Raw genomic sequence first — 68,449 nt, 5'->3', positions numbered from 1 at the left:
ATCTTCTAGCCCATCATCAGATAAAACCCTAGTCCAGGGAAGCTCAGAGGAAGATGTGGAGCCCTACTCTGTTACCTTACCACCTGCCATGCTGTCCTCTAGTGATGAGGAGACACGGGAAGAACTGCGCAAAATTGGTGTAGTTCCCCCTCCAGATGAATTTGCGAATGGTCTCTTAGTGAAGGCAGCTGCAGCTTCTGCTACTCCTTCAACAGTCAAGCAAGTGACTCCCTCAGAACCATCCCCTGTCCCAGGTCCTGCTCCTCCAACCGCAGCCGCTACAGAATCACAGGCCCCTGCCACCAGTGGCCCACCAGCAGCCTCAGGGAAGCCATCTGAGCCCCACCTGGGCCCAGAGTCTGCTGCTGACTCTGGAGTAGAGGAGGTGGACACTCGCAGCTCCAGCGATCACCATTTGGAGACCACGAGTACCATCTCCACTGTCTCCAGCATGTCCACCCTATCCTCAGAGAGTGGCGAGCCCACTGACACCTACACGTCCCATGCCGACGGCCAGACCTTCATCCTTGATAAGCCGCCAGTGCCTCCAAAGCCAAAGCTCAAGTCTCAGCTCAGCAAGGGCCCAGTAACGTTCAGGGACCCCCTGCTTAAACAGTCCTCGGATAGTGAGCTGCTGTCACAGCAGCATGCAGCAGCACTGGCTGCTGCCACGGGGACCTCGGGCCCAACAAGACCCCGCTACCTCTTCCATAGACGCTCCAAGCTGTGGGGGGACCCCATAGAACCCCGTCCGCTTGCAGGCGCAGAGGAAGGCAAATCCACTGTGATAAGTGAGCTTAGCTCCAGACTGCAGCAGCTCAACAAGGATACATGTTCACTCGGTGAAGAGCCTCTTATAGGCTCACTTGACCCTGGACGCAAGTCACCTGTGGCCGGTGCCAGGTGAGTAGTGGGCTTAATAATACAGAGCTCGAATTAACACTGATCATTTACTATTATTTTTTCCCCTTTCTCAATATATCAAAATAACAAACAAGGACTAGATGAATTTTTTGATTATTTCAGGATAGTGCAGAAGACATTACTTTGCATACAATATGTAATAACAGGGGATTTTGTTCATGTTTTGCTTATTCAAAACTAAGTTATTTAAAATAGCAATTAACTTAATTGATTGATTGATTGATTGATTGATTTGTTGATTGATTGATTGATTGATTTATTGATTGATTGATTGATTGATTGGTTGGTTGGTTGATTGATTGATTGATTGATTGATTGAATGATTGATTGAATGATTGATTGAATGATTGGCTCGTTTTTCTACATCCAGTGGTGTCTATGGTCATTCCCATGCATTGTAGCCTTATGGCACAAACATAAATTGTTCCACTTTGTCAGTTTATAAAAGTCAATCTACTGTTTGTGTACTTTATAACACTACTGTATGACAAGAATGTGAACCAAATATAAAGTTAGATATATCGCCCACACTGGTACTGTTAGAGTTACAGCATTCCACTCTCATTTATAGAGATGATGATGAAATATTTTCCATCCCTCCATGAGGGACAGATTGTAAAAGTATATTTGAATATTGTATTTGTAACATGTGATTGAAACTATAAGCAATAACATTGGGATAACATTAAATAAATATAAAAAAGACATGTACCCTGTCATTGATGTACTATTATTCTATAGACTTTTGTTCATATTTAAATTTTTACTTATGGTAGGTGTTTTTTTGTGTTGTAATTACTCATCTTACATGCAACCTTTTAGTATCGGACATCATTAACTCTAACAAGATTGTAACGCATAGGAACAGATGCTATTTTAGGCTAGTGCTGTGCTGATTGTTAAAGATCTGTGCATTATTATGATTTCTGATTCAATAATGCCTTAGCTACTACTGTCAGTGATGTCAGCATATCAGAATCACCCAGATCCTTTTTTTTCTAATTAACTACTGCTGCTTAAATAAATACATTTATTATAAATACACTGTTGTGACATTAACAGCACTCATCCAGACATAACAAAGAAAATACTGGTGTTAAAACTCCTCTATACTGCAGTGGCATTTTGTGGTTCTCTGCCACAGTTCTGTCCTTTCATGATTAACTTGGTGATTAGCTGATTGGTTGGATCAAAGAATGTTAAAGAAGAGAAAATCACAAAATCTTCAGTTTTACTTCTAGATCAGAAATGAGAACCACTATATTAAGTGCATCTGTTAATTGTGCTGGCCATATTTTAAAAAAATTGGATAATTCTGCTTTGGATGCATTTGCCTCATTCGCTATTCCTGCAGACAAAGCACTGTGACCTGTCATTACATAACCCAATATTAATATGTTAACTTAAAAAAAAATATATATATATATATATATAGGAGTTGTTTAATGAGTCACTGTGCATTGGGATACTTATTGCATTGGTTATACATTTGATTTACAGTGAACTGTGGAGAATAATATTTAAAGAATATCATATTTATCGATCCAGAGAATTAGAACAACACTATAAAATGGCCGTACACTATGCAGTGCACTATATAGTAAAATTAAACCTTATCAGACGCAGCATAAACATTCTTACTTGACGTAACTGTACATGCCATGACTTTTGCATAGAATGACATTTAACCTTTGTAATAATTCAAACGTTGAACACCAGTACAAACAAATGTTGTTGGGTTTTATTTTTATATGGTGTGCTAACATTACAGGGTGGCTCATGCTTCTCAGGACATAATAAACCCTAATCGAATATCAAATTGTTTTATTTCACTGAAAAGTTTGGAGCTTCAGCAGAGTTTCCACGCATGACAGTTGCTGGTAAGTTAATGAGACGTGATAGCATGTAGATGTCAAATCTGTAGAGCACCAGTGTACGACCTGTAGAGAACATTCCCAAAGCACATCCACTGTAGAGACTAATTAATTGATTCAGGAAAATATGTTTATTTTCTTTTTAAAAACACACCCTATGTTGTTTCTGCTAATATCCTGCAATGCAACTGAAGCCCTTTATATTTCTACAGATGTGACAAGGACATGGAAGAGACTAAACCTTAGCTTTTAGGCACTAGGGTAAATTCAACCTCATTATTATTCTTTTCTCGTTTCAAATAACCTATCCACTAATCTCACATTAATGGAATAACCCCTTGCTGACACTGTGATTTGAGTAATCACATCCTCCAGGTCTCTGTTGCCTCTTGGTCACTCCACAAGCACTTTTGTCATGATTGAGTATGGATTCTGTAAGCAAGATTAAAGTGTGTACTTGTGATGCACTCTTCCTGTCCATAACTTTTGTGTTGGGCAGTGGACAAGGGAAAGGGTACAGATATTAGATGCTCTTTTATCCCTCACTGTGGGGTGCATACATGGTAGCAGAGCACTTGGAGGCGTGTATGATATCACCCTCTGATCTCTCCTGAGTGATTCTCACTTCCGCTGACTTAATTCCTTGTTCCTTTCAGTACACAAATCAACATTCTGATTTCGAATGCTCGTTCCACTGCTTAAAAAAGTTACTTCGATCAGTGTTTATAATATGTACAAATTAAATATACATCTGTGATGTCAGAGGGCCAGACAAATGTAGATACATTTCATAATCATTAGCATCAGTCAGTCATTTCCTCAGTGTATAGACAATGTTGTTCTTCTACTGCTTTGTTCCAGTCCTCTTTGCTTTTAACTCATGTCTAGCCCAGTGCTTGTTCACAGTGGAAATGTGGGTTGTGTTCTTGCTGAACTCTGACCTGCAGCTCTTTTAGAATCATTCCTAACTCTCCTAATGTCACCGCTCGAGCTTCTCTCTGGGAAAAGTGCCACTTTCATACGTGTGATATGCCTTGTTATTCGTTATTACGACTTCTTTTTTCTGTCATAATGGCACCTGGCCCTAGACGAACACTAACAAAAGTTTGTTCATGTATAAAGTGTAATGTAAACCACTTAGCCAGACCATTAGCACAGAATTCTCAGTCGGATGTGAGAAGTCTAGGGTCAGCTGCTGATTTGTCTCATTGCTTTTATTTGGTTTACATTTTTAATGTGAAGTGCCTGTCTGGTTCTGCTCTCTCATGGACTGATGCTAACCAATCGCTCTTTGTTTGTCATTGCTTCTGTCTCACTTTCTTTTTGTCTTTCTCTCTCTCCCTCTATCTCTCTCTCTCTCTCTCTCCTCACTCACTCTCTTTCTCTCTCTGCATGCCACGCTGCTCTGTCTAGAACTGAATCTGAGGCTATGCCCCGGAGGGCCGGGCACCTGTGTAAGTGCGCATGCATCATCTCATCTACCGTTTGTTTTTGTTTTTTTCTCTAGCCATTGGCGGCCCACTTTTAATCTGAATTCTCCTTTTTTCTCACCCATATGTCTCACCGGCTACTCACCTCACTTCATCCAACATCATCGTATCTACTCTCACACTTACTCTCAGTTCATGCCTCTGAGACTGCACTGTGATTAAGGATATCTTAGTTTCTTGTTGTGATAAATTGCCACACTGTACTTAACACTTAATCCTTCAAGATCGTTTGACAAACAGAGGAAACAGCTAGATTTCAGCATGAGGCAGAATTATAGGTTGAGGTTCAGAATTCTGGGAAATTATAATCAATAGGGTGGTCAGTAATAACAGGCAGACAATACATGCATGTTGTGGTTAGTCAGAAGTGGGCCACATTTGTTTGTTTGACAGTTACAGACTCACTCTATTTATTTGGGGACCGCGTGTTCAGTAATATGAAGGCTGAGCTTGCCATCCTCTTCCTCCTACTCCTCCTCCTACTCTTCCTCGCTTTGCTTTTGGTCTTTCTCTCGCTCTCTCGCTTTCCCTCTAATTCTTTCTAGGCTTTATCCTCAGTCAGACGGACAGGTCTGTGGGCTGTTCAGCTGATGCATGTCACGTTTGCTAGATTGTCTCCGGAAAAGACAAAAAGAACTGAATTTTATTTGTTAATATTCTTTTATTGTACATATATTTTATATAGTTATTTACATGCATCTATATATTCTTAAAATAAAAATTTCAGTTTAAGGCCCTTTAATAGAAGTAAATTAAACATTAATCCTAATTGCATTTTAATTCAGATCCTTTTGTCTACCTTTCCATACAGCATATACATAATTTCATGTGCAGGTGATACCCTGACTTGCCAGTTGGTTCATTATTCATTGGACACTCTCACTCTTTTTGGCCATTTTATCAGGTCCCACATTTCATCTATAACATCTAATTTATATAAATTCTACATCTTACTTTATGCCCATGAGTTTTTTTTTTTACTCTATTTTAATATAATTATTAGAGTAGAAAAGCATAGAAGCAGATAGATTTCACCTAAATATTTAAACTTTTTTTTTTCTAAGAGTAACACTGATTCATCTTTTAGACTTGTAAAATGTTAAACAAATGCCGGTACCTGATTTTTCATGCACTGGTAAACATTTAAAAGACAAGGCTTTTCCTATTAATAAGCATCTGAAATAGTTTTTAATTGTCCTTTTAGATATTGCGAGTCAATTTATCATTTAAAGATGGTAAAAGATGGTTTTGGATTTTGCTCGGGATTCAGGTTTCTTGGCATTTCTAAAGTGACTCACACTTTCTGTTCTGGATTCTGTAGTACTCTTGCTTGTGTTCCAGGTAAACGCATTAATGAAACATCACACTAACACAGTGTTAATGCGTTTACCGTGTCTCCGGCTAACTTGGTGTTGCTGACTTAAAATAACTGTTTTGACTCATGATTCATACATGGAGGTTGTTGCATGCTGCAGGAAGGAGCCACTACAAATTAAAATAGAAGAAAATGAACTATACAACTTCACAGAATCCTCACTTGGTACGCTACGTTTTCTTTTTATCCCTCTTCTCTGTCTTTCAGACTCTTCAGCAGTCTAGGAGAGCTCCACACCATCTCTCAGCGAAGTTATGGCACCACGTACACTATCCGACCAGGCAGCCGTTACCCAATGACCCGTCGAACACCCAGCCCTGGCTCTGCTTCCCCAGATCGTTCAGATCCACTCGGACCCATCCGAGGTTTCGGCCTGGCTACCTCGCCCACCGCGGCCCCCACTATCCTAAAATCCTCCAGTCTCAGCCTGCCTCATGAGCCAAAGGAGGTGCGCTTTGTCATGAGGAGCTCTAGCGCCAGGAGCCGCTCTCCCTCACCTGGACACTCCCCCGGCGTGCCCTCGCCACTCCTTACACTGCGCCCCTTCCACCAGAAACCCCTGCACCTGTGGAACAAGTACGATGTGGGTGACTGGCTTGCTAGTATTAATCTGGTTGAGCACCGTGAGCGCTTCCAGGAGCATGAGATTGAGGGCTCACACCTCCCAGCCCTCACTAAAGAAGACTTCGCTGAGCTGGGTGTGACACGGGTAGGCCATCGAATGAACATTGAGCGTGCCCTAAAGCAGCTGCTGGAAAGGTGACCCCTCACCCCACTCTGTCTGTAGCTAGTCTCATCACTTCTTTCTTTATTAATTTCTTTTGTTGTTGTTCCTCATTTTGGGTTTTTCTTGTTTATTTAACCAGATTTTCAGTTTGGCTCTTAATTCATGACTCGTCAATATTGTTTCTGTAGAAGTAAGCCCAACTTATCTAGTAGCGTTTTGGCCCAAATATTTCCTCCATCACACCATCAACTGCCAATAACCCAGCTTGTAACGGGGCTGTGAATGCGTAAAGATATAAAAGCACCATTTCATTCACCTTTCCAAATTTCTTTCTTACCCTCCTCTAGCCTTGGCCTACTGGGAGAACCCTAGCTACCATATTTTATTCTTTTTTATTTTTTTATTTTTTTTTACAAAAGAAAGGAGGGATGATGTTGGATGAGGGAAGCTGAGTTGCCTTTCTGAATATGTTTGTAGTGGATGAGCAGAGTGGGTGTGGCTTGGTCGTCTCTACCTTCCGCCTGCCCCCTTCTGGCTGAGGGACATATTACACCTGGAGAATGTTAAACCAACACTAGTGGCTTTTTTTCATTATCAGACTTTTCCTTTGGGGGGACCAAAGGGAACGTGACATAGAATAGGATATCAATGTATTTACATAGCTTTGAAAAAGGAGAGAGAGAAAAAAAAACCCAGACAAAATGAACTGTGCACAACTGCACTAGTCTCTCCCTTAGATGATGTGAATTACATAAATAATTTATTCATTTTTACCAATTATATACATATATATATATTTGAAGAGTATATAGATATATGAATATAACATTTTGTCATAAATATAAAACTTATATATGGTATTCTATTTAAAGACATTGTCGATTTTTTTTTCCTAATGTTCATCCTTTTATGGACTGTAGCATGAAAGTCACAAAACAGTGTGACAGCTATCAGATTTGGTAACGGTAAATTGTACCATGCCCTTTTTTTCTTACTCTATGGGTTCATCTTGGTTTAACAAAACTCGGTCTTCCGTCTACAATTAGGGCAGCCCACAGTGGACAGTGTGTGACTGACCCCCCATCTTACACACACACACACACACTGCAAAGTACTTGACATCTCTGTCATGCTATTAACAGCTCTTCATGCACTTACATACAATAAAACTCCTCCATATCAAATTTTATTCAAACTCAAAATCCATCTTTAATTTGGTGAATTAGAAATGAGCTGTGCAATAAAAAAAAAGGTGCACGTGTGTGTCTGTGTGTATTTGCGTGTGTTATGATGGGGCCGCTGTGGGACAAGATATGTGTTTCTCATACACGGTAGCTCTGCTACATGCTACTGGGAGATGTTAAAAAAAATAGAAGACAGACTCTATAATTGTAAGAGATTTTCTGTGCCACTACACAGGGGCTTGTGTGGCTCAGGGGCTCTACAACTCTAAGCACTGACGCATTTGGTCATTTCATTTGAGTTTATTATTTATTTGTTTTATTGGTTTTTCTGTTAAGCCCCATAGTATATGTGGATTTTGTAGCTTGTGAGATATAATGCTTAGAATAATTTTTATCAATTAACTTAGAATGAATTTTAGAATGACTTAAAGGGTTAAGCTAAAAAAAAAAAAAATGTCCTTTCCAAACTTATAACTGTATATATGGACAAATTATGAATTATTTGTTTTTTTATATTAATCACAAGCAATGTACATATAGTTTTCATATAATTTTATAAAAATTGAAAAAAATATATAGATCTATATATGAATGTTTGGCATATATGCATAGTTAACCACCTGTGGAAAAAGGTGAAAAAGATTTTATTCTTTGTATGGACTGAGTTTGGGATGATTTGCACAAAACAAGGTGCTAGCATTCAAGCCATCCATTCTCATGTCTCTGTGTCTGCACTTTCCTCCATCCCTCCATCATCCCGCAAAGAAAACGCATCTGATATCAGTTTAACACAGACTATAAGGCGAAATGAAGGGATAGAAATTAAAACTGGCAAACGTGCATACAGTGGACAGCTGTCTTTCTCTGTGTGTGTGTGTGTGTGTGTGTGTGTGTGTGTGTGTGTGTGTGTGTGTGCGTGTGCGCGTGTTTGTGCGCCCAACACATACACACTAACACTTTGTCTGCTATTAAGAACCAACACTGAACAAAACAGAAGTGGTGAAAACATCCATACTCACTATCTAGATTCAGCCAAGGAAACTGTTCTGTTGTAGAACCAGTTCATCTTTCTGAGGAAGCTTTATGGAGCTATGACCCAAGAAAGAACACTGTGTTGTAAGACCTCTCTTTTGGCGGCTGTATCATTTCAGAGTCACCCCCTTTCATCACATTGGCTGAGTCCTGATCTAAACCTGAGTGTTTTCCACTGTGCCCTTTTAGCAAACTGATCTGATTGGCAACTGGTTTTGTGGCATTCATTATTCCAGCATCACTTCCAGGAGGTGCTCAGTTAACGTTGAAGGATCATAACTAGAGGCTTGAGGGTTGAATGTTCAGGACACTTTGGTTTTTGCACGGTTTTTGATTTCAGCGTGCAGGATTTTAACTGGAGCAAATGAAACCATGCCTTCAAATTATTATTTTTTTTCTTTACAAGTGTTTAATTTGTAGTTGTGGCGCGAAAAGATCTCATGTCTGTCAAATTATTAGTGTCTCTGCATGTAGGCAGTGAAGAAAAGCACCTGAATATCTAGTGTTACTCAAAGGATGGCTTGTGAGAAAAGGGACGATCAAACTTCATACATTTTAATAATAGGAAAGTATCAAGAAGATTGTTTAACATTCAAGGAATTTGATCTCTTGATGTAAAACCTCCCATTGTAATGGATTTGATTGAGCAGAAATGTGATTAATGCAATGCTACTTTATTGCATAAATTAATTAAGCGCTAGAATGGCATGACGGAAAATTTGGTTTAGTATCAGGACCCTAAGAAAACTGTGACTTACATTCATGTTCTCGACTGCAGATCATTATTGAGCCTCTATGAGACTTAAAAATATGCATTAACACTGAATACGATTCTCTTATATCGAACTGAATCCCAGCATTTAGTCATTTTATGAATTTTCGATCAGCGATTTTAATCTGGTCGTGCAATTACGAGCAAGATGTACAATGTTTGGCATTTGATTGTCTCATACAGGGCTCTTTCTCAGAGTAAGAGATGATTAGTGTCTGTAATTGATGTAGTTCAGCTCATCTCTTGACGCTCTGAGGCTTCGTGCCACACTCACCAGTAATCTCCTTCTATTGGTCCGCCATATTCATATCCTATCACACGACATCCCCGTGGCCAATTCTGGAATATTTACTTTTGTGTTTGTGTCTATATGGAGTGCTTAGTAATTAAAACGTGAAAGACAAAAAGAAAAAAATAACAATGTGCCAAAAAGTGATTAGTTTATAGCTATTCATTGACGCTAGTTCTTTTTGCGATTTAAAGCTGTTAGAACAGCACTATGGTGCCACCTCCTGGAAATCTTGAGAACTCCAGACATTTCCTATCATGATTAATGTATTTTTTTTCCCCAGATACCAGTTTATGTTTTGTAGAGTGTTACTTGAACTTGTAATTGATCTAGCTTATGGCTTTTCATGTGGTTTGAATATCAGTTTTGTTTTTTTTGGCTGAACTCCAGTAAGCCTTCGACTGAATGACTGCGTAAGATAGCGACGTTTAACATCCTTCTCCCTTCCTCTTCAGTGATGCGCCTCAGATACAAGACAAATTTGATCCTCTTTAAAAAGAAAAAAAAAAGAAAAAAAGAGAGAGAATGGAAATGATTTCTTTGTAACTTTACTATATTTAACAAGATCGGTTCAGTGAAATGTTAAATAAATCAACATCATTAACATTACCATGCTCTGTAGAGTTGTCACTCGTTTCCTGACCAACAAAAGCACAATAAAAATGGCAAGAAATGCACTGGTTATCTTTTTTTTTTTCTTTTCTTAATCGCTTGCTTTATCATACTGTCATTATATATGTTGTGTGTTTGTATTAATTCCAGATAAACACAGTTCACCCTGGATTCTAAAGTAAGTAACAAACACTGTAAGACAAATGAAACTGTAATGTTTCCCTAAACAGTCTGCCACATTACTTCTGATTATGCAGTCTGACTTTATGAACAGTACTGATTATACTGCCACATTCGGCCCACAGGACATCAAGCCACAGTACACACACGAGCTAAATACAAGCAAGTGTTTAATTGCAGCACATAACAAGATGCTCTTAAAATGAACTCTGAAAGATGCTTTAATATGCTGCCACAACATGAGTGCATTTCCAGTTCCATTCACACATGCAGTACATAAATATTTGTTTTCCTCACCAGACAGAAGTCAGTGTGTGTGTGTGTGAGGTTTTGGAAATCACACACATGACTTCACAGTTTGTACAAAATGATGAGCTATTTATGCATCCTTTTAATGCTGGGTTGCAATTATTATGGGCTGGACATATATTTTTATGCAAGTCAATTTAGCATAAATCTTAACACTAAATTATAAAAAAAAAAATAATGTGAAATATCAATAATGTTATCAAGGCTTTCCATTGATATCACTGATGAGAAAATCAAATATGAAATAGCAGGAACTCTAAAAGGGAGGTGGTAGCTCACTTTGGACTTCGGATCTGAAGGTCATGGGTTCAAATCCCGGCGCTACCATGCTACCACTGCTGTATTAATGTAACTGCTACGTATTCTCACACACACACACACACACACATTCCCAAGCAGCTGCATCCAGAGTGTGAAGAATCAGTGAAACACCCAAACATCACTGTACCTAGTACTGTACATGTATAGCATTTGTCTCTAAGACCTTCTAAAGCCACACAAAGATTTATTACATGCACCGTCTATGCATTGAACATTTAGTGTAGCAGGTCCCAGGGAACTGATCCGGCACATGAGGTAGAGCGTAGTCCCTGTTGGGTTTCACTTTAGTTTTAAATGGAATGTAAACTCTTCAGGACGGTTGGTGAGCAGCCGTGGTTTTATAAACAGCCATGAAATCAAGCTGCTTTTCCCTCTTCTTCTTCTTCTTCTTCTTCTTCTTCTTCATCATCACCCCCTGAATCTTCTTTGGCCTCCAAATCAAAGTTCTACATCAAAGAAATAAGTGATCACTGTCCAGAAAAATGATTTAAAAAAAAAACAATAGAGCGAAGAGACACACACACCTCTAGTTCTCTCATGACCACATCCATAAAGTCACTGGAGTTCTTTTTGTAAGACAAAGCCATGTTAATGGCATCTTTAAAAACCTGCAGAAAGACTTAGGATCATTAACGTGTCACTTCATAAACACTATCCAGCATGTTAATTCTTGACAACGTTGCTGTCGATTCCTTCAGTTTTGTTGATGATTATAGTTTAACTTTCAGGTGTGTAAATAGTCTGAGCAGCAGCATCATTAAAGTGAGTTTTCTAAGGAATAAAACACTTTGTGTCCAGGAACATATAAAGATGTGCTGTGATTATTGAGTGTAATATCGGTGGGAAATCTACAGCTAAGCTGCCATCAGTATTATCACATTAGTACATAAACAAGCCTCTATTTTTTCTCTCTCTTATCACTTAAAAAAAAAAAAAATGCAGATTGTTACATAACTGAGATACCACAGTGCACTTTCCCATGATGACAATTCTTCTAGAAAACACTTTTTGTTGTTTTTTTTTTTTTTTTTTACAGGAAGCAGAAAAACGTCTATACATTTTTGATGTTATTGAGCACTTCATTAATCAGGCTCAGATTATTTGAAAGTCCTCCATATTATAATACATATAATGGATTTAAATGCACACATTGTGAACTGTAATACAGGGAAATTCGGTGTCACACAGATAAGGATGAGTTCCTGGATGAGTCTGGTTTCACTTGAGGTTTCTTCCTCATACCATCTCAGGGAGTTTGTTTCTATGCCACTGTCGCTCGCTGGCTCGTGCATTCGGGTTAAAACGATTGGGACTCATTTATGTTTATATTTGCACTCTTTTTAATTCTGTAAATCCACTTTGGGAGAATTTCTATTGCTAAAAGTGTTATACAAATCAAATTGAACTGAATTCATATAACCCTGTGATTCGAAAGAGTTTAAATCGCACCTTGACCACATTAGTTCCATCAGCAGCAGATACGAAGTAGAAAGGCAGACCCTGCTTCTTAGCAAAGTTAAAGCTCTTCTGTGTCACTCTCATGTCCGCTTGAGAGACAGAGAGAAACAGACAAAGACATTATTATCGTCAACATGGTAGAAAAAGTAATCTTGTAACTTTAAAATGAAAGAATTTCCTCACCATCGATTTTATTTGCCACCACCAGACAGGGAATCTCAGGTCTGTATTCTCTCAGCTCTTTATACCAGCTGGAAAGATTCTTATACGTTATTTTCCTCTGGACGTCAAAAACCTATAAACAAATATTGGTATATTTGCTGAAAATGCATAAATGAATATACTGCATGTAAAAATGCCTCCACTAGGGGGTTCCTAAAACATCGGGTTACAACCCCACAGGGTTACACGTTCCCGATCTCTTCTCCTTTTTTTATTGTTTTATAAAATTACAGTATCGCCAAGCTGCCACTCTTGGGGCCCTTGAGCAAGGCCCTTAACTCTCAGAGCTCCAGGGGTGTTGTAACATGGTTGACCTGAGCTGCTTTCTGACCCCAGTGTCCAAAACATCACTGGGATATGCAAAGAAGTAATTTCAATGTGGTGTAAAGTACATACGACAAGTATAAAGCAGCTTTCTTCTGTACACACTGCACTACAGTAGATCAGCAATAAAAAGGAAGAAATCTCCCCATTCATCTACCTCTATTAAACCCTACTGTTGTTTCTCAAATCACATGCAGTGCTCTCCACTAATACTGGCAACTTTGGTAAATATGAGCAAAAAAAGGCAGTGCAAAAACTGTATTTTGTTCACAAAAATACCCTCATGGATATCAAATAACTGGAAACACAAGTCACAAAATCAAAAATATTTTATATATATATATATATATATATATATATATATATATATATATATATATATATATATATATATATATATGTGTGTAACACAATTATTGGAACCTGTTTAGTCAATACTATTTAGCCACCTCCCTTTCGTCAAGAGTCTCTAAATCTTCTCCTATCACATCCGCTGAAGTTCCATTAGCTTCCATTCCTGCATACAGAATCTTTCTAGATCTTTACAATGTCAACATTACACAGGTGGATTCTCCTGTTCAGTTCCCCACACAGGGTTAATATACAGGTCAGATCAGGGGACTGGAATGTCCATGGCAGAATGATGATTTTAAGCGGTCAGGAAACCTTTTGTGTGTTGATTTTGGATCATTTGACCAAAAGTGCCAACACAGTTGAGTACAACACTAACTAGGGTTTCATGTAACCAACCATCTGTTGTTGTTTATTTCCTTTTCTAGATTAGTAAATCCTTTTGAATGAAAGATCGAGAGTTTTCGTGAGACTCTAATGAGACAAGACAATAATAAGTAGGACAGTGGAAAGATTAACACCGAATCTTGGTAGAGTTTGTAACATCACTGCACATGAAATCGATTCACTTTACAGCTTTGCCTGGAAATCTAAAAAAACAGGGATTTCATGCCTAGGATGTAATGTCAGTGTTAAATCTTCCAGATGTAGACCCTACATGAGAGGAGTAAAAAAATAATAAAGACCCTCTTGTTATTGCTGCTTCTGTAGGTTACTCAAGGCTTTAGGGTCACAGCGGTTGATTGGGAACACTGTGTCTACACTATATCGGATGCTGTGCTGACTCTGAGTTACATGTGAGCATTAACCGTGTTTTTACCATGACGCATGCGTGTGCTTTGTGGTAGTAGGACGGGTGCATGCTTTGAAAGCGCTCTTGGCCAGCAGTGTCCCAGAAATCTGTCACAGAAAGATGATATTAAGAAGAAAAGATGAAGCATATCCACAGTAATATCACTTTGTAAGTCTGACTTCTTTTTCTGATGGCTATAATTCATTATAAATAAATCACTGGTGCTCAGAAAGCAATATAAAAATATATAACGTTTGATTATTTCACAATCTGTGACTATATATAATCTCTGACAACATGTGATATCTATGTTACACTTTATAGGTAAAGTTGCTGATTATGCGTTTAGTTTTCTGGTAAGAACTCACCGACTAGCACAGGCTTGCCATTGATAGTGGTGTTGTATTTGTATAAGGTCAGTGCATAAGTGGACAGCTGCTGAGGTCGACTGAGAGAGATGTTAAGGGTCATACAGCCGTTATACAAAAACTATAATAGATATAAAACCTAAAATGCTGTAGACTATGGATAGAACAATTCAGCGAATAAAAAAAAAAAGATTTTAATAAATTGTACATCGGACACAAGTTGGCATTTGTATCAATGCTTTTTAACATATTTGGATCAGTAAAAAGCTATTTATTTATATATAATTATCAGTTGAAGCGCGATACTTTTATTATTTAGAAAAATACTTTGTGACCAATATTTTATATATAAATTAATTTCTCCTCGCTAAACCGTTTCTCTCTCAGCACCGCTGCTGCTACGTGAATATGACGTATCACAGCACTGCTTAAACCGAGGCGTGTCCTGGGTGTCACATAGAATACAGATTAACATGGCAGAGGTAGAGCTTCCTGGAGCCAGAACAGGAAAAGAACGTTTTATTTATTTGCACTACAAAGGCCTATTTGTGAAAGGGCCATGCGTTAGATGTCAGTATGCACCTGAGTATGATGTATAATTTGCTGTCAGTCTGAACCAAAGATTGAGATCCATATTAAATTGTATGACATCATATTTTTCCACTGAATTGCATTGTGTTGAGTCACATTGCAATCGGCTCGCACTGCATGTTAATAAGGATGAATCGTTTCGTATCGAATAGGTAGCTGTTCGTATGTTTCTTTAATGTATCGCAGCGTCGGCTATGCTCAGAGATGCGAATCTTAGCAGCCTCGGTGATGGGGATGCTGTAGATGTGTATGAAAGGATACTATCCATCCATTAGAAATCTTTCCATTAACCTGTGAGACACAAAGAAGAGAAAGACAGATTATGAGTGTATAGGAAAAAATATTATATGACCAGTTCATCTGTATGTCTTAAGTCGCTATCGGATTTCAAATCAGATCATGAAATATATCAGATTGTGAAATATATCGAATCGGATTGTAAAGTATATCGAGACAAATTGTCAAATGTATCAAAGCGTATCGAAATATATGGAATTGGATCATGAAATATATTGAAACTGATCATGAAATAAATCAAAGTGGAATTATCATAAAAAATATCAAATCAGATTGTAAAATATATTCACTCAGATCATGAAATATATCGGATCAGATAGTAGAGTATATCGAGACAAATTGTCAAATATATCAAAGCGTATCAAAATATATTGAATCAGATATATGAAACTGATCATGAATTAAATCAAAGCGGATCATGAAATATATCGGATCAGATTGTAAAATATATCGAATCAGATTGTAAAATATATCGAATCAGATTGTAAAATATATCAAATCAGATCATGAAATATATTGGATCAGATTGTAAAATATATCCAATCAGATCATGAAATATATTGGATCAGATTGTAAAATATATCCAATCAGATCATGAAATATATTGAATCAGATTGTAAAATATATCAAATCAGATCATGAAATATATTGGATCAGATTGTAAAATATATCGAATCAGATCATGAAATATATCGAATCAGATTGTAAAATATATCCAATCAGATCATGAAATATATCGGATCAGATTGTAAAATATATCGAATCAGATTGTAAAATATATCCAATCAGATCATGAAATATATCGAATTAGATTGTAAAATATATCCAATCAGATCATGAAATATATCGAATCAGACTGTAAAATATATCCAATCAGATCATGAAATATATCGAATCAGACTGTAAAATATATCCAATCAGATCATGAAATATATCCAATCAGATCATGAAATATATCGAATCAGATTGTAAAATATATCAAATCAGATCATGAAATATATCGAATCAGATTGTAAAATATATCGAATCAGATCATGAAATATATCGGATCAGATTGTAAAATATATCCAATCAGATTGTAAAATATATCGAATCAGATCATGAAATATATCGGATCAGATTGTAAAATATATCGAATCAGATTGTAAAATGTATCCAATCAGATCATAAAGTATATCAAATCAGACTGTAAAATATATCGAGACAAATTGTCAAATATATCAAAGTGTATCAAAATATATTGAATCAGATATATGAAACTGATCATGAATTAAATCGAAGCGGATCATAAAAAATATCGAATCAGATTGTAAAATATATCGAATTGTGCAATATATCGAACCATGAAGCCAGTGTCATGAAGACTTACTTGGATTTGCCCACAGCACTGTCCCCGAGACAGATAATCTTCACCTGTTCATCTGAATCATATTTCTCCTGCTCTGAATCCGGAATGCGCTTCACATCACCCGCCATCTTCTGGTTCAGGATTTCAGGATGAACCAGTACAGGTAGTGTTTACACCTGAATCTCCAACCCTCCTGTTCACCAGGATTCACCATCAACCCACAAAAAAGAAAGAACAACACCAATAACCGGAAAATAACATATCTCTCTCTTTCTCTCTCTCTCTCTCTCTCTCTCTCTATCTATCTATTTATCTCTTTATCTATCTATTTATTTATCATGAACGAATAAAAACGTATGTTTTTATTTGTATTAATGTAGTCACTGAGCTCACCACAGTTAGCACTAACTAGCATGACTTATCTAGCAGGCTAGCATGCTAATCTGTAAGAGAAAGTAATCTCTAAGCACTAAATACAGGCTCCGATTAATAAAAATGTAATAATGAGATACTTTTTTGAATGAAAATGATCAATAAAACAGTCTCACACCCCCTCTGTCTCTGAGCGAGTCTCAGCCTGTTTCCACGCAACGAGACGCTTTAGAGCGGAAGAAGCGCACACGATCCCGTTCCAGATCCACAATCCCAAACGCTTCTCTATACCCTATATATGCGCACTACATATTGGGTTGGAATAACAGCTTTTCCCCCCTATCTAGTGCACTCGTTTACAAAACAGTCATTTGGGATTTACCCAGTCTTTCTAGTAAGTGTTTGGGTTACTTAGCGCCCTCTACAGGCAAAAGCAGGAAGTCCACAGGAGCTGATAGATTCACTGCATGGCCTGAAGATTTACCACATAATCACTGCAATAGGTTTCAGCTTTAAGTTATTTAACCTTCTCTGATGCAGTGAGAAGCTCATTTATTAAATAACTAATGCCACTTGACGTGAGCTGTGGTGGAAAGATAGTGCTGGGCCATGCCATGCATTTCACACTTAGGCCTTCAGTAGTGTCCTACAGAAGGCCTATACTACATTACAGACAGGTATCTTATACAGCGAGATTGAATGCCATTGCATAAGCAAGTAACCCAGTGAACACAATTCAACAAGTCTTCTTTTACTGCAGCCACAACTGCATCACCCACATACATCATCCCTAGCAAAGGCATCGATATTAACCTTATAAAATGACATAAATACAGTCCACCCAGGATGCATATTTGTAGTATCTTTTGAGTTTACTGAAACCCCATGCATTACGGTTTTCCTAGGGAAATTAAGGCAAATTGTGTGTGTTTTATGTGAATTACTGGAAATAATAGTATAAGTAGTCCTTTAGAAAGTGTAACAGCTGTTTTGAAGTGTTTTTTTGTTTATTTTTTATCTGACCTTTCCTCACGATGTCCAGCGATGTGAAAACAACAGATTCTTTGTCATGTATTTGAAGCTACAGGTGCCAGCGTTGTTGATTCTGAGGGTTTCAGATTTCTTTGACCCCTGCAAAACATGACGGCTGGAATATGAACTCTAATATAAACATACACTACTGGCAGTGTTGGATGAAGTACACAAACCATGCACTTCAGTTAAAGTGGAGATACAGTAAGTAATATATGACTCCAGTAAAAGTGAAAGTGCTCCATTTAAACTTTCACTTAAGTAAAAGTACAAAAGGTTTTGCCTTTACTTAAGTTTTCAAAGTATTATGATTTATTATTTTCTATTATGTTCCGATTATCATTTTTGTCACAAAAGTCACTTCATGTGAAAAGACTCATTAGGGAAAAGACTGTGAAAAAAATGTACTCTTATCAACCAATCTACTAATAGAATGATATTAATGAGTGAAACACTGATTGATATCTATTAAAATTATCATGAGCCCAAAACGTTCTTACTACTTAAAAAATCATGTCACAGGTGTTGTGGTGAGTTCGAGTCAGGAGTTTCTTCCATCATTTATTTCTCTCTAAATGTTCTGCTTGCTGTTGAACTGACGCTGAACTGCATGTTGGTGATAAGTCAATACCACCAAGCGCCAATCAAAACAAGTTTAAACCAGAGCGTGCGCTCAATCCTGATTGGTGACTTGCTGTGCGTTTGAAGTTTTTCTTCAATCGTAAATAAAAAGAAGCGACTGATTTCGCAAATTGTAGATGAGTAAAAAGATATTTGACTTTGAAATGTAGTGAAGTTAAAGTAAAAGTCCTTCCAAATGGAAACAAATAAATAATGTACAGAAACGTGAAAATGCTACATAAGTACAGTAATAATAATAATAATATGTTTAATTTATATAGCGCCTTTCCCAAGCTCAAGGACGCTTTACAAGGTACAGTATTTCAAGACAGATGAAATATAGCGTAACATACATATACATATTCGTCGGACATTTGCCCAGGACGAAGGATCACATGCAACTGCATGAGATAATACCAGAAGACTGCACTATACACAAAAACATACAGTACAAGAGACAGAACTCTACACAGTACACGGTACATACACCACATTTCAGAAAAATTAAGGACTCCTAATACATATGCATTTACTGACAGGTTGAAAAGGTGGGTCTTAAGCCTTGATTTAAATTCAGACAAAGTGGTGATGGTTCTGAGTGCAATGGGTAAGGAGTTCCATAGTGTTGGAGCAATGACAGAAAAGGATCTGCTACCCACAGAGGATAGACGGTATCTAGGAATACATAGAAGTTCAGAATTTGAAGACCGGAGTAACATATTACATTTACTTTGTTACTGTCCATCAGTGACTACTGGAAACAGAGCGACTGATAGAAAATCTCTGAAATAAAGAGAATATATCATTGGCAATAATTTAATACACTTTAAAGGAAAATATATTAAAACATTAATTCATTCATGTTAATAGTGTTTTAATCTAATTTTACTTTTAGGGTTAAATTATTATTGGGCCTGCACAAGCAAACAAAACAGCTGAAAAGATCTGCAAACTATTGTTAAGAACTATCCAATGCATTATTAAAATTTGGATGAAACGTCTTCAAGGTGGTAGGAAGAAAAATATTGAACAATTGTAAAAAGATAAACATGAACATGAAATCAAATTGAAACGACAGTAGAATTCACGGCTACGGTTAATAGAATTGTTGAACACTAATTATTCATTGTTGCCGTGATCAAGAAACTACGTGAGGCATTGCAATAAAAAGTGAAAAATCAAGAGAAAAACCCTCAGCAAATTCCTAAAAGCTGAAACCGTGAGAAGCTTACATAATGAAAATGTTCCTAACCTTATGTGTTTGAGATTTTTGTCAACACATTTTTCACACACATTTTTTGCCTTTTTGCATCGATAGATCTTTTACTAGATGTTTATATACTGGTGCAACGGGGCTCTTGGTGCCCTGCTGTCTGTACGCTGTGAGCATCTTTTGATTAAATCAAGGTCAGGTACAAACAAATAGATGGTACAGCAGTACATTTAATGTATAAAGTGCTAAGATAAGTATTTCTTATAACTAAATTAGCAGCCCCATATACAGTGCTGTTCATCCTTCTGTTTATTTACAGAAGTAAGATTTAGATAGAGGAATTTAATCAAGGATACAAAAGATTAACAAGTCTGTTATATAAATCAAACAGTCAATGTATAAATTAGACCAAAAGGTTTTTTAATTATATTAAAAAAGCATGTAACTAAAGTAATTTTTTTTTTCACTATTGATTTCATTTGTGATAAATTGTCCTATTAGGGTATTTAAATTAATATAATAATTTTAATCTCAGGAGCTCTCAGAGAACTTTTATGTCTACATAAAATTTCCGCAGATTTCTACAGTGGTAAACGTTTTCCTTGTCGCTGCTTTGCCCTGACCAGAAACCATGATCAGTGTTCCCATCTGTTTCTAACTGGTTCACACTGGCACCATGTTTACACTCTCGTGTACCATGGATGAGAGCGACCAAAAACAAAATAGTTGAAATATCATCCCCGAGGCTGTCATGGTGACTCAGCAGGAAGTGTTGCCAACTGCTTCAGGGGAGTGGTTGCCCTAAAATAAATGAAAATGAGAAAGAAGGGTTGTTTAGTAACTCTTCAACCAGGATCAACTAGTTACTGAAGATGAACAAACAAATGAATGAATGAATTATAGCAGCCTACAGCATAAAATACAGTTATTATCCCTCACTGGCTGCTTTTTTAATGAGTGGCTTGTGTATCCTGACCTGTTCTCACACAAGTATTACTTCTAATAATCTGTTTAGCATTTAAATTCATTCATCAATCGAATAACTTGGCTTTTTAATTGCCAGTACAATTTTTTCGCTTTGGGACTGTTTGTGAACAATCATGCAGATCATATTTCTCGTATCTCATATACGTCATATGTCATATATCCTATGTGTCGACTGTGCAGTTTTATTAATTTCTTTCACTCCTTTTAATAATGTGTAAATATTTTAATTATAAAGTCTATCTAATGTAAAGTCTATCTAATGTAAATACTGTGTAAATCCTTTGTGACTAAAACTGACTAAGAAACGCACAAGAATTCCAGTGTGCATGTTCTGCAATGTATCTGTGTAAATGGCGATAAACGTCTAACCTTTATCTGGCATGTCTATAAGAAATCCAGTTTCTTTATATTCTGTTTAGATTATGCTTTTGTTATAATGTTTTTTGGTTGAATACATTGACGAGTATCATCTGGACATCCAGACAATTAAAGGAATAAGACACAGAGGAAAGAAAGCTGCATGTACATAGTTAAAATGGTCAATATTACAAATTTGCTCACATTTATATGTAAATATTAAATATCGGAAATGTAGAATTTTCTCCAGAAACAAACAAAACACAAATGTTTAGAGAGTAATATATATTTTTTTTAATCACATCAAGGAGCCTGTCGTATGAGTGAGCAGACTGGAAGAAATTCGGTGAAAACATCAGCACAAGTCTTGAATATTACATAAAGTGAATATTAAAATTAAATATTCTACTGGGAGACTTTTACATCTGAGATGATCCAAAGAAAATGTTCAGTCACAATGTGTGAATTCATCTTATACAAATAACACTGTGACCTTTGACATCCTTTTTTTGACATACACATTTTTTGCAACATTGTGCTACAAGATCAAAGTCTAGTTAGAATCAAAGGTGTTAATAATTAAAAATACAAGTAATATTCATGTTATATAATATAATAATAATATTATACTATTACAGTAAGCCTAGTATTAAACTTATTTTTCTGATTTACTAGCTTAACCTTCTTGTGAGATTCTATTTGCCCATATTAAATAACACAGGATTGTGTACTGAAAATAAATTTGACATAATTATGTCTTATAATTTAATAGTAATCAATATTATTTATTGTTGGATTATTAAATCAAGCTCCAAGCAGATTTACACACTAAATCTGGGCCAAAGTTCAGGCAACTTGCGAGAAAAAGTTCAGTGAGTACAAATGATCAGCAAGTGTTACAATGTCCATTTATCACGTTATCTTGACAATTAATCTGTTCTGTTCCTTTTACAAAATATGTTCCCTGTCAACATTTTAAACATGCCATGTAATTTGCACGTAGGCTCCCTGGTCAGCTTATACTTCAATATACTGTTTTTTTTTTTATCGATGTGTAGTTTATGGCAATAAAAAGACAATAAACCTTCAAGTTGTCAAAATTGCAAGGAATGTGAAGCATTTCTACTTCATGCTCACAAAGTAAACACAGTGTTCCGTGTTGATCTTGTGTATATTGTTCACACGTTTCCGGTGTTGATCTTGTGTTTTTTGTTATGACTTAAGCCAAAACTACAAAGTCAGCAGGCAGAGGGGAATAAAAAATTGTAATAAAGAAAAAAAAAATAATTAAAAATTCCAAATACGTAAAGCGTAATGCAAAAAATATTGCAATAAACGATATAAATACTATTACAAAGATTGAATTCAAGTGTACTTAGCGATAATCTGATATTTAATTTGATCCCCTGCTCTCAATAAACACAGTTAAAAATAGTGAATTTAAAAGGGGAAAAAAAAATTTTTATCTTCCAAAAAGCAACGAGCCAAAGAGCTCTGCATATTTGCATACTTCTGTCTTTTTTTGTGCATACTTGTGTCTGTCCAATGAAAGTGCTCACAATGGCTCCGCCCACAGCTCTGTATTTAGGATAAAACTAACAAGAAGCCATAGATGCTGTATTGTTTCTACATCTAACAACATGGATTCCAGACCATCTCTGACCGAAGATGATTTCTCCTGTCCTGTGTGCTGTGACATCTTCAGTGAGCCTTTGCTCCTGGCCTGCTCCCACAGCATCTGTAAGCGCTGCCTGCACACCTTCTGGCAGCAGCGAGGGGTTCTAGAGTGTCCTATCTGCAGGACCGTGTCCTCCAGCTCTGAGCCTCCGCTCAACATCGTGCTGCACAACATGTGTGAGGCGGTGCTGAGGGAGCGGAACCGGAGGATGTCAGTGGAGATGGAGGGGCTCTGTAGTATACACCGTGAATCTCTTTCTCTGTTCTGTGTAAAGGATCAGAGGCCTCTCTGCACCAAGTGCAAGAACTCCAGATTACACAGCAGGCACACCGTCTGCTCAATACAAGAAGCTTCTCAAGACCTCAAGGTATGGAATTAGATTCTCAGCATTAACATGGAACAATATAAGTTATATACTCTATTCATATAGTACAAGTTTATAAATATATTAACCTTGTCGGATTACGAAAGCACCTAATGCTTCGTCACAATGAGTTTTAAAGTGTATACAAGTCATTTTTAAATGGTGCACATAAATAGTATTTGACGTTATGTTAAACACAGCCTCCCAGACAAATAGTTTCTCTCTTTGACAGCACAATATCAATGAGAAACTTGCACAGTGCATTATTTTACCTGTATAAGCTGTGGTGTACCATTTACAAACCATGCACCATGTATCTGACTTGCACACTGTATTGCCTTTAATAAATACAATAAACAAAACCATGAACACGTTTTCTAATGTAACCAGAACCTACAGAGTAACCAGAAGCCCATAAAACAGATACAAAGTTGATAACGTGACTAAACTATAAATTTAAATATAATATTCATTTATTTCAGCATGCACAAAAAATATCTATAATCCAATTTTGTACTTGTATCAAAAACAAATCAAATCTAATAACCACACTTTTAATTCGTCAAGTTCATCAATGTAAATAAAAGACCCTGGCAAATAATTATCAGCTGCATCCAATCAATCGGTTACAAAAAAGTACTTTTTAATTTTTAAAACATTTAAAAGAAGTGCTTTTTCTACTTGAGTGCAATTTTGGATGGATGGTTCCACTTTTATTCATTACACTGGCCTGTGTATTACATAATTCCTTTTATCAGTAAATTATTATTTATGATGTATATATCATTACTGAGTAAATTACTATGTGTAATAACATTTGTAAGCACACACCTAGTGGAAATAGTATTTATCTGAGGTATGTGATAGTAGTATGCATGCAGCATGTTATTATTATTTCACATTAAAATAAAGCGTATGCAGCCAATTAATATGTCATTGTTTTCCCACATGCAGCAGGTACTCCAGATGAAACTAAAGCCATTAACTGAGAAGATTAGAATCTATGAAGACTTCAAACAATCCTGTGTTAATACTAGCGTGCACATTAAGGTGAGAACTGAAATGACTTATAAGTGTATATTACTTTTTTTTTTCTGGCTGAGTTGGTCACACTATATGATAACTCTACATGACAAGCTCAGTTTATATACTTTTATACCTCTATAGAAGCAGAGCCAAAGCACAGAGACACTGATCAGGAGGGAATTCGCAAAGCTTCACCAGTTTCTCTGGCATGAAGAGAAAACCAGAATAGCTGCACTAAAAGACGAAGAGGAGCAGAGGAGTCAGGAAATGAAGAAAAAGATTGACAAGACCACAATACAAATATCCAGTATCTTGGACACCATCAGTGTCATTGAGAAACAGATACATGGAGAAGATTTGCCATTTTTACTGGTACATATGTTACTACTTATTTAATTCCATTGGGTTTTGTTTTTTTCAGTTCCTTTGGCAAAATTAACCATTTATATCTATTTTTGTTTTGTAGCACTATAATGATTCACTTGAAAGGTGAGAACCCTCATTGTTGTTTTGTTTTTTTATCATTACATTTATAATCACACCAAATTAATTGGACATGATGGATTTTTCTAAAATGTCTGAAATTTCTTTTAGAACTCAAGCGAAACTAGAAAATCCAGAGAAATTATCTGGAGTTCTGATCAATGTAGCAAAGCATCTGAGCAACTTGAGCTTCCAAGTTTCAGAGAAGATGCACAACTTTGTACAATACAGTAAGTACTGAGCATGATGCACTAACAATATAACAATATTACTGTAATACAGTCAATTCAGTTGTTAAACTGCAACGTAATAAAAAAATTATTTGAAACCAATCCTTGTCTTCTTTCTCACTTTAGCTCCTGTTGCACTCGACCCCAACACTGCTCACGCTGGCCTCATGGTGTCTGATGATCTGATTACGGTGGAGTATAAAGGCGACCTTCAGCAGCTTCCTGAAAACTCGGAGAGGTTCGAGGGCTATGTGAGTGTCATAGGCTCTGAGGGCTTTAATTCAGGCATACACTGGTGGGATGTCGAGGTTGGAGACAACACAGCCTGGGCTGTGGGAATCATCTCAGAGTCTGTGTGTAAGCAGAGAGAGAACCTCTCACGGTTCGGTATATGGTATATAGGTTTCTCTAATGGTAAATATGGTAAAGGATATGCACCAGAGATCCTGACTCCACTCCGAGTTAACAAGGCAATCCAAAGGATAAGGGTTCAGGTGGACTTTGACAAAGGCAAGGTGATCTTCATTGACTCAGCCCAGAATACCTGTTTGCACATCTTCAAACAATCGTTTAGAGAGAGAGTTTTCCCTTACTTTTACAGCCACTGCAGAAACCATCCTCTGAGAATATTACCAGCAAAATCCTCCATGCCTATTCAGATTCATGGTTAGATAATACCAGTCAACACTACACTCAGACAATATTTAATAAAGGTGTGTTACTTTAAATGGTATTTTTGCTAGGTGCATTGCAAATGAACAGACTATTCAACACAAAAAAGGTGTGTGTGTATATATATATATATTGTGTGTCTGCTCATGTGCTCATCCATTCAGTAAATTTTGTAGCAATAAATCATGTAGAAATGGTTCGTGTTTTTGTGCAAAACAGTTTAAAAAGTCTACTCAGAATGAATCCTCCCCCCCAAAATAAGTGGCAGTTCTGCAGGCAGGAATTCCTTGTTGATGAGAAATGTCAAAAGATAATACCAGACCTGTTTAAGCAAGCAGGAATGCTACTCTAACTTAATTAACCACCCATACAACCAAAATGAGCAGAAAAGCATTTTAGAATGCACAGCATGGTAAACCTTTGGGTGAATAAATTTTAACAGCAGGATTCCAAATTTTTTCAGCCGAGAGCATGATTTAGAGGGTAGAACCTAGACGTGCTGCCATGCCATTCAAAGCAGCATTTGCTGGCATACACACAAACACATGTAGCTCTAAAGATCTATTTGGAAACCCGTGTTGGCATTAAATATTGGAGTTAAATTCATTTATTGGGCCAGATGTACCACAAGGCCCTGATTCATTGATGAGACCAAGCAGAAGAGTATTCAGTGTTTTCTCTGAAACCATATTTATCATTTTGCTCTATATTATTGATAGAAAACATAACATTATTGTGGTTAATAGGTCTAAGCCTAAAAGCATCTTTACTGTTTTCACTCTGATGAGAAAAATTTTAATAATCAAATCAGACAAATCAATTTATTATTTTTGAAGTTGAAGACAAACCATTCATTTTTTTTTTCAAGTTTTAATTAAGTGTCTTTTTGCTGTAATCTGTATATTATTTTACCTTGTGTGGAGCAGTCATTGATTACGACATGTAAATTTGTAACTTGTAAAAAATATCACTTGACTATTCATTTTCAATAAACTGTTAAAGTCAATATTTGATCATAAATCTTGTGTTATGTAGTTTCTAATCATCTGTCAAGCCTAATGGAGGCAGTATTATGGTACGGCCGGGAACAGCTGCCAATTTAACTGTATAACTGGATATTAAATGATAATGTGATTGCTGATTGAAATAGCAGGATGAATTTGAAAGTTAATAAAGCTGTACATTTTACTCGTATTGATTTAAATGCTGCTAAAATGATAGGAGTGCAGAGGGATAATGATTTAAAACATGCAAAAGCAACAAAATAGCTTTTGAAAAGAATTTGATGTTTCTACATGGTCATCTGACCTCAACCCAGCTAAAGTCATGTATTGGAAAAAAAAAAACCACACACACACACACACACACACACACACACACACACACACACACACACACACACACACACACACACAAAAGCAGCTACTGAATGCAGTTGTAGTAAAAACCTGGCAAATTCATTTCAAGAAAGCATACTCAGCATTTTGTGATGTCCACGGCTTCAGTGGTTTATAAAGAACCTTTAAAAGTATAATTATACCTGTGTTCTCAAATACATTGTGGTGGTACTGAAGAAAATGAAAAAAGTTATGTCACTGTCCAAATACCAAAATATACTGTATTGAATCTTATCAGATTCGACCTCCCCAAATCAGATAATGCAGAATTGTTTACAGAAATAAAACCTTACAGATAGGTTTATAACCGCAGAATTAATTATTTCCTGTTGTATTATGTAAGTACATTCACTCGTAATTCTGGACTACATCTAGGCCAAAGTTCATGCAAGATCTTAGAAAAAGTTCAGGGTTTAAAAATATTTTTTTTATTATTATTGCAATGCTCATTTATCACGTTATCTTGACAATTAATCGCACTGTTCCATTCTCAAAATATGTCCCCTGGCAACATTTCAGACATTCCATATACTGTAATTTGCACGTAGCCTCCTAGGGCTTTTAGACACAGAAACGGTGTTCTTTATGATTGTAGATGCGATTCTTTATCATCTTTGACATGAAAGAATCAAAGACAGTACTTACAGGTTTTAAAATGGAAAGGAATCTGAAGTACTTAGGAATGTTACTACAAACAAATTTCACATACAGGATGAAAATAGACATTTCTGGAGTTGAACATTCGGGTACAGTTTACTTTTAGGAATTAAACCTATATAAATACGTGATTGCAATTAAATCTAAACTAATTTAATTACTTCAAACATTTGATTTAAATAAAAAGAAAAACTTGATTTAAATATATTTTTTTTGCAAGGTTTAATTTTTAGCCTCCACCTGAACAGTCTTTTTTAACACAGTTGTCTAATTAATATCTAGACATTAAAAGTAAAATCACAAAACAAACAGCTCTTTGTGTGTGTGCGTGCGTGTGTGTGCGTGCACGCGTGTGTGTGTGTGTCACTCTCCTTCTGTGTATGTGAGAGTGTGTGTCCAATGTGACTGATCATGCTGGCTCCGCCTACAGACCTGTGTTTACAATAAAAGGTCTATCAGAAGACACAGATGCTTGCCTGTCTCTACATCTAACAACATGGATTCTAGACCCTCTCTGACTGAAGATGATTTCTCCTGTCCTGTGTGCTGTGACATCTTCAGTGAGCCTTTGCTCCTGGCCTGCTCCCACAGCATCTGTAAGCGCTGCCTGCACACCTTTTGGCAGCAGCGAGGAGTTCTAGAGTGTCCTATCTGCAGGACCGTGTCCTCCAGCTTTGAGCCTCCGGTCAACATCGTGCTGCACAACATGTGTGAGGCGGTGCTGAGGGAGCGGAACCGGAGGATGTCAGTGGAGATGGAGGGGCTCTGTAGTATACACCGTGAATCTCTTTCTCTGTTCTGTGTAAAGGATCAGAGGCCTCTATGCACCAAGTGTAAGAACTCCAGATTACACAGCAGGCACACCGTCTGCTCAATACAAGAAGCTTCTCAAGACCTCAAGGTATGATTGGCGTTTGTCATGTTAAATACAATGTATATATTCTTGTCTATTTAGTTTTTAAACAGAACGTGTGTCATTTGCTTGTGCTGTAAAACAAATACATGAATGTCACTTGTTTTTATAGAAAATGTAAAAAACTAAAGAAGAATTAATTTGTAGCTCCTACGATCCCAGAGACTGCAAAGTCCTGTAGAACGGGTCCTCCAAGACTTTTGAAATTTTCACCCTTCGAATGGAAAAGCAGAAAGCTGTTTTTCCACAGCTCACTTTCCTGAAAAAGTCTTGCACAATTCAGATGTTTAGATATTTGAGGCATAGTATTTTACTATGTTTTGAAAAATGGAAAATATTTACTAAATTCTACAATTTTACGTTTTTTTTGTTTGTTTGTTTGTTTGTTTGTTTTTACAATAGTTTTTCCTATACAGTCAGCACTCCAGATGAAACTGAAGACGTTACTTGAGAAAATTAAAATCTATGAGGACTTTAAACAATCCTGTATTAATACTGGAAATCACATTAAGGTGAGGCCCTTACTGTACATATTAAGTACATTTAATTATCTTCTTCTTCTTCTTCTTCTTCCTCTTCTTCTTCTTCTTCTTCTTTCGGCTTCTCCCATTAGAAGTCGCCACAGCAGATCATACCCCTCTGTCCTCTACATCTGCCTCTTTCAAACCAACTACCTGCATGTCTTCCCTCACCACATTTAATTATATAATAAAGAAATTAACACATACACTGCATATATCTCTATAGAAGCAGAGCCAAACCACAGAGACACTGATCAGGAGTGAATTCCAAAGGTTTCACCAGTTTCTCTGGGATGAAGAAGAGGCTAGAATAGCTGCATTGAAAAAGGATGAGGAGCAGAAAAGTCAGATAATGAAGACAAAGATTGACAAGATCACAATACAAATATCTAGTGTCCTGGACACCATCAAGGCCGTTGAGAAACAGATACAAGGAGACAATTTGTCATTTCTGTTGGTAAAATTAGTTTCAGCTACTACTTGTTGAACTACTTGTGAATTCTTTGTAAGTATTGTTTGGTTCATTTTGTTCTTTTGGCACAATTAACACTACATTTATATTTCATGATTTCTAGAACTACAAGGCTTCACTTGAAAGGTGAGAGACACACGCCTCTCCGCATTTATTCTAACTTCAAACTAACTGCACTATATGTCTCTAAATTTTCTGAATGCTCTTCTAGAACTCAAGCTAAACTAGAAAATCCAGAAAAATTATCTGGAGTTCTGATCAATGTGGCAAACCATTTGAGTAACCTGATGTTCCAAGTGTCAGGGAAAATGCAGAGCCTTGTACAATACAGTGAGTACTGAGGGGATTGTAGCTTTACTCAATATTTAATTATTTTGTCTGCCTACATAGAAGTATATAATATAGTTTTTATATAATCATCCCATTTGATCCCAACACTGCTCACGCTGGCCTCATGGTGTCTGATGATCTGATCACAGTGGAGTATAAAGGCGAGCTTCAGCAGCTTCCCAATAACTCGGAGAGGTTTGAGGGTTATATAAGTGTTATAGGCTCTGAGGGCTTAAATTCAGGCACACCCTACTGGGATGTTGAGGTTGGAGACAACACAGCATGGGCTGTGGGAATCATCTCCGAGTCTGTGTATGAGCACAGAGAAAATCTTTCTCGGTTTGGTTTGTGGTATGTGGGCTTCTGCAATGGCAAATATGGTAAAGGATATGCACCTGAGATATTGACCCTGTTGCGGGTTAGTGATAAGATCGAGAGGATAAGGGTCCAGGTGGATTTTAATAAGGGCAAAGTGATCTTTACTGACTCAGACCGTAACATTTGCCTGCACATTTTCAAACAATCATTTAGGGAGAGAGTTTTCCCTTATTTTTACAGCCACTGCAAACTACATCCTCTGAGAATATTACCTCTAAAGTCCTCAGTGACCATTCAGATGGACAGATAATAATAATACCTGACACAATGAATTGTACTCATGTCCTGGCCTCTTACTCCATAATCTCTGAAAGATATGCTGAATCATGGCTGTCAGTTATTTTTACAATTACTCAGTACTGTACAAACATAAACGTGTGCCTATAAAGAAGTCATAAAAAAATTCAATGATCATAGAAAAGAAGGGTCATGGACATTTGTGTAGCTAATAGCTGTTTTCAAGTAGTGTGCCAGAGCAAGATATCATATTTAATAAAAATAAAAAGCTATGACAGGATGAGTAATATATTGATTTTATCACTGGTAAAATCACGCTTTGAGTGCCTAAAATTTCCTCACTCATGGTCATATATCTACACTTAAAAGTTAATCTTGCAGCAGTACCTAAGAGGTAAATAATTCAGCAGACACGTTTTGGGAGAGTAGCATTTTGTTATTAAAAAGATCATATTTACATAACCGTATAATATGGCCAAGCTTGGAGACCTTGATCTCAGAGCAGCAGACTCAAAGCTCAGATAGATACAATGCTGTATACAAGAGACATGTAATGTGAGGTACAATGCTGTATAGAGGACACATGTGCTATAAGGAACAATACTGTATGTAAAACACAAGTGCTTTGAGGTACAATGCTGTATGTAAGACACATATAATATGAGGTACAATACTGTATGTAAAACACATGTTTTAATGTACAATGCCGTATGTAAAACACAATTGCTGTTAGGTATAATGGCGTATGTAAAACACACGTAATACACAGTAAGACACAAGTGCTATATGGAACAATACTGTATGTAAAACACAATGCTTTGAGGTACAATGCCATATGTAAAACACAATTGCTGTGAGGTACAATGTCGTATGTAAAACACAATTGCTGTGAGGTACAATGCCGTATGTAAAACACAATTGCTGTGAGGTACAATGTCGTATGTAAAACACAATTGCTGTGAGGTACAATGTCGTATGTAAAACACAATTGCTGTGAGGTACAATGCCGTATGTAAAACACAATTGTTGTGAGGTACAATGCCGTATGTAAAACACAATTGCTGTGAGGTACAATGTCGTATGTAAAACACAAATGCTGTGAGGTACAATGCCGTATGTAAAACACAAGTCATACAGAGTAAGACAAAAGTGCTATATGGAACAATGCTGTATGTAAAACACATTTGTTGTGATGTACAATGCCGTATGCAAGACACATGTGCTGTGAGGTACAATGCTGTATGTAAAACACAAGTATTACACATTAATACACAAGTGCAGTGAGGTACAATGCCGTATGTAAAACACAATACACAAGTGCTATATGGAAAAATGCTGTATGTAAGACACATTTGCTGTGAGGTTCAATGCTGTATGCAAGACATGTACATGCAGCATACATACACCATTTGTTGATCTGAAAACTTTTCCTTTGTAGTGCCCAAGTAACATCCAGCAGCTGTTTTCTTATTCCTGTATTTGCATATACATGTGAACAATACAATAAAGGAACCATTCAATCTCCTGTTAGATAAGTGTGACTATTTATGGCTTAATGAATTCCCCTGTACTCCTGCTGAATACTTTTTCATTTTTTAGTGAGCTCGAACTAACATGAAACATTGTCTACTGTCCACCACTATATTGAGGTATATTTTGCAGTTATTGATTAACATTCCAAAAATTTATTATTTCTTTCAATCATTGTCAGTAAACACTAAATCCTGTTCAGGATTGGGAACACAGTATACCCTGAATGGGATGCCATGAACACACATTCACACAACATTCCCAACTTTTCTCCACAAGAGGGAGCTATTAACATTCAATAATCCTTGTGTTCCTGCAGATGATATTGTGATTTGTGGTGAGAAGAGGGAGCATGTTGAGAAGAGCCTGGAGAGGTGGAGATATGCGCTGGAGAGAAGAGGAATGAAAGTCAGTAGGAGTAGGGAAGAGTACATGTGTGTGAATGAGAGGAGGGCAGTGGAGGGGTGCGGTTGCAGGAAGAAGAGGTGAAGAAGGTGGAGGAGTTCAGGTACCTGGGGTCAATAGCGCAAATGGAGAGTGTGTTAGAGAAGTGAAGAAAAGAGGGCAGGCAGGGTGAATGGGTGGAGAAAAGAGATAGCAGGAGTGATTTGTGATAGAAGAGTATCTGTGAAAGGGAAAGTTTATAGGACTGTGGTGAGACCTGAGATGTTGTATGGTTTAGAGACAGTGGCATTGAGTAAAAGACAGGAGGTGGAGCTGAAGGTAGCAGAGCTGAAGATGTTGAGGTTTTCGTTGGGACGAGGATGGACAGGATTAGAAACGAGTTTAGTAGAGGGACAGCGCATGTAGGACGTTTTGGAGACAAGGTGAGGGAGGCGAGATTGAGATGGTTTGGACATGTGCAGAGGAGGGACATGGGGTATATCGGTAGGAGAATGCTGAGGATGGAGCCACCAGGAAGGAGGAAAAGAGGAAGACCAAGGAGGAGGTTTATAGATGTGGTGAGGGAAGACATGCAGGTAGTTGGTGTGACAGAGGCAGATGTAGAGGACAGGGGGTATGGAGACGGATGATCCGCTGTGGCGACCCCTAATGGGAGAAGCCAAAAGAAGAAGAAGAATCCTTGTGTTCCTACAGGTAAATTAGGTCATGCTTCACATCACTGTGACCGTCATTATTTACATAACTTACATATGTTCACATGCTCTGTTGGGATGTTGAATATATAATATATGTTTAGAAAATTAAATGTTGTAGGCAACACCACTGCTACTCCACTACTTTATCAATCTGTTCATAATGTTGACTATTTACACCTTGCAAGATTTAAATGACAATATGGGTTAGAGTGTTTGAAATCTAGCAATCATTACATTTCAATTCTTACTGTTTTTAAGAACAAGACCTAGACCATAATGTTCATTTTGTTTGGAAAAATTGGATTTTATCTCTAGCTCCCACATAAAACAGCTAAATTTGGACCATGATGTGTGGCTTAGATCATTGTAATCTTGAAAAAAAAATTGGCGATTAACTTGTAGTTGGTCTAACAAGGCTTATTTAAAGTGTTGCTTCGATGATTTCTTCTATGAGTTCCTTCTGCAGTCTTGATTAAGACTTAAGGTCTGACGTGGCGCTTAATCATCAACAACTTCCAAAATCAGTGGGGCCAGGTGCTCAGAGTGGCGAACACCAAAGGTGAAACTGGGAGCTTTAGGTCTTGTGAAGGTCACCTACAAAGATATATACATACATATACACATTTACACATTATAACTCATATGTAATTGTCCATTGTGTGTGAGTAGGTTTGGTGGCCTATCTGACCGATATTTCTTTTGACTAAATAATCAGAGAAATCCGTGACGAACCTGCTCAGGATAGTGAGCTCCGGGCCCTGGATTCTGGCTTCTATCACCAGGTAATTCGTTGCGGCCAGACATGCTGAACTGCGGGGATTTTAATTTGTAAATGTTTGTGTCCACAACTTTGTAAGTTCCAGGACCTGGAGTCTAAGAGAAGCATAGAAATGTATCATCATCAAAATAACTTTATAGACTTCTTCTCATGGTTTGTATGTGTTTATTCTTTTATTGTTACCTTTTGCAAGTCTTCAAGGAAGCTGCCTACTTTGGTGCGGTCACCAAAGGAGAAGCTCGGACCAGATTTTACATTTACTGCATTTGGACCCACCACTGGGGGAAGTGAATATGCAGCAGGCCCTGAGCAGAGAAGAAAACCTGAACCCGTGTATCCAGAGCATAATAATCTGCACCTGCTGTGTCATTCTGAGGAGCAGGGCGTACCTGGTGTTTGGTCACTGCGGATAATTTTTGTCCTAGGAGACATTGTGAATGCAGGGGCAGAAGGAAGCGTTTTCAGAGCTGCTTTCTCTGGTTCATAAGTCCCTAAAAGAATAATAAAAAAAATCTATATTATATACACATTTTAATATTTTCTGTGAACAACATTATATTTTATTTAAGTGTGTCAGGGCCGGTTCTAGACAATAATATTAGAGTGGGCTTGTACAAACAATCGGTGGGAAATCAGTGGTAGTGGCCCCCAACACCTAATCCATTTCTAATATTTATAAACTAATATTTACACAATTTGAAAAATGTCATTAAAAAGATTCTTATTTTTCTACTTTTATAGAACTTCTCATAAACTAGAACTAGAACTTTCTTGATTCATTACTTAACCAAAGACAGTATTAGAACAATTTATAACAAAATATATATATTTTTTTCCTCACTTTATTAATTTATAACAATCAGCAACCTAAAATTTTATTTGTATTGTTTATGAGTTATATCTTTATTTCTTTTTTTTTCTGTCTGGCTATTGTTACAACATTAGTCTCCTGTTTCCCATGGCAACAATCCTTGCAAATTTAATCATGTCTAAAGTATTTGTTACAGAAGAACAGATGCATGCATCCAAAGTACAAAGTACTCCAGTTATGTACCAGGAAGTATGAAATGAACGGCATACATCACAGAAAGCCACTCTGGGTAATTAACCAATATTAGCTGGGATCTGGCTGCTTTGGGGTACTTGTTGAGGACAGAGGAGGAGCAGGGTTTGTGAAATAGTGATGGGTAGTGAAAGAGTCATTTGTTTATTTTCTCATGGACGCCCACGAGAAAAGCATCGCAAAATCTCCATAGGTTACGTACAGGAAATGAGGAATTGAGTAGTTTACCTCTCTACACTCTTTTAGTCAGTGTCGTTCATTCTTTTATCACGTGACTCCCATACGCGCTATACCGTCCAATACGCAGGAAGTAGAATCGAGTAGTTCATCTCACGAGTCCTCTGGTCCAAGTCGTTCGTCCTTTTGGTCACGTGACTCCCATTGACGATATGGAGGTGATTTAAGAAACGAAATGAACTAAATGACTAAAAAAAGATTAGTTCATTTTGATGAACGAGATTCAAAGATCCAAGTTACTCAAATGATCCGCTCTTCCCATCACTAGAAATGAGCGTGAAGTAAGGATGAAAAAGTATTCTGTGCTGCTGGGCCGGGGCTTAGGCTGGCTGTAGGCTGCCCACCCAATTAGAAGTTAGAAACCATGCTGGTATTTTTCGTGTTGTTCTTCCTTTTGGCTAAAATAATACAATCGAACTTTGATTGGGTGGGCAAGATGCAAATTCACCCCGGCCCACTGCTGCCACGGCCCTGAAGTGTGTGTGTGTGTGTGTGTGTGTGTGTGTGTGTGTGTGTGTGTGTGTGTCTGAAAGAGAGAGAGATAGAGAGAGAGAGAAAGAGAGAGAGAGAGCGTTCTCACCTGGTCCTGGGGTCTTAAAGGCCTCAGGGTCTTTGGCTCGGCCATATATTGAAAATGCAGGGGAGCCATTACGTCCAGTCTTTGTGATATTGGAGGGTATGAGGTAGCAAGGTCCGGGGGAGCAGGTCTCGATGGGTTCCTGATGTCGTACTCCAAAACTGTATGCAGGAGCTTTCCATTTCCGTGGGTCATGGTCATTTGAACCTGTTCAGCAAAAAACACATGCATAAATAAATTTGTTACCTAATATACCTTAAAAAGGTACTTAAACTGTCCCATAGCAACAACAACAACAACAAAAATAATAATAACTATAATAATAATGTTTTTATTGCAAAGCTTCCATGTTGCATGTTCTGTATCACCCAAATTTAGTAAATGCATTATTTTGTTTTATTTTATAATCAAAATGTACAGTATATTGAAAAAAAAAAAAAAAAAATATATATATATATATATATATATATATATATATATATATATATATATATATATATATATATATATATATATATATACAGGAGTGCAGAATTATTAGGCAAGTTGTATTTTTGAGGATTAATTTTATTTGAGGATTAATTTGAACAACAACCATGTTCTCAATGAACACAAAAACTCATTAATATCAAAGCTGAATATTTTTGGAAGTAGTTTTAGTTTTAGCTATTTTAGGGGATATCTGTGTGTGCAGGTGACTATTACTGTGCATAATTATTAGGCAACTTAACAAAAAACAAATTCATACCCATTTCAATTATTTATTTTTACCAGTGAAACCAATATAACATCTCAACATTCACAAATATACATTTCTGACATTCAAAACCAAACAAAACAAATCAGTGACCAATATAGCCACCTTTCTTTGCAAGGACACTCAAAAGCCTGCCATCCATGGATTCTGTCAGTGTTTTGATCTGTTCACCATCAACATTGCAGCAGCAACCACAGCCTCCCAGACACTGTTCAGAGAGGTGTACTGTTTTCCTCCTTGTAAATCGCACATTTGATGATGGACCACAGGTTCTCAATGGGGTTCAGATCAGGTGAACAAGGAGGCCATATCATTAGATTTTCTTCTTTTATACCCTTTCTTGCCAGCCACGCTGTGGAGTACTTGGACGGTGTGATGGAGCATTGTCCTGCATGAAAATCATGTTTTTCTTGAAGGATGCAGACTTCTTCCTGTACCACTGCTTGAAGAAGGTGTCTTCCAGAAACTGGCAGTAGGACTGGGAGTTCAGCTTGACTCCATCCTCAACCCGAAAAGGCCCCACAAGCTCATCTTTGATGATACCAGCCCAAACCAGTACTCCACCTCCACCTTGCTGGCGCCTGAGTCGGACTGGAGCTCTCTGCCCTTTACCAATCCAGCCACGGGCCCATCCATCTGGCCCATCAAGACTCACTCATTTCATCAGTCCATAAAACCTTAGAAAAATCAGTCTTGAGATATTTCTTGGCCCAGTCTTGACGCTTTCAGCTTGTGTGTCTTGTTCAGTGGTGGTCGACTTTCTGCCTTTCTTACCTTGGCCATGTCTCTGAGTATTGCACACCTTGTGCTTTTGGGCACCCAGTGATGTTGCAGCTCTGAAATATGGCCAAACTGGTGGCAAGTGGCATCTTGGCAGCTGCACGCTTGACTTTTCTCAGTTCACGGGCAGTTATTTTGCGCCTTGGTTTTTCCACACGCTTCTTGCGACCCTGTCGACTATTTTGAATGAAACGCTTGATTGTTCGATGATCACGCTTCAGAAGCTTGGCTATTTTAAGACTGCTGCATCCCTCTGCAATATATCTCACTATTTTTGACTTTTCTGAGCCTGTCAAGTCCTTCTTTTGACCCATTTTGCCAAAGGAAAGGAAGTTGCCTAATAATTATGCACACCTGATATAGGGTGTTGATGTCATTAGACCACACCCCTTCTCATTACAGAGATGCACATCACCTAATATGCTTAATTGGTAGTAGGCTTTCCAGCCTATACAGCTTGGAGTAAGACAACATGCATAACGAGGATGATGTGGTCAAAATACTAATTTGCCTAATAATTCTGCACTCCCTGTATATATATATATATAAATTTAAAAAAAATCAGGAGTTATCTTTAAAGGTCTTTACTCTAATTATGGTTCACTGTAAATGAAGGTAAAGGTTTATGTATGTGGAGTGAAGACATGCAGGTTTGAAAGAGGCAGATGTGGAGGACAGAGGAGGTATGGAGACGGGTTAATCCGCTGTGGAGACCCCTAACAGGAGCAGCCGAAAGAACAAGAAGACTCTTCTGCCAGTATTTTTTTTTTTATGTGTAATTACCATTTATTTATGTACCTTATATCTTTCTTTCAAGCTACACTATTGTACACATTCCCATGTGAAAGATGCAAAGGGTGAATCGGATGTAAATCCAATAAAAGTGTACTGAATTTTTTAAGCACTTGGTTTAGGTACGCTTTTTCTTAATTAAGTGTACAGGAGTGTACAACTAGAGAGTCCAGGACCCTTCCTTCTTGATTTGTATTGTATGCTTCTTTACCTATACATGCTGGGAGGGCATACTTGGGACCAGGACTCTTGTACATTGCAGCAATCGGACCTTTAGGCCTGTGAGGCCTCCAGGCACCAACCCATACTCCAGAATTGTCCATTTCTGTTCTGCAGAAGACCAACAAATCAGACAGGCATCCTAAAACAAATCTTCTGAATGTTTGTCAGAATAAGAATAATGCCCTCAAATGTGAAGGTGATTGCATTGAGGTTGGAAAAGAAAAGCAAGGAGCTGAGAAGAGAAGAGAAGAGAAGAGAAGAGAAGAGAAGAGAAGAGAAGAGAACCTGAATTAACGTGTAGAAGATAAATGTAACTCTGTTATATATGTCTTCTTGTATCTTTCGAGTAGTCGGAATGATCTTCACTTACAGTCCTGGACAATAAAACAAAGCAAGAATATGTTTAGACTCTTAACAGATGACTGACGTGAGTTCAACGTGTAAGTCTGAGTGTAAAATCTGAGATCGGTGTAATGGCTCACGTTTTTTTTTCCTGTCGTAAGTGAACAAATGTCTTAGAACCGCGAAAGGACTTTATTAAATATAACGTTCACAACTCGCGATCACGACACTGGGAGCCACGTGCAGCGCCGCGCACCATATACGCGCGTCTGTCTGCCTTTGTGTACGCGCCGTCGCTATGGCAACGCGTCGAAAAATCCACGTGGATCTGGTCAATACGTTGTATCCTGTTTGCGGTGTTTCATTTAATCTGACAACTCCGGTTTAATATGTTTTTATAAATAATTGCTTACTTAATTACTTACACACACACACACACACACACACACACACACACACACACACACACACAGTAAAAACTTTCTTTTCGGCTTCTCCCGTTAGGGGTCGCCACAGCGGATCCTCCGCACGTTTGATTTGGCACACACACACACACACACACACACACACACACACACACACACACACACACACAGTGATAAGTCAAAATCTAAACTATTTGGCTCTAGGAGGCAAGTTGTATTCCACGACGGTCTGGAGAGTTGTTAATGAGTGTCTGCAGGTGACAATGAAGCATGGTGGAGGTTCCTTGCAAGTTTGGGGCTGCATTTCTGCAAATGCTCTGGATTAATAGTGTCCTCAATGCTGAGAAATACAGACCAATACTTACGTTTCCATCATGAAATACCATCACAATACCATCAGAAAGACATCTGACCCCGATGAAAAGCAGTTTTACAGAAATCTGGATGTAGCTTTAGATCCATAATGTACAAACCAGAGATGACTATAGTAAGAACAATTTCACCAGGATGAAAATAATCTTTGAGAGGAAACAGATAGACTCAAAGGGGAATTTAATAGACATATTTAGGTCTTATCAGCTATAAATTTTTCCTTTGTATTTTAAGAATAAAAATGAAATACTGCATTCTATATGCATTATATTTTGTGCTTTTATAAATAGCCAATTTCTACTAACATGGTGAATCGGTGAACAGTTCATAATATATGATGGAACTATAATGAACATGGAAAATCAGTGTTCTGCAGATGAGGATGAGTTTCCTTTAGAGTCTGGTTCATTTCAAGGTTTCTTCCTCTACCTACGCAATCTAATTACATATAAACATATAGGGACAGATGACTTTAGCTACTGTATATTCGTAATTATTTATTTCCATAAATCTGCTTTTGATGCATTGTCCACTGTTAAAAGTGCTATACAAATAAAATTGAACTGAATTTAATTAGTAGGGAATAAAATTTTTATGCAACACCACTGCTACTCCAAATTACAAATCTGTTTGTAAATTAAACTGATTACAATTAAAGATTAAGAAAATGACAGTATGTAGCAATGTTCGAATCTGAGCAGCATTAGATTTCTATTCATACCATATTTAAAAACAAGAAATAAACCAAACTGTTAGTTTGGTTCAGCAAGATGCGAATCATTAGATTTTAGCTCTAGCACCCTCATAAAACAGCTAAAATTGGACTATGATATGAATGTTCACGTTTCTGTTTTAGAAATGGTTTGCTGATTAATCTGTAGGTGGTCTAACATGGAAATTTAAAGTGTTGCAGACTTCTTTGTTGATACAGTCTTTATTAAGACATAAGAGTGGGGTGATGCTTAATCAGCAATGTCTGAAATCAGCGGCGCAATGTAGTCAGAGTGTCGAACACCAAAGGTGAAGCTGGGAGCTTTGGATCTTGTGAGGGTCACCTACAAAGATATATACACATATACACAGTATAATCATAGGGTTTCAAGACTTTATTTGTAATTGTCAATTGTGAGTATGTTTGGGGGCCAGTCTTCACGTTACCAAATAATAAGAAAAATATGTGACATACCTGCTCAGGATAGTGAGCTCCAGGCCCTGGCTTCTTGGATCCATCACCACGTAAGTCATTGCGGCCGGTAATGCTGTACTGCGGGAATTTAAATCTGTACAGGTTTGTCTCCACAACCTGGTAAGTCCCAGGTCCTGGAGTCTAAAAGAAGCATTACTAGTAGTATTAAAAATAACCCTTATAGACCTTCCTCCTTATATGCATAAGTTTTATTTTCTTCTTACCTTTTTCAAGTCTTCATCGAAGCTGCCTATTTGGCTGCGGCCACTGAGGGAGACGCTCGGGGCAGATCTTTTATTTACTGATTTTGGCCCCAGCACTGGGGGAAGTAAATATGCAGCAGGTCCTGAATGGAGAAAAAAAAAACATTGTACGCTAGATGATTATAATCTGCATCTGCTGTGTCATTCTAAGGTGTAGTGCGTACCTGGTGTTTGGTCATTGCGGAATAGTTTGGTCCTAGCAGACAGTGAGTATGCAGGGGCAGAATAAAATGTTTTCATCGTTGCTTTCTCAGGCTGATAAGTCCCTGCAAAAAACATAAAAATTCTGTAAAAATAAAATTATATATATATATATATATATATATATATATATATATATATATATATATATATATACACATACAGTACACCCCCATATTTCAGCAACCATTTTATTCAATCTTCTCAAGGGACAATACTATAGACATGAAACTTGAATATTTCAGGGTGCAGAAGGAGCACGCTGAGGTAAAGAAGGTGCACGCTGAGGTAAATGAGTCAAAACGATAGATAGATAGATAGATAGATAGATAGATAGATAGATAGATAGATAGATAGATAGATAGATAGATAGATAGATAATTATTTTATTATTAAATCTTTTTTCCTGTATATCCTATGTGTGTGTGTGTGTGTGTGTGTGTGTGTGTGTGTGTGTGTGTGTGTGTGTGTGTGTGAGTGAGTGAGAGTGTTCCAACCTGGTCCTGGGGTCTGAAAAAGCCGAGAGTCTTTAGGCCGACTGTAGAGCGAATACACAGGGTTGCCCTCACGTCCATTTCTTGTGATATTGGAGGGTATGAGGTAGCAAGGTCCAGGTGAGCAGTTCTCATTGAGTTGCCGATATCGTACTCCAAAACTGTATGCAGGAGCTTTCCATTTCTGTGGGTCATGGTCATTTAGACCTGTCCCGCAAAAAGCACATGCAGAAATAATATTGTTACTTAAAACAGATACTTAAACTGTACCATTGCTTAAACTGTACCATTGCTTATTACAAAAAAAAGCTTACACCTTTTGTATCTTACATGTGTGTGATTATTAGTAATTAAAAATAAATATGTTGTTGTTTGTTTGTTTAATTGCAAAGCTTACATGGTAAAAGTTCTGCTTATCTTGAATTAACCAAATAAATAAATGTAGTACATTATGTTTTATTTTATACTATAATTATATTTATATGACTTAAAAAATGCAAAGTATATTAGAAAAAAAGATATAATATAATATTGTAAAAAAAATAACAGGAGTTATCTGTACATGTATTACAGTGCTTGATTATGGATCACAGTTACATGCTGTAAATTGTATACAAATGATTCTTCATCCAGTAAATGTTTGGCAGTGTAATTATATAACTATATTTTCAGGTGAAAGATATGATGGGGAATCAAATATAAATCTTATAGGTCTCATTAAAGTGTATTGAAAACAACCAGCCAGGTGTAGACCTTTTCTTCAGAAAGTGTTCAAGCAATTAGAGGAACCTTTGTTCTGATTTAGATTGAATGCTCATTTACCTGTAGACCCTGGGAGAGCATACTTAGGCCCTGGACCACTGTACATAGCAGCAATAGGACCTCTTGGCTTGTGAGGCTTGTAGGAACCAACCCACACATCAGGACTTCCCATATCTACTCTGCAGAAGACCAACAAATCACACAAGCATTCTATAAAATATTATTACTCTCCTCTATTGACACTTTTATCAGAATAAGAGGGTGCATCATTACAGGTTCAGAACAAATGTGAAGGTAAATGCATCGAGGTTGGAAGAGAAAAGCAAAAGCAAGGAGCTAATGAAGTCATACCTGCCATTGTAATAAGTACTGAGAAACAGGAACAACATTAAATGTTATCTTTAACCTGAATTAACGTGTGGATATTAAATATAACGCAGGTATGTATTCGTGTACCTTTCAAGTTGTTGCAATGTCTTTTAGTGGCAATCCTGGACTATAAAAGAACCCTGTGTAAAATCTGAGAACGCAGTAAACACTCACGGTGTGCTTTCCTGTCGGTGAGGGAAAGAAGACGTGAGAGACGTGAGGCTGTTCAAATATCGGCACTGGGACACACGTGTAGCGCGCGACGCACTGTGAGCCGCTGTGATTCTCCGTCTGTGTACTGCGTCGTGGCCAAGACGACGAGTCGCTACAGAGACGTGGATTCTAATAGACATGTCACGCTTTGTGAACAGCTTCACCTCTCCTCTCCTCTCCTCACCTCCTCTCCTCTCCTGCATGGTCAATACGCGATATAATTTCCTCAGACGTGTTTCATATCATCTAAACTGTATACTGCAACACTGCTGAACAGCTCTTTTTCAGATATGTTTTATAAATCAGATCTATTCTCTTACTCACATACATGCTTTCTTACTTGCATTTCTACAAATGCATTTCTGCAAATGCTCAGGATTAATGGTGTCCTCAGGTCTGAGAAATGCAGACAGATATTTATCCATTTTATAATACCATCAGGAAGCCCCAATTTATTCTGCAGAAGGACAACAACCGCAAACATACAGCCAGTCAAGTCAAGTCAAGTCAAGTTTATTTGTATAGCGCTTTTCACAACAGACATTGTCTCAAAGCAGCTTTACAGAAATCAACAGTGATGGTGAATAGTGTGTATTTGTGCCTGATGAGCAAGCCGTGGCGACTGTGGCAAGGAAAAACTCCCTTAGATGTTATGAGGAAGAAACCTTGAGAGGAACCAGACTCAAAAGGGGAACCCATCCTCATCTGGGCGACATCAAGAGTTTGATCATAAATCTTTCAACAATACAGAACACTGGATTTCATTAAGAACTATCTTCAGGATTCCTGAAAAAATTTGTTTTGGCCCCAACAGATCTCAACGTCATTAAGTCTGTCTGGGATTACATAAAGAGACGATTTCTCCAAAATATTTTGGAACAACCTACCTGCTGAGTTCCCTCAAAAACTGTGCACATATATTTAGAATAACTAATGCTGTTTTGCAGGCAAAGGGTGGTCACACCAAATATTGATTAAATTAAAATTACTCTATCGTTAATTTACTTTCCATTTTGGTAATTGATGAAAAATAGACTATTAACACGTTTAAAACTTTTCGAAAGCATTCTCACAGTACTGTATATACTGCATACAAGTCAAGACAAGTCAAGTCAAGAAGCTTTTATTGTCATTTCAACCATATAGCTGATGCATTACACAGTGAAATAAAACAACGTTCCTCCTGAACCCTGGTGCTGCATACAGCAACAATCACAGAAACAGAAAACACAGGGCTGAGGACTAGTAATTGTCCTCGCCACATAAAGTGCATGTGTGCAACCTGGTGCAAACGGTGCAAAGACAACACAAGACAGTACAAGACAATACAGGACAGTGCAAGACAATACAAGACAGTGCAAGACAAATACACAAAACACAAAATAGCTCCACCAGTAAACCTGTTGTAAAGAGACGTAAAGTGAACAGTAACAAAAATGTAAACAAAATGTTGTGCAAAGAGCAAATAGCAGCAATCCAGAAAAGATGTGCAAAAACAGCATGTAAACAGTTTATGGTAATAAAGTGATGTGAGTGGTGCTGAAGACAACACACACACACACACACACACACACACACACACACACACAATAATTATAGGGTTTCAAGAATCATGTGTAATAGTCTAATGTGTGGGAGTATGTGTGGGGACCAAATGTCTTCAAATGTGTTGGAATATCTGACAGATTTTTATGTTGACCAGATAAATACGTCACTTACCTGCTCTGGAAAGCCCCAAATCCTGGCTTCTTGTTTCCAATATGATTTATAAATGAAATATTTTTATTTACATATGTGCTTTATTACTTGCACACACCTGGTCATAGAGATATCATCCTGTATTGTGTCGCACTTGTCATTTTCAGTTAATATGAATATCAATATTTTTTCTTCAAAATCACTGATACTCAAATCTCCCTAAAACTTAAAGATTAATAATAAAGAAACCAGACTCAAATGGGAACTTAGTAGAAACAGACATATTTAGATCTGTCTGCCAGACCTTTTTTTTTTTTCGTATTTTACAAATAAAATAAAATACTTCACTTTATACACATTGTTCTTGATTGCACTCAAGACATTTTGTTAAATAGCTAGTTTCTACTAACATGGTGAATCAGTAAACAGATCATAATAATGATAGAGCTATAGTAGGGCAAAACAGTATTTAGTCAACCACCAATTGTGGAAGTTCTCCAACTTAAAAGGATGAGAGAGGCCTGTAATTTTCATCATAGGTTCACTTCAACTATGAGAGACAAAAAAAAAAATCCAGAAAATCACATTGTCTGATTTTTAAAGAATTTATTTGCAAATTATGGTGGAAAATAAGTATTTGGTCAATAACAAAAGTTAATCTCAATACTTTGTTATATACCCTTTGTTGGCAATGACGGAGATCAAACGTTTCTGTAAGTCTCCACAAGTTTTTTACACACTGTTGCTGGTAGTTTGGCCCATTTGAGATTGTGGACAGGTGTCTTTTATACTGATAACGAGTTCAAACAGGTGCCATTAATACAGGTACCAAGTGGAGGACAGAGGAGTCTCTTAAAGAAGAAGTTACAGGTTGGTGAGAGCCAGAAATCTTAATTTTTTTTGTAGGTGACCAAATACTTATTTTCCACCATAATTTGCAAATAAATTCTTTAAAAATCAATGTGATTTTTTTTTCTCATTTTGTCTCTCATAGTTGAAGTGGGTCTCTCATAGTCTTTTTAAGTGGGAGAACTTTCACAATTGTTGGCTGACTAAATTTTTTGCTCCAAGGCATAATGAATTAACAGATGAGGATGAGTTTTCTTCTGGTTCCCATCATACCATCTTAATAAGGATAAACGTATAGGGACTGATTTGTGAAATTACCGAATGTATATTCATAATCTATTTATTTCTATAAATGTGCTTTGGTACATTGTCTATTGTTAAAAGTGCTAATAAAATTTTAATTTAATTGATTTAGTATATTGTGATATTGTGTGGAAGCTGTAATTTTAAACATTATATAAATGATAAATTGTTTCCTGCCTATTTCAATATAGTCACTTGTCAATGGTATAACAGTTTTATTTTTGATAACTTGTACTGTGTATAAAATATATGACCAAAAGTATGTGGACATGCATGATTCTGAAACATCTATTTGTAGATTTAGCCCTCCCCCTTAAATATAATTATAACCTTTTCTCTTCTGTGAAGGCTTTCCACTAGAATTTGGAGTGTGGCTGTGCGGATTTGTGATCATTCAGTTATAAGAGCATTATTTAGGTCAGGCAGTGATGTTGGGTGAGGAGATTTGGGGTGTAGTCGGTGTTCCAATTCATCCCAAAGGTGTTCAGTGGGGTTTAGGAAGTCGAGGCTCTACACAAGACACTTGAGTGCCTCCATTCCAATTTTGCAATCAGGTCTTTATGCTCTGTTCCTGTAAAATTAAACACTAAATGCTGGAACTAAAGACTACTGTGAGTAATACTACAGTATACATAGACACAATACACAATAAACATACAAAAGCAGTACTCTTGATGGTACCACCCAAATGACAAGGAATGTATATTCATATAAGCCATTTTAAGAGACTGATCTATATCTGTTCTTGCAAGGACCTGTTTTATAGTTTGCGGTTCACAAGAGAGGGAAAAAACACTGTATTTTAATGTATTTATTCATTTATTTTTTATACATTTTGGGCACAGCACTTCTACGATATTTTTTCGACTGTTGACATCCCTGCAGTCTTGTTGAAATGTGAGAAATACTGGATTTCTCTTACTTTGCTCCCAAACACCTTCAGCAAGGTGTTATAACTGTCTGTTTCTTCTGTAAGGTTCTGTATGAAGGGAAAAAAAATGACAGAACAAATAAACCAATATTGTAAGTTAAATTTTTTTAAATGAATGACATTTTTTTGATCATTCTCTTCAGAATGAACATCACATCTAATAAAATGTAATAAAATGAAAGCCACAAAAGGGACACTAACCCACATATGCACAATGAGCTGAGCTTACATATACAAAGATACAAATCTATTCACACATACAGATGGTTACCCTGGTCAGTGCCTTGATAAGCTCCTGCAGGACAGGCTTTTCAAGGTGTGGACACCGAAACGTCACCTGAGCCACACAGTTCAGCAAACAGCACAGAGTGCTACTCTGAGACTTAAATGTACATAGACACATAGCACAAATATAAACACAGAGATAGAGATAGTTGGTTGCCATAATTGCTAATTGAGAATTCCTTTATTCTTCAGGTTAGCTGTTTAAATTAGATCTATGGTATCATGAATTTGACATTTAAACCTTTGTATACAAAAAATAGATGTGTTTTCATGTTATTCAGGTCACCTTGTGCAGTGTTTTTAGAGGATTTGGACATGGGGGATTTGTTAGTTTACTTATGTCGTCAGCACTTAGGACTGGATCCTGTGAAGACACAGCACTATATTGTAAATATGTAAAATATTTACGGTGACTGGGTGAAGCATTGTGCTACAACACCAGAGAATTCTCACATTCAATTCAAATGTGTGGCTCGACAATGCTCGACATGCAATTTATGGCTAATAGGATACTGTAAGGAGATGTTTAGCATTTATGTTCCTGACCTTTAGCTTTTCCAACCAGATCCACATCAGAGCACTCAGAACTTTTGCGTCTGTTTCCATAGCTAGTGTAGCCCATCCATAAGCACTGATGTTTAATTCCTCCTGTGCAGTGTATACATTATTAAGAAAAGCCTCTATACAGCTCAGTACATGGAGTATTATACATTTGCACTTGGGAATATTATTATAACTAAGACCATAGTTCAAATTAAAAAGCCTATAATGGCCTATAAAAGATTAGCTATTAAATTATTGTATTGTAGTCATACAGATGACAACATCTGAGCCAGAATGTTTTAGATATCAAGCACATTTATATAAAATTTTCTGCAGTGCATATATTACATGCTTGTGTCAAATGAGTGTACTGGAAGCAGTGTGCAGCTTTGCTATTTTGGGGAAAGACTTGTCATTAAAGGTGTCTAACCTGTAATAGTGCAATTCTTTGCAAGACTTTGCTGTCTGTTGGCTCCTTTTGTGCCATCGCCTTGGCAACAGTTCTCGATGCTAATGACACTTTTCCATACTTATTATTTTTACGGAGCTTTGGACATGGAAAATACAAAAACAAGATCATTGTGTAACAGCAAATGAGAAACCTACATTCATTGAGTTGCTAAATTTTTTTAATTAACAATATCATAAATATTTTGTATAGAACTGTTTCTCAGTGAATGGTAATAAACTCACCTCTATATTAGAGCTGAATTTTGGAAATCCCTGAGATGTTTTCACCATGCATTTTGCCCTCTTCCCAGCATTGGGATTACTGAGGTGATTTGATGACGTTATATGTATCATCCTGTCTGTTTCACATTTAGACTCATTTATCAAGACATTGGAGGCCGGATTTGTTAATATATCCTTTTTTAACTGACTCAAAAATCCATTATTGATTTTACCACCATTCCCAAACAGTATGGAATTGTGAATGAACTTCATATCCTGAAGAAAAGCGAGACAAATCACAGTTATTGAAAAGTGTAGAGCCTGGAATAATGTTTAGACTCTGGGTCAAGAAAATCTGTTAAACTAAATCTAGCACTGATTTTGGATTCATTTATTCGTTTATAAAATATATAAGGTTATGCAACTCAGGAATTACATTAATCATTTGTTCTCACCTTGTTCAGAGAGATTTTGCTGAGGTCTGATTCACTGTAACTTCGCTTATTCAAAAGCATTTCCCTCTTCCTTTCTAAAAATCCAAACGGCTCATCCCAGGACGAGACAGACTCACAAGAGTCTTCCCTATCCACCAGGACAGGCAAATACCTCTGTAGTACCAAAACATTCCTCACAGTTTGCTGTAAAACCAAATTGCCTGCCTTTTTCTCTAATTCCTGTTGAACAACTGAAGGAATGGGTGCTCCCTGGGCGAGGGCCGTCAGAAGGCTGCAGAGAAAATGCAAGATCTTTGGTGTGTGTGAGAGAGAACGGGCCTCTTCACCATGTAAAAGTGTGGCCTGGCGTTGAAGATACTGCCTCATACTGAATGGTGCACCATGGTGCATGTTCAGCATTGGGTACTGCACTAGCTGGGAGCCCATGAGCCTCTCAAAGTCAAACACCAGGCTGATCTGTGCGCGAGTCTGAATAGAGCAAGGCCTCTTTATCCGTACATAGTGCACAGCCTCACTAGCACTGATCCTTAATGTGTAGATCAAGTAGCTTGCAATCAGCACTCCTGTAATGTTGCAACCACATGTTAGAAATCATAGATAAACTAATGAATGTTTACTAATGCTTATATATACATAGTGAGTTATTCATTTTGGTTAGTTCTTGATATTTCATTGGTTATCTGGTTAAATTTAAAAGGCCTGTATAGACATGTTTGAGATTAATATGTAATCTTAAAGCTTGCCTGTTCTGCCCAGTCCAGCATGACAGTGTACAGCCACTTTACCTTCTTGCACAGAGAAGGCCAAAACCTTCACTGCATCCAGAATCCCCTCTAGACACGACACGCCAAAATCAGCCATGCCAAAGTTATAGAAGTAAACTGAACAAAAATTTAGAGGATCACACAAAGCACTGCATATCTGCTTTCATTTAAAATCAGTAATAAGTATGTGTATAATGAACTGACTCTGATTCTCCATAAAGATCTGAGGTGAGTATGTGAAGCCGCTGTCAGGATCCAGTTCAGGGCCGCAGTGAGCGTGCTCGCCTGGCAGCTGCATATTAATGATGGATTTAATGTTCAACCTGTAGATACACAGGCAATCATGCACACAGGCATGTGCTCATTTATTGTTAACCTAGATATTAGCATTTACATTTAATCCCAACAGAGCAGTGGTCACTTTTTCTTGCATTAGCATTTATTCATTAACTGATTACTTTAATTAACATATATATATTTAAATAATGAAGTTGTATTGTAAAGTGGTATTATGCTTATAATCAACATTTACATGTAAAGCAGGTTGGAAATTTAGCAAATTGACTATTTTTTTAAGCAACTTGGTGACGAAATTAGCTGCAGTTAAATTCTGTTTTCAGGTCTATTGACATGAACTAAAACATATATGAAGAACTATTCAAACCTTTTGTCCTATCAACAATTAACAGAAATTATGTTTGCTTTTTACTTACACTGTTATTAATAACAGATGATGCCAAGGCCATATTATTTTGTTATGGGATATTCTGGTGCTATACTGAGTGTCAGTATTGTTATTGTAAAAAGCATATTATTGCACTGGTTTGAAACACTTACCTTTTAAGTTGATCTATTATGTTGTATGTTTTAATGAGATTGGTAGACGGCCTTGCCATGGCAATGATGTCATCAGTCATCCTTCCAACCAACCAACCCACAAACAAACAAATATTTAGTGTAAAATATTTTACTTACTTAATTTAATACATTTAGTTGAATAATTTTAAAAAAGTTTTTTATAGATCCATCATAATTACATTTTAGCAATAATTAGGATTGAATCCAGCACAGGTCCACATTTTCATTTGACCTGCCGCATTTATACAGTCACTTCTGTCAAATTGAACACTGGGCAATACATATACATATACATATACATATACATATAAACATATACATATACATATTAGACAATGTGAGAAAGGAGCCTCACCAGCTAGAGAATAAACCCTTAATGGCCTGTTGGCTTGGTCTCCAGCACACCGGGCCCTCATAGCGGCAATCTCTTCCCCCACAGGCCAGCAAGCAGATGACCTTTGGGGGAATGGCTTTTACCAGGGCTTCCCTGGCCTGGGAATATGAGGGCTTTGGCACTGGAATCAGCGAGGTCATACCGGAGACAGGTTGTGGACAATGGACAGGAGAGAGGATGGAGATCAAATGCTGCTAATTAGCAAATTAAACCACAGGCTTGATAAGTGAGGTAGTTTTTAGCATTGCTAGGTGATAAAGAGAAAACAGGAAATGGTTTAATTTTTACGAACAGGAAAAGACATACAAATAGAAACTAAGTAAAACTTTTCACACCAAATGCAGACACCAAATGCAAGTTTAATGTTAGTTGCATTTGGCTGAAAATAGATATTCAAAATGTTGAAAAATTCTTATTCATAAAAATACCAGCATATAATCACATTTAAACTTAATAATCAGAACAATTCCTTACCTGTCTTTGGCCTCATCCACACAAGTAACGTGAACAGGTTTCATGTATGTGTGTGAACTAAGTAATGGTAATCCCTTACGGCCATGCTGCAGATGCTCGTATGACTGACCTAGCTTCAGGGTTCTCTAATCCTTATTAACTCCCATAAACACATTAGTGGACATACACTAACCAATCACAGAAACGTCTGATTATATAACATGGCCTGAACACTCCCATATATGATGTCATAAACATAGTAATATGCAGGTCAACTATTAGATCTAGTATTGTTAAACAGTAAAGCTACAAATTTGTATTTGTTCAATCTGGGGCTTTATTTAAACTTAAAATGTGGTGTGGAGAGTAGCACCATGATTGATGCAAATTGCCAAAAGGGATTGTAAATGTGAATTCTAAGCTGATTTAGTTAGCACAAAAAAAATACTGTGCTGGCAAGACTGGACACCAGGCAGAAGAATTACCCACTCATACTTTACACACACAACTGCATGCACAGTATTGCATGAGTGCATTACTGTGCATGCAGTTGTGTGTGTAAAGTATGAGACAATACAAACATTTGTATGTTCTACAATTAAAATGTTAAATAATGTTTATATACACCAATCAGGCAGCACAGTTTATGACAGGTGAAGTGAATAACACTGACTAATTGATGCACATGAGGAGCGAAGGCTGGCCCAATTCAACAGACGAGTTACTGTAGCTTAAATTGAAGAAATGAATGCTGTAATGCTCGACGGGTCAGGAATGTTTTGGCAGAAAAAGGGGAACCAACACAATATTAGGCATAATGTCATAATGTTATGCCTGACCGTTGTACATTCTCTGTGGGGACTGATCTAATTTCTTTATTCTAGTATGAAAGGTACACAGTGGAGCAGCAGGCTGTATTGCTGCCTTACAGCTAAAGCTTTCCTAGTGTGGATCCTGAGATACTGAATTCAGCATTTTCTTCTTCTGTTGGTTTAAACCTTCCAAAAGAAATGCAGCTATTCCAAATTGTTCCTGTGTGTGTGTGGTGCACAATAGTTTAACATTGTCATCTCATGGCCTCCCCTTTAGGGCTTATTCCTGCTTTCAATAACCTTTGAATCCACTGTGACCACAGAACTGATACTATTGTACATTATATGATCAATGGATTATAAGTTATATTTCATATTTCCAGGGTAAACTTTTAGACCACAGGTTCCCAGCCTTGCTCCTGGAGTACCCCTGGTGTCCTATACATGTTTGTGTCTTTCCTCTTTTACCATGTCTAGTTAGGAAGTGCTGTCAATTAGTTGATTAATTGATTTGGCTGTGTTAGGAGCAGGGAAAACACAAAAATGTGTAGGACATGGTGTACCCCATGAGCAAAGCTGAGAAACTTTTAACTGAAGACTATATGGTCAATGGTGGGTGAATTTTTGTAGTTGCAAATTGCTTAAAATATTATTTAAATGTATTAACTGGCAAATTTCGCCATATTATTAACATGTAAACTTTAAATTTTTTCTTCACAGTAACTTTAGAATTATTCGCTAATCGACAACTCGCGGACTTTTATTTCCGGCACACAAAAGTCTCCTCGCTAGTTCCTCATTTTCTAGACGCTCATTGGATAAAAGCGGGTCACGTGATATACACTAACGCGGAAATGAATCACTTGTGGTGTCGGCTCGAGCGAAGGTTTGAATTAAAGTGTGTAGTTTGGGGAGAATAGCAATAATAGAGATCAGATTTATATTTAAAAAATGCATGCATCCTTACTTGTTTTACAGTAGACTGAAATGTTAAAGCGTTAGGTTTAGTTGAACAACTACTACACGTGCTCACCATGTGGTCAAACCCAAAACACAGCCATTCAAGTATTATAACATGATGACCCATTATATAATTCCCATATGCGGAAAACACATCTATACAGTTCATATGCACAGGTTTAATTATAGTTGAAGCCATGGATTGGAATACAGAGGGAAGCACCGAGGCTGATGAGAAATCTCCGGAAAGCAGGGAGGTTGTGATGGTGAAAAGTGATGGAGAAAAGGTTGAGAATCAGACTGTAACCATAAGCATGTGTGGATCTACGCCTTTGCTGTGGAGGGTGGCTGAAATCAAGAAGTGTCGAGAAGAGGTTGGGGTGATCGGGTCTCTTGTGGGGTCTTTGGCAAGACAGCCAAGGCAAAATGTCAGATTGGGAAGACCTCTAGAAATTCTCCAGGAAGAGGCCAGGCTGCTGGAGGAGACTGGAAAGGCAACTGCTTTAAAACATAAAGAGGTAACCATTAAAAACTATTAAAACTAAAACTTAATCAAATTAAATACAAATACACAACAGTGGAAATAAATACACAAAGTATACATGGGCAGTAGACTAAAAATGCCTGATGCAGCTTTGTAAATTGTAGGTATGTAGCATCAGTTACAGAAAAAGGATTCTGATGACATATTCACACAATGATTTACACATAATGAAAAATATTTAAATGCAAATCCACCTGTGTATGTATGAGAAGGGAGCAAATCGAGGAACCCAGAGAAAACACACACAGACACATGCAAAAGTCCTGGGGGTTGTTCACTTTCTACTTTTAAATAATTAATTTGTTCAGTCTTGAAACTGTGAATGAAAGAGATTATTAATTGTATCATCGTGAGATATTTCAAACCTATTAATCGTGTATTCCTATTGTGTTGTATTCTTATTTCCACAGCTCTCTGAACATAAAGAGAGTCGTTCAGATGCAGTTAAGTTGTACCACGCCAGACTTGAGCGGAGTTATGTGGAGCAGTGTTCGCTTGCCCTGGAGGACAAGAAGGCTGTACTACAAAGAGTAATAAATGAGAAACAGAATGGTGATTACCCCCTTTATTAAAAATATTAAACAATATAAATACTAAACATAACATTGGTGCATTCCCTCTGAATGGTGAATACTGTGAGCCTGAGCTTTTCATTCACAGAATAGGCAACAACAAAAAAGTTACATACTAAATTGTACATTTAAAGTAAATATAAAATATATACTCACGTTTTCTTGTGTTTTTTGATTAAGATCACAAGGGTAATGCAGGAGCAGAGCAGGCGGTAAGAGAGCGACTTGAATCTTTGGAAAAGAGCTTCTCATTTCCTCGTTCTGCCATGGCAGTCCAACTCTGCACTGCTCGGGCCGGCTTCAGTCACTGTCCTGAGGAACATGCTTTTTTGGCTGCCGATTGGCCAAGACTTAGAGACAAGCGCTCAGAGACGAGGTTCCAGGTTTATAAGGATCTTAGGAGTAAAGGCTTCTACCTAACTGCAGCAGGGAAGTTTGGAGGAGATTATCTGGTCTATCCAGGTGAGATCAGTATGAATAGATAAAGTTTCAACTAATTTTTTTGTTTCCTCAGTGACATTCCTCAGTGAATTGTCAATTGAATAATGATGTTGTTCTTCTTTTGGCTGCTCCCATTAGGGGGCGCCACAGCAGATCATCCGTCTCCATACCACCCTGTCCTCTACATCTGCCTCTTTCAAACCAACTACCTGCATGTCGTCCCTCACCACATCCATAAACCTGCTTCTTGGACTTACATTTTTCCTCCTTCCTGGTGGCTCCATCCTCAGTATTCTCCTACTGATATACCCCATGTCACTCTTCTGCAAATGTCCAAACCATCTCAATCCCACCTCCCTCACCTTGTCTCCAAAACGTCCTACATGTGCTGTCCCTCTAATAAACTCGTTTCTAATCCTTTCCATCTTCGTCACTCCAAACGAAAAGCTCAACATCGTCAGCTCTGCTACCTCCAGCTCCATCTCCTGTCTTTTACTCAATGCCACTGTCTCTAAACATCACAGTCTTATAACCACAGTCACTCCTGCTCTCACTATTCTCCACCCTGCCTGCACACTTTTCTTCACTTCTTTAACACACTCTCCATTACTTTGCACTGTTGACCCCAGGTACCTGAACTCCTCCACCTTCTCCACCTCTTCTCCCTGCAACCACACCACTCCACTGCCCTCCCTCTCATTCACACACATGTACTCTGTCTTACTCCTACTGACATTCCCCTTTCTCTCAGCACGTACCTCCACCTCTCCAGGCTCTTCTCAACCTGCTCTCTACTCTCACCACCAATCACAATATCATCCGCAAACATCATATTCCATTAAGACTCCTGTCTGACCTTGTCCGTCACCACTGCAAACAGGAAAGAGCTCAGAGCCGATCCTTGATGCAGTCCAACCTCCACCTTGAACCAGTCTGTCGTTCCTACTGCACACTTCACTGCTGTCACACTGTTCTCATACATGTCCTGCACCACCCTCACATACTTCTCTGCCACACCTGACTTCCTTATACAATACCACAATTCCTCTCTCTGCACCCTGTCATACGCTTTCTCTAAATCCACAAACACACAATGCAACTATAGTTGCCCAATCATTCAGCACCTCTTCACCACCACAGAGCCCCTGTCTGACCTCTTCCTTGAATCTCACACTACAGTCTTTCTCCTTTAGTTTCCACCATCTTCACTCTCCTCCTAATCTTCTTCACCCCGAAAACCATCCTACAGACCACCATCAGATGCTGTCTAGCGACCTTCTACCACTCCATCTAACTCACTCCAGAATTTTTCCTTCTCCCATCTCACAGCCCACTTGTGGAGCATAAGCACTAATGCCATTTATCATCACCCCATCAACTTCCAGCTTCCCGATCATCACCCTATCAGAAACTCTTTTCACCTCTGCTACACTCTTACTGTAAAAAGACTGATTGTTGCTAACCATTTCTTTAATTAATTTATTAATTAATTTTCTTCTACTTTTTCAGGTGATCCTCTCCGCTTTCACGCCCACTTCATTGCCCTGTGTTTGCCTATGGATGAAAAGTTACCGGTTTGTGATGTTCTTGCTATAGCAAGGCTTGGATCCAATGTAAAGAAAACAGTGTTACTTTGCTCACCACAGGACATCAGTGAGGAAGAGGAAGTAGGAGAAAAGGTTGTGTATTCATCTCTGCAGTGGAGTGGAATGGTATAGCATGCAAAAGAACATTTGGGGAGCTGTAGGACTGAGCCTGTTTGAGGCATGAATATTTACTATAAAATTAAATCTTTTCAATTTTATATCACTTGTCATTTTTTTTCAGTTTGTTTTAGAGCATACCCTAAAGCAATATTTGGGTTAACCCAATAAAACCACATGTATGAAAAATCCAGTGCTTTGTGGTTGTGGTGTATGATTGTTTAAGTGTTAAGGAAATGCTTTGGTAAGAAAATAAACTGCTCATATTATGCTGATATGGCTGGCAAAAAAAAATATTTCAAATATATATAGGCCAACATCAACTTTTTAATGATACCGTATTTTCCGGACTATAAGCCGCTACTTTTTTCCCATGTTTTGAACCCCGCGGCTTAAACAACGAAGCAGCTAATTTATGAATTTTTCCTGGGTTTTTCCTGGTTTCACAAACTTCAAGCCAAAAAACTGAACCCCATAACATTAGACCAATGAAATTTTCGAACGGAAACGAAAAAACGCACCTCACCTGTGTTCTGAGCTGCACGGCATCGGGAGAAAAACTTTTTAAACGCACGACGATGCCAAAAGATAAACTCCAGAGAGAAATAGTTGTGAAAGGAAGGAGGAAGACAGTTAACAATGACTTAATTGCCACTGTGAAGATACAAGCCGTTGTAACGCGTTGAGTCTGGGTGAAGGGAGAGCTCGCTTCTGGCATGCTATTCCCAAAATACCGCTATGCTCCTAGAGGAAGCGCAACATATTTCACCCGTTAAAACCCGTTTTACACCTGCGGCTAAAATTCAGTGGGTGCGGCTTATATATGGTGCGCTTTATAGTCCGGAAATTACGGTATTTTAGTTTATTGAGATGCACCTGTGTGTGTGTGTGTGTGTGTGTGTGTGTGTGTGTGTGTGTGTGTATATATATATATATATATATATATATATATATATATATATATATTTTTTTTTTTTTTTTGCTTGTTTTATTAATATAAAAATGCAAGGTAAGCAAACAATAAATATTTTGTGGTGGAGGCAGGTGTATGAGTAATGAAGCAGGTTATTATAACAAGCAGGTGCTAATGATCATCAACTTCATTTGTAGGTTTCATATGTAGGTGAGGAACATCCAAACTCTGTTACTAAGCTGAAGTGAAGTTTCATGTCACGGGTCATAAACCATGGCAAGACTAGGCACAGCAACATGACACGTACTGCATCAACAAGAGCTATCCAGAATGTGTTTATATGATTTTTCTTCACTGGGAAGAACATGCCTGGCCATGATGTATGACATGTTTTAGCATAATAATGCAAAAGTGGCCTGCATTTAAAACTTTTTAAAATGATTAATAAGAAATTGTGTTTTCTCTCTAATGACCATTTCCATTAGGAGTTTCCAAACTTTTGCCACCTGGGTTTGCTTTAATTGTAGAACATATCCCATGGAAACCCTTAGCATATACACCGATCAGGCATAACATTATGACCTGGTGAAGTGAATAACACTGATTCTCTTCATCACAGAAGTCTCCATGGACTATGATGTTTGCGGATAATATTGTGATTTGTGGTGAGAGGAGGGAGGCGGTGGAGAAGAGTGGCAGGAGTGATTTGTGATAGAAGAGTATCTGAAAGAGTGAAAGGGAAAGTTTATAGGACTGTGGTGAGACCTGTGATGTTGTATGGTTTAGAGACAGTGGCATTGAGTAAAAGACACGAGGTGGAGCTGGAGCTAGCAGAGCTGAAGATGTTGAGGTTTTCGTTGGGAGTTACGACGATGGACAGGATTAAAAACGAGTTTATTAGAGGGACAGCGCATGTAGGACGTTTTGGAGACAAGGTGAGGGAGGTGAGATTGAGATGGTGTGGACATGTGCAGAGGAGGGACATGGGGCATATCAGTAGGAGAATGCTGAGGATGGAGCCACCAGGAAGGAGACAAAAATGTAAGTCCAAAGAGGAGGTTTATGGATGTGGTGAGGGAAGACATGCAGGTAGTTGGGTTGAAAAAGGCAGATATATAGGACGGGGGTATGGAGACGGATGATCCGCTGTGGCGACCCCTAATGGGAGAAGCCGAAAGAAGATCTCTTCATCATTGCACCTGTTAGTGGGTGGGATATGTGATACAGCAAGTAAACATTTTGTCTTCAAAGTTGACGTGTTAGAAGCAGGAAGAATGGGCAAGTGTAAGGATTTAAGTGAGTTTGACTAACGGTCAAATTGTGATGTCTAGACGACTGGGTCAGAGCATCTCCAAAACTGCAGCTCTTGTGAGATGTATCTATTAAAAGTGGTCCAAGGAAGGAACAGTGGTGAACCGGCGTCAGGGTCATGGGCGGCCGAGGCTCATCGATGCACGTGAGGAGTGAAGGCTGGTCAGTGTGGTCCGATCCAACAGACGAGCTCCTGTAGCTCAAACTGCTAAAGAAGTTGATGTTGTTAATGCTCAATGGGTCAGAACTGTTTTGGCAGCAAAAAGGGGACCAACACAATAGTAGGCAGGTGGTCATAAAGTTATGGCTGGTCAGTTTGTTTTTATAGATATGATCTATTCAAACACAGTTCATTAGTTCAATGTATGCATGCGTTGTTTAATCTATTTTAATTAATACTTTAATAAAAAGTGGTCTGTATATGACATTGGGGAGGGGAAAACCTGAAGCTGTTGTTTAAAGCCATTGTGTACTAAAGAAGAGGAAGAGACATAATAATAATGAAATCTCGGATGATCTCGCGAGATCGTGTGCGCGGAGCGGCGAAACCGCAGGCAGCAGAGGGGAGAAGGGAAAAGAGAGGCATCTGAACTAAACTCCTGGAATAAGTCATCAGAATGTCCGGACGGTCAGTACGAGCGGAAACACGAAGCCGTGCAAAAGATGATATCAAGAAAGTCATGGCGGCCATCGAAAGGGTCCGCAGATGGTAAGTTCAAAGATCTGAAGTTTCTTGCTGTAAAAGGCAACAGCTAAGCTAGTCACGAAAACACCAACTTCAATGTGGCCTGTGGGCGGGGCGAGATATTGAGTGACAGCTGCACGGCCGAGAGGCGACCAATAGACTGCGGAGTTTTGAGCGTTATGCAAAAGAGGGCGTGTCTTGAGATTCTGTCAGGCTGAAGGTGTAGCTCAGCTAAAGGAGAGCAGAGCTAACTGCAGTAGTTTACCTGCCTGTGTGTGTGTGTGTGTGTGTGTGTGTGTGTGTGTGTGTGTGTGTGTGTGTGTGTGTGTGTTTCTAGAAAAGGGTCACCAAGGGAATAGATACAATAGTCATGTACAATGTCATACAGATTTCCAGTGAGTGTTGAGTCTGTCAGTGTGAACATGTCACATGGCTGTATCTTCACCTTTCAAAGATGATAATAAAATATTTTTTACTGCCATTCGCATCCGATTATATGCTGGTACCAAATGTTGTAAAGTGTATAAAGTGGATTATTCTGGACCATTGTCGAATCATGTGCCACAGCACCATCAGACAGAAAGAGCTGAACCAAGTGCAAGAGAACCATCAGAAAAATCTGAACCAAGTGCAACATCACCATTAAACAGAAGGAGCTGAACCAGGTGCAGCAGCACCATCAGAAAGAGATTAACCGGATGCAGCATAAAGATCTGACCCACGTTCAACAGCACCATCAATAGTTGTAAGAAAGAAAGTACAGACTGTAGATCAATATGGTGCATTACTGACTGTCAAATGAGGTGATCACACAAAGCCAAACAGCACCTAGATTAGATTTCTTCAAACCAAGTGAAACAGCACCATCAGACAGAAAGAGCCAAACCAGGTGCAATAGCACCATCAGAAGGTGTAAGACAGAAAATACAGAGACTGGTATGAAGTGGGGCTGTTTTTTTCTAGGCCAGACTGTAGATCCATGTTGTGTACAGTATCACTGAAAGTCCAATGAGGTGATCACACAGAGCTGAACAGCACCTAGGATGTATTCTTCAAGCCACTTTTTGAAAAAAAAAATCCATTTTGTAATTGTATATACTTATATATAATGTAATATATGATGTTTTTTTGTATAGGGAGAAAAAGTGGGTAACTGTGGGGGACACGTCCTTACGGATCTTTAAGTGGGTTCCTGTATCAGAGACAAAACAGGTATGATGTCTTCAATCAGAGAAAAATGTCCTTTAGAGAACTGTGAGCTCATTTACACATTGATAATCTTTCTCTCACTTTGTCTTAGATATTTAAAGCTAAAGGCCCAGGAGGGGCATCAAGGGAACGGAAGGGATTTCCTACAGATGTGGTGCTGGAAAATGCTCGCTCAGTCTTATTGGATTTCCAAGGTAAATAAGCAATACAGAGCTTTATTACTCAAATTGTAAATGCATCAGTTATAAATATGAAGATTCCCGATAAAACGTATTTCACATGGTTATAAAATGTTTATATAATGTTTATTTTAAAAAATGCAAATTGAATTCACTTTCACTTTTTGTCGCACTTCAACCTTGCTCAACAGACGACAATAGCAATCAGAGTTTCTTGTCGGATGCCTATCAGTCGAATAACAAAGTGGACAGCAGCAGTAACTCCAGTCCACAGCATGCCAGTGGGGCAGTGAGCCCCACTCACACGCCCTACTTCCGCACAGAAGACTCGCAGCCACCAACCCTGGGACAGGAGACCATGGAGGGTAAGGTACATTTTTTTTAATTCATCAATAACCATGAGAACACCTGTGCTACAAGATATTGATAATTAGTGGTGCAAAGTTCCAGGAGTTTTCATTAATGGAATCTTTCCATGGGAAATAACAGGCGTTCATATTAATACACTGGAAATGTAAAAAATGATATAATAACACAGATCATTTCTTGAATCCCTGTATTTCGTTCACAGAACCATCAATGACCAACAGTGAAGTCACTGATGAACCACCAACTCTGATAAAAGAGGATTTGCTCCCTTTGTCTGCTCAGGTATCTATAGTGATGGTTTATATATATATATATATATATATATATATATATATATATATATATATATATATATATATATATATATATATACACACACACAGTAGCTGCGAGTGGTTTGAAAGTTTGAAGTGACATTTCAAAACATTTTGTACTAATAAATTACCTAAAAATGTTTGAAAAAATTATTTTATTATTGTATTATTCATTTAAAGTAGTAAATAAAATATTTATGACAAGTAATTCACAATTGTTTTGAGTTTACAGTAAATGTACAATTCCCCTTTCAGAAAAAAGGAGTAAATACACACACACACACACACACACACACACACACACATATATATATATATATATATATATATATATATATATATATATATATATATATACACACACACACTAAAGACACTAAATGTCACAAAAGACATTTTATATGTATCTGGATGAACATTAATCCTACTCTCATATATTGTGTGTTTTGTTTTTTAAAGGAGGATGAAGAAGTAGCAGTTGCTCCACCGTTGAAAAGAGTTTGCACAGAATGAAGGACAAAACAAAACAAAAAAGAAGATGCACCATGATCAACACAGCTCACCTGGACATGTGGGACTGAAATGAGCAGCCATGTTGTGGACTGAGGCATCTGTCAGTTGACTTAGAATTTGATAAGGAAGGAACATCACTTCATAAAAATGATTCCTAAAATTAGCTAGGGATTATTAAAAGGAAAAAAAACCCAGATCTCTAGCAAAACTATAAAAAGGACTGAAAAGGCACAAACTATAAAATGTTTTTCCCCCCAAAGTTTTTACATATTTTTACCATGAAGTGTTTACTTGAAAACAAAGCTCTAAGTATTATATTGTTGTAAATAACTCCGTTTGGGAAGAAACACTATATTAATATAGTGAGTCACGGTATCATGTAGGTACATTTTAGGACTTTTAAGCATCTAATCATTTGTATTTTCATCTTTTTTTTTTTTGTGTAGAATATTTGCTTTAAATTCATTGCATGTGCTATTCTTTATTTAAAGAATCAGTGGTTTAGACATTTTACCAAACAGATGTTTTTTTTCTAAACCGTCTAAATTTATCAATGGTAGATTACAACGAAATCATTTTGGACTCAGCTCAGGAAATGGTCTTTTTTTTTTTGAATCGTAAAAAAACAGAGACTATAGCAAAAATGTATTATATTGTTTTGTGATCTTATTTACATAACCAACCAGCAATTCTGTTTTTTTTTTTTTCTGATTTTCAGATTTGCACTGCGAATATGAAGGTCTTTACATTTACATGCTTTGTTGTAGTCTATGAAGACGCCTTTATGAAAGATAAAAGATTATATGAAAATAAAATGTGAGTGATATGAGCGTTGGAGCAAAATATATAATATGCTTGTTAAATGGCTCAATTAGGATTCTCAACCTAATTTCTATTTGACGGAAAAGTAGAACAACTGTGTAATCATCATAAACAAGATTTTCTTCCTATGTAAGAATGGAAAATCTGTTCACTATAGAAATTACTCTATTCACCTGAACTTTCATTGCTGCTCAAGTAGCACTACCAAGGTTACTTTTTTGTTGTTCAATCAAATTTCTGTACCTGGAAAATGTACAGTTTGCAGTAGTGGTACAATAGCGCCACCGCTTGACCATATTCGTGAATATGTTAGCAACCCTGGTAGTATTCCTGTTAATACTGCAATTATGCATCCATTTTGACTGTGAAAGGTCAAAACCCATTTGAGCATGATCTCGTGCAAGAGCTGTTCTGGAGCTGTTGATATTCTCTGAATTCAGGAATTGCGCCTTTCCGTCCAGATTTGCAGTCTGCTCACTGAATCAGGGATTACATAAAGAACCTGGCGAATGTGTCCACATGACATCCACAACGCTGACATGCTGAACCGATTTCCACAATGACATCTAGATGACTCCTTTCTAGAGAATGTGCATATAAACTAGATTTGATCTGAATGATGCCAAATTAAGTGACAGGTTTGTTTAAATGTATAGTAATCTCTTCAATTTATATGATAGATAGATAGATAGATAGATAGATAGATAGATAGATAGATAGATAGATAGATAGATAATAAATTGTAGATAGATAAATTGAATATAGATGGATAGATAATAGATTGAATATAGATAGATAGATAGATAGATAGATAGATAGATATCTAATAAATTGAATATAGATAGATAAATTGAAGATAGATAGATAGATAGATAGATAGATAGATAGATAGATAGATAGATAGATAGATAGATAGATAGATAGATAGATAGATAGATAGATAGATAGATTGATTTCTGTATTGTCATTGCATAATACAGGTACACATGAATAAAATGCAGTTTAGCATATTGGTCATAAGTAGCTCAATGGTTTATGCTCTGGGTTTTTACTGATCAGAAGGTGATAGGTGAAGGATCTATCAGTGAAAAAGGAAATTTAAAATAAAGCAAGATGCGCATAAGGCACAAAATATGTAGAGATATATAAATACTATAGACAGATACACAATATTTTGCAGACACCTGGTCATAAGTATGGTATGTGCTTTTTGAGCATCGCCTTCCACATTTAGTCCAAATTTACTCTTATAATTCATTCCACCCTTCTGGGAAGATTTTCCACTTCGATTTTTGAGTGTGGAGATGTGTGATCATTCAGACACAAGGGTGTAAAGTCAGGTACTGATGTAGGTGAGGTGAGGAGGCCTGCGGTGCAGTCAGCGTTCTGATTCATCCCAGAGGTGTACAATAGTTTTAGAAGTCAGAGCTCTACAGCAGGAGATCTTCCACTCCAACCCATGCAAAGCATATCTTCGTGGCGTTTGCTTTGTGCACAGGGGCATTGTCATGCTGGAACAGGTTCGAGGCTCATTGTTCAAGTAAGGGGGAAAATTTCATGCCACTGCATCCAAAGTAGCACCCTGTACAATTGTGGGCCTTCAGCTTCAAGAACCACATATTGCTGGGAAAATCAGGTGTTCGCAATATTTCCGTTTATATAGATTCTTATGGGCAAAGTATTCGGACACCTGACTTTCCCAGCCATATGTGGTTCTTTCCCAAAACTGATATCGCAAAGCTGAAGGCACACAATTGTACAGGGTGTTCCAGTATGACAATGCCTCTGAGCACAAACCAAAGTACTATCTATCTATCTATCTATCTATCTATCTATCTGTTTATCTGTCTGTCTATCTATCCATCCGTCCGTCCGTCCGTCCGTCCGTCTATCCATCCATCCATCCATCCATCCATCCATCCATCTATCTATCTATCTATCTATCTATCTATCTATCTATCTATCTATCTATCTATCTATCTATCTATCTATCTATCTATCTTTATTATAGATGGATGGAGTACTTTATTATATTTTATTGTAAATTATATTTCATTTTATTTACTGATCATTAAAGTCTACTCATTAAGTTGAACATGCATCATTTATCGTTCAGGAACCCCTCACTTTCATCCCACTTTTCTAAACTCTTTAGCGTTCGCCGATTCCTGCTTTCATATCATAGGCGTGGCAAGGATTTCAAACTGGGCGTGACTACAATGAGAGTCAGTCAAGCAGACGAATCGAATCCTCCGGTTGGACAGCGGCCCGCTGTTCATGGCCAATCAGTAAGCGCGGTAGGCGGGACGAAACGGACGGATTCCGCGCGTTGCCGGTCGTGGGTTCGGTGACGCTTGGGGCCGTAGGGTACAGTGCTGACCGGTGGAGTTGTATTTCCCGCCATCCTGTTTTTCCTCGATCGGTTTTTTTTGTTGTTGTTGGAACAAATCCACCCTACGACCATCTTGGAAAGGTCAGGAGTGTGTGAGTGAGTGTGTGTTCGGCTTTTTGTTTAGTTTTTCCTGTAAGCGGAAGAGGAGAATAAGAGCCTTCGTCACGCACTGAGCCACCAGGTGCATGCTGGGAGTTTTTCAGAAAGCGCGCCATAGTGATCCGTGTGCCGGCCGCCTCCTCTGCTGTGCCCGGGTTCGAGACTCGGACAAAACCCGTGTCTTTTCCGCTACGGGATTGGGGTCTGAAGTTTATCCGGAACGCTGTCTTTCACCTCTTTTTTCCCCCCACCGTCTCTTAAACGTGTCGGACATCTGACAAGCGATGTCTCAGACGTCTCCGGTAATCCGAAGAGGACCGAGGAGAGGACGCTGCTAATCCCGCGGACTTTATTGTTATTTTAGCCGAAGCTAGGATAAGCTAAGCTAACTCGAGCCTAGCTTTTGATGCTAGGCGTTCGATGTGGAGGAGACGCGCTTTTGTGTCGTTCCGGTCTCCGCTCCCCGGATTACATGCTTCGTACCGACGCCTGATTTGAGCCGAAGTTCTACCCAACGCCGAAGTTTCGTCTGCGGAGAAGGAAAAGGGAAAATAAATAAATAAACGCGCCCCAGTCGTCATGGCGCCGCTGCTGGGCCGGAAGCCGTACCCGCTTTGTAAGCCGCCTGTCGAGCCGCCGGGCCCGGGGGAGCAGCGCTACATCATCCCGCACACCAAAGAGGCCTTTTCCAACAAAGAGTATCCTTTCATATCTAGCTAATCATCTTTACACCAGTCAACAATGTGCTTCCCTGCTCCAACCTACATTACACTCCTTTCTAATCTAAATAATGAGTTTATAGTCATTTATCCAGGTTTTGGAAGCTGCTCTCCTGACCTAACCCTGTGGAAGAAACCAGTGTTTACAGTATTTTATGCCTGTGTGAACTCTCTTAAGAACCTGCACTCTTATGATCGTCTTGTCCCCGGATTAGCCTGGGCTAGTTCTCTGTGATAGCATGTGACTGAAGTTGGAAGCATGGCTTTGTCTGCTGTAATGAGATGCTGGTTGTAATTGATACCAGACAAACAAATGGACTTCTGAATGTCTTTTAGGATGCTTCTTAAATAAATATAAAGTTAAACAAGCGATGCAGGGATGCTTTGGGGTTTTTAGATCTGGGATATGGAGTGAAAGCTGATGAGGGGAATGCTCTTTGTACACAATGTGATTGTAGATGTACACACAGGTGAAGGATTCTCAATCGTATAATTATGATCCCTTGGGATTTGTGCCAGAGCTGTTGTGGAGATATAATGTGTATTCAGGAATGGTGCCTTTCCATCCATTCCCAAAATGACGGGGAAGAGATTTAGAGTGGATACTTATTATTTATGAAGTGTTTACGTCACGATCTGAATGATGTCGTATGGCGGAACAGGTTTGTGTAAATGGATGGTAATCTTTAGTCTGTTTATATTGGGCGATTTGTATAGATAGATTGATAGATATAATTGTATTGTCATTGCATAGTACAGGTACACAAATAAGTTTACCATCTACCAGAAGGGCATCTAGTAGCATTGTGTGAACTGACAATTGTCAATTGCACTAAGAATTAATCTATAGATATAAATGATGTGTTTGGGAAGAAAAGGAAGAACATGCTGATTGTTATACTGTTTCAGAGTGTTTGTGCATTTGGATTTTTGTGCAGTAAGGGGATCACACACAGTCTGTTTATTTTCCTCTTTATATTCTTGTTGCTTGACCTTAAGGTGGTAGTTTTTGTACAGTAAACACTATGGATTGCTGGTGTTTAGTATAAACACTGATTGAAGGCTGCACCTGTCAAACCACTTCTTAATGATCTGCTTCTAAACTTCTTTTTTTACTTCTTGGATGTGCTCGGGATTCCCCCGTCTTATTCACGTTGTCTCGCATCAAATGGCGCTCGAGATGCTTGTGTGCTCTGTATGACTTGTGATCAGGCTTTGAAAAAATGAAAGTAGACGATTAAAGTTGTATATGGTTCGTTCTTTTTTTCTTCTTCTTTTTTTCTTCTTCTCGCAGCGCCAGTTTACTTTCAGTTTTGCTCTACACAGTTTCTGAACCTGCTATCTGGCGTCTTGCATTCTCACAACGCATGCACACGGTTTCTCTCAGACGTATAAAGTCGGCTGATCTGGTTGCTTGGAGGACCAAACACGTGAGATCACGTATGACGAAAGGACGCTTGAATTGTTGCACCACTAAGTTGCTGCTTGTCAGATTTATGTGAAAGCGAGTTTCAGCATTGTGAACATATCCGTCTTAGAGCTGTGACTGATGTCAGATCTTTTAATAATTCAGCTACTCTGCGATGTTAATTATGAACAAAGCCTTTTGTTCTCACAGACTGCAGGCTTCCACGTAAGCAAAACTTGACATCACCTGCCCCTTTTTTTTTTTTGCAAGCTTTTTTTAGAAATTTGGTGTTTCTTGCCTTTTGGTTTCTTTAACTGTCTGTTCAGAGAGTATGAGGCTCGAATGCAGAAATACAGTGAACGGATCTGGACGTGCAAAAGCACTGGCAGCAGCCAGCTCACACACCTGGAGGCCTGGGAGGAAGAGCAGGAGGTCACTGAGCTGTGAGTAGCAAAGCAATGATGGAATGAGAGACACTTTTATCTGTCAATCAAGGGCATCGGTTATATTTTGCCTCCTGACTATTTGCATTAAAACATCAGTGTAGTTAAAAACTGAGAAATAGATATGGTACCAGTTAGTCTATCGAGAATCAAGGAGATGTCAATTTGAGCTCTTTCTCTATTTATCTGTTCAGACAGCACTTTCCATGATCTTAACATAGGCATCATTTTTGCGTAACAAAAACCCATCCCTTCCTCATAGTGCACGATAGCTGCTTACTCATACACTCATCGAGTTGCATAAACACTGAAGACTAGAGCTCATGGCGCCCTTTGTGTGTCTTCCAGTTTTAAGACTAGCATGTTTTTCCCACATAGCGCCCTCTGGTGGGGTGAAGATCACAGCGCTCATCTTTTCTATTGATTTTAATTTAATCAATACAAACAAAAGCATTGCTTGCTTCATTCTCTAATCCAAGTTTTGCTGAAAATCTAATCACGTTCTGTCTAATTTATATGGGTGAACTTTATTTGCATTGTGGGTGCATGTTTATTTCTCACTCTCCGGCGTTTGTACTGTTTGAATGATTTA

The 68,449-nt window shown here is 37.9% G+C and overlaps 10 protein-coding genes across 25 annotated transcripts in view; 6 read left to right on the top strand and 4 right to left on the bottom strand.

Moving 5' to 3' along the window:
• Positions 1-10,342, top strand: part of shank3a (SH3 and multiple ankyrin repeat domains 3a) — a 288,699-nt gene extending 278,357 nt beyond the window's left edge. For all 7 annotated transcript variants that reach the window (XM_046863928.1, XM_046863925.1, XM_046863926.1 and 4 more), the window contains 2 exons: positions 1-903; positions 5,871-10,342. The exon at positions 1-903 is cut by the window's left edge and continues 1,564 nt beyond it. In XM_046863928.1, the coding sequence (XP_046719884.1) occupies positions 1-903; positions 5,871-6,426 (1,459 nt within the window). In that variant the 3' untranslated portion in view covers positions 6,427-10,342. The remainder of the gene's footprint in view (positions 904-5,870) is intronic.
• Positions 10,343-10,656: 314 nt separating this feature from the next.
• Positions 10,657-17,543, bottom strand: rabl2 (RAB, member of RAS oncogene family-like 2). Its single transcript, XM_046863935.1, has 9 exons — positions 17,392-17,543; positions 16,863-17,034; positions 15,458-15,487; positions 14,606-14,685; positions 14,265-14,344; positions 12,731-12,842; positions 12,539-12,636; positions 11,614-11,697; positions 10,657-11,535 (listed from the first exon to the last, which is right to left on the bottom strand). The coding sequence occupies exons 2-9, from the start codon at positions 16,967-16,969 to the stop codon at positions 11,446-11,448; spliced, it is 681 nt and encodes a 226-aa protein (XP_046719891.1). The 5' UTR covers positions 16,970-17,034; positions 17,392-17,543; the 3' UTR covers positions 10,657-11,445.
• Positions 17,544-23,051: 5,508 nt separating this feature from the next.
• On the top strand, positions 23,052-26,968 carry LOC124395787 (E3 ubiquitin-protein ligase TRIM39-like). Its single transcript, XM_046864622.1, has 6 exons — positions 23,052-23,468; positions 24,420-24,515; positions 24,633-24,863; positions 24,958-24,980; positions 25,086-25,204; positions 25,331-26,968. The coding sequence occupies exons 1-6, from the start codon at positions 23,064-23,066 to the stop codon at positions 25,873-25,875; spliced, it is 1,419 nt and encodes a 472-aa protein (XP_046720578.1). The 5' UTR covers positions 23,052-23,063; the 3' UTR covers positions 25,876-26,968.
• Positions 26,969-28,417: 1,449 nt separating this feature from the next.
• LOC124395815 (E3 ubiquitin-protein ligase TRIM35-like) lies at positions 28,418-32,677 on the top strand. The gene is made up of 6 exons (XM_046864668.1): positions 28,418-28,831; positions 29,260-29,355; positions 29,591-29,821; positions 29,940-29,962; positions 30,048-30,170; positions 30,242-32,677. Exons 1-6 carry the CDS (start codon positions 28,427-28,429, stop codon positions 30,792-30,794), a joined length of 1,431 nt encoding a protein of 476 aa, XP_046720624.1. The 5' UTR covers positions 28,418-28,426; the 3' UTR covers positions 30,795-32,677.
• Positions 32,678-33,865: 1,188 nt separating this feature from the next.
• On the bottom strand, positions 33,866-39,198 carry LOC124395931 (outer dense fiber protein 3-B-like). 4 transcript variants are annotated; one of them, XM_046864820.1, is made up of 8 exons: positions 39,100-39,198; positions 38,903-38,991; positions 38,607-38,725; positions 36,070-36,273; positions 34,579-34,680; positions 34,373-34,494; positions 34,144-34,284; positions 33,866-34,005 (listed from the first exon to the last, which is right to left on the bottom strand). In XM_046864820.1, the coding sequence occupies exons 3-8, from the start codon at positions 38,716-38,718 to the stop codon at positions 33,910-33,912; spliced, it is 777 nt and encodes a 258-aa protein (XP_046720776.1). In that variant the 5' UTR covers positions 38,719-38,725; positions 38,903-38,991; positions 39,100-39,198; the 3' UTR covers positions 33,866-33,909. The 4 variants fall into 4 exon arrangements, with proteins under 4 accessions (XP_046720776.1, XP_046720777.1, XP_046720779.1 ...); XM_046864821.1 differs by having other exon boundaries at positions 38,607-38,720; XM_046864823.1 differs by having other exon boundaries at positions 38,988-38,991; positions 39,100-39,184.
• A 1,473-nt stretch (positions 39,199-40,671) lies between these two features.
• LOC124395806 (outer dense fiber protein 3-B-like) lies at positions 40,672-43,474 on the bottom strand. Of its 2 annotated transcripts, none has more exons than XM_046864656.1 (7): positions 43,206-43,474; positions 42,723-42,841; positions 41,904-42,107; positions 41,370-41,471; positions 41,167-41,288; positions 40,943-41,083; positions 40,672-40,811 (listed from the first exon to the last, which is right to left on the bottom strand). In XM_046864656.1, exons 1-7 carry the CDS (start codon positions 43,445-43,447, stop codon positions 40,719-40,721), a joined length of 1,023 nt encoding a protein of 340 aa, XP_046720612.1. In that variant the 5' UTR covers positions 43,448-43,474; the 3' UTR covers positions 40,672-40,718. The 2 variants fall into 2 exon arrangements, with proteins under 2 accessions (XP_046720612.1, XP_046720613.1); XM_046864657.1 differs by lacking the exon at positions 43,206-43,474 and adding an exon at positions 43,014-43,066.
• A 3,416-nt stretch (positions 43,475-46,890) lies between these two features.
• zgc:77752 (uncharacterized protein LOC393862 homolog) lies at positions 46,891-51,948 on the bottom strand. 5 transcript variants are annotated; one of them, XM_046865295.1, is made up of 12 exons: positions 51,471-51,948; positions 50,958-51,243; positions 50,582-50,662; positions 49,949-50,067; positions 49,766-49,861; positions 48,981-49,543; positions 48,547-48,801; positions 48,284-48,400; positions 47,857-47,958; positions 47,597-47,674; positions 47,297-47,407; positions 46,891-47,073 (listed from the first exon to the last, which is right to left on the bottom strand). In XM_046865295.1, exons 2-12 carry the CDS (start codon positions 51,134-51,136, stop codon positions 46,945-46,947), a joined length of 1,830 nt encoding a protein of 609 aa, XP_046721251.1. In that variant the 5' UTR covers positions 51,137-51,243; positions 51,471-51,948; the 3' UTR covers positions 46,891-46,944. The 5 variants fall into 5 exon arrangements, with proteins under 5 accessions (XP_046721251.1, XP_046721250.1, XP_046721252.1 ...); XM_046865294.1 differs by having other exon boundaries at positions 49,724-49,861; positions 50,958-51,117; XM_046865296.1 differs by having other exon boundaries at positions 47,287-47,407; positions 49,724-49,861; positions 51,471-51,947.
• A 1,034-nt stretch (positions 51,949-52,982) lies between these two features.
• On the top strand, positions 52,983-56,674 carry tsen34 (TSEN34 tRNA splicing endonuclease subunit). Its single transcript, XM_046865298.1, has 4 exons — positions 52,983-53,739; positions 54,176-54,317; positions 54,518-54,799; positions 56,288-56,674. The coding sequence occupies exons 1-4, from the start codon at positions 53,419-53,421 to the stop codon at positions 56,494-56,496; spliced, it is 954 nt and encodes a 317-aa protein (XP_046721254.1). The 5' UTR covers positions 52,983-53,418; the 3' UTR covers positions 56,497-56,674.
• Positions 56,675-59,241: 2,567 nt separating this feature from the next.
• bcl7bb (BAF chromatin remodeling complex subunit BCL7B b) lies at positions 59,242-61,978 on the top strand. The gene is made up of 6 exons (XM_046864569.1): positions 59,242-59,414; positions 60,527-60,602; positions 60,691-60,793; positions 60,970-61,143; positions 61,350-61,429; positions 61,921-61,978. The coding sequence occupies exons 1-6, from the start codon at positions 59,323-59,325 to the stop codon at positions 61,972-61,974; spliced, it is 579 nt and encodes a 192-aa protein (XP_046720525.1). The 5' UTR covers positions 59,242-59,322; the 3' UTR covers positions 61,975-61,978.
• A 2,904-nt stretch (positions 61,979-64,882) lies between these two features.
• baz1b (bromodomain adjacent to zinc finger domain, 1B) overlaps positions 64,883-68,449 on the top strand; it is a 12,587-nt gene continuing 9,020 nt past the window's right edge. For both annotated transcript variants that reach the window (XM_046864455.1, XM_046864454.1), the window contains exons 1-2: positions 64,883-65,985; positions 67,741-67,857. In XM_046864455.1, the coding sequence (XP_046720411.1) occupies positions 65,867-65,985; positions 67,741-67,857 (236 nt within the window). In that variant the 5' untranslated portion in view covers positions 64,883-65,866. The remainder of the gene's footprint in view (positions 65,986-67,740; positions 67,858-68,449) is intronic.

Source organism: Silurus meridionalis, chromosome 13 (genome assembly GCF_014805685.1).
Source record: "Silurus meridionalis isolate SWU-2019-XX chromosome 13, ASM1480568v1, whole genome shotgun sequence".
Taxonomy (NCBI): domain Eukaryota; kingdom Metazoa; phylum Chordata; class Actinopteri; order Siluriformes; family Siluridae; genus Silurus; species Silurus meridionalis.
Note: the sequence above shows the minus strand (reverse complement) of the source record. Positions and strands in the feature narration are given on the sequence as shown.

Excerpts from the sequence above, each read along its gene's own strand:
- LOC124395806 (XM_046864656.1), bottom strand. The coding sequence starts at position 43,447 with ATGCAGGAGAGGAGAGGAGGTGAGGAGAGGAGAGGAGAGGTGAAGCTG. Across the intron at positions 42,108-42,722 it reads TGCTCTCCCAGGGTCTACAG|GTCTAAATGACCATGACCCA; the intron begins GTAAATGAGCAT and ends TTTGCGGGACAG. Across the intron at positions 41,289-41,369 it reads CCGCAATGACCAAACACCAG|GACCTGCTGCATATTTACTT; the intron begins GTACGCACTACA and ends TTCTCCATTCAG.
- zgc:77752 (XM_046865293.1), bottom strand. The coding sequence starts at position 51,136 with ATGACCTCGCTGATTCCAGTGCCAAAGCCCTCATATTCCCAGGCCAGG. Across the intron at positions 50,663-50,957 it reads AAGGGTTTATTCTCTAGCTG|GATGACTGATGACATCATTG; the intron begins GTGAGGCTCCTT and ends GTTGGTTGGAAG. Across the intron at positions 48,401-48,546 it reads AATTCAGCTCTAATATAGAG|CTCCGTAAAAATAATAAGTA; the intron begins GTGAGTTTATTA and ends CCATGTCCAAAG.
- bcl7bb (XM_046864569.1), top strand. The coding sequence starts at position 59,323 with ATGTCCGGACGGTCAGTACGAGCGGAAACACGAAGCCGTGCAAAAGAT. Across the intron at positions 60,794-60,969 it reads AGTCTTATTGGATTTCCAAG|ACGACAATAGCAATCAGAGT; the intron begins GTAAATAAGCAA and ends CTTGCTCAACAG. Across the intron at positions 61,144-61,349 it reads GGGACAGGAGACCATGGAGG|AACCATCAATGACCAACAGT; the intron begins GTAAGGTACATT and ends TTTCGTTCACAG.
- rabl2 (XM_046863935.1), bottom strand. The coding sequence starts at position 16,969 with ATGGCGGGTGATGTGAAGCGCATTCCGGATTCAGAGCAGGAGAAATAT. Across the intron at positions 14,686-15,457 it reads AGATTTCTAATGGATGGATA|TCGACCTCAGCAGCTGTCCA; the intron begins GTATCCTTTCAT and ends CATCTCTCTCAG. Across the intron at positions 11,698-12,538 it reads ATGGAACTAATGTGGTCAAG|GTTTTTAAAGATGCCATTAA; the intron begins GTGCGATTTAAA and ends GTCTTTCTGCAG.
- LOC124395815 (XM_046864668.1), top strand. The coding sequence starts at position 28,427 with ATGGATTCTAGACCCTCTCTGACTGAAGATGATTTCTCCTGTCCTGTG. Across the intron at positions 28,832-29,259 it reads AAGCTTCTCAAGACCTCAAG|TCAGCACTCCAGATGAAACT; the intron begins GTATGATTGGCG and ends TTTCCTATACAG. Across the intron at positions 29,963-30,047 it reads TACAAGGCTTCACTTGAAAG|AACTCAAGCTAAACTAGAAA; the intron begins GTGAGAGACACA and ends ATGCTCTTCTAG.
- LOC124395787 (XM_046864622.1), top strand. The coding sequence starts at position 23,064 with ATGGATTCCAGACCATCTCTGACCGAAGATGATTTCTCCTGTCCTGTG. Across the intron at positions 24,864-24,957 it reads AAGATTTGCCATTTTTACTG|CACTATAATGATTCACTTGA; the intron begins GTACATATGTTA and ends TTTGTTTTGTAG. Across the intron at positions 25,205-25,330 it reads GCACAACTTTGTACAATACA|CTCCTGTTGCACTCGACCCC; the intron begins GTAAGTACTGAG and ends TTCTCACTTTAG.
- LOC124395931 (XM_046864820.1), bottom strand. The coding sequence starts at position 38,718 with ATGGACAATTCTGGAGTATGGGTTGGTGCCTGGAGGCCTCACAGGCCT. Across the intron at positions 36,274-38,606 it reads TGCCCTCCCAGCATGTATAG|GTTCAAATGACCATGACCCA; the intron begins GTAAAGAAGCAT and ends TTTGCTGAACAG. Across the intron at positions 34,495-34,578 it reads CCGCAGTGACCAAACACCAG|GGCCTGCTGCATATTCACTT; the intron begins GTACGCCCTGCT and ends TTCTCTGCTCAG.
- tsen34 (XM_046865298.1), top strand. The coding sequence starts at position 53,419 with ATGGATTGGAATACAGAGGGAAGCACCGAGGCTGATGAGAAATCTCCG. Across the intron at positions 53,740-54,175 it reads CTGCTTTAAAACATAAAGAG|CTCTCTGAACATAAAGAGAG; the intron begins GTAACCATTAAA and ends TTATTTCCACAG. Across the intron at positions 54,318-54,517 it reads AATAAATGAGAAACAGAATG|ATCACAAGGGTAATGCAGGA; the intron begins GTGATTACCCCC and ends TTTTTGATTAAG.